Source organism: Erythrolamprus reginae, chromosome 8 (genome assembly GCF_031021105.1).
Source record: "Erythrolamprus reginae isolate rEryReg1 chromosome 8, rEryReg1.hap1, whole genome shotgun sequence".
In the NCBI taxonomy this organism is placed as follows: Eukaryota; Metazoa; Chordata; class Lepidosauria; order Squamata; family Dipsadidae; genus Erythrolamprus; species Erythrolamprus reginae.
In genome coordinates, this window is record NC_091957.1 from 56,999,393 (window position 1) to 57,070,008 (window position 70,616).

General features: G+C 42.8%; 5 protein-coding genes across 6 annotated transcripts in view; all 5 read right to left on the reverse strand.

Moving 5' to 3' along the window:
• CD40LG (CD40 ligand) overlaps positions 1-7,199 on the reverse strand; it is a 12,689-nt gene extending 5,490 nt beyond the window's left edge. The window contains exons 1-2 of the mRNA XM_070760021.1: positions 7,021-7,199; positions 54-224 (exon numbers count right to left, since the gene is read on the reverse strand). Coding sequence (XP_070616122.1) covers positions 54-224; positions 7,021-7,194 — 345 coding nt within the window. The 5' untranslated portion in view covers positions 7,195-7,199. The remainder of the gene's footprint in view (positions 1-53; positions 225-7,020) is intronic.
• Positions 7,200-11,940: 4,741 nt separating this feature from the next.
• On the reverse strand, positions 11,941-20,407 carry VGLL1 (vestigial like family member 1). Of its 2 annotated transcripts, none has more exons than XM_070758341.1 (4): positions 20,284-20,407; positions 16,626-16,846; positions 14,689-15,076; positions 11,941-13,162 (listed from the first exon to the last, which is right to left on the reverse strand). In XM_070758341.1, the coding sequence occupies exons 2-4, from the start codon at positions 16,831-16,833 to the stop codon at positions 13,150-13,152; spliced, it is 609 nt and encodes a 202-aa protein (XP_070614442.1). In that variant the 5' UTR covers positions 16,834-16,846; positions 20,284-20,407; the 3' UTR covers positions 11,941-13,149. The 2 variants fall into 2 exon arrangements, with proteins under 2 accessions (XP_070614442.1, XP_070614443.1); XM_070758342.1 differs by having other exon boundaries at positions 20,260-20,348.
• A 4,875-nt stretch (positions 20,408-25,282) lies between these two features.
• On the reverse strand, positions 25,283-41,353 carry HTATSF1 (HIV-1 Tat specific factor 1). The gene is made up of 9 exons (XM_070760022.1): positions 40,786-41,353; positions 38,626-38,803; positions 36,477-36,524; positions 34,778-34,932; positions 34,378-34,541; positions 32,976-33,075; positions 30,163-30,252; positions 28,091-28,228; positions 25,283-27,158 (listed from the first exon to the last, which is right to left on the reverse strand). Exons 1-9 carry the CDS (start codon positions 40,957-40,959, stop codon positions 26,886-26,888), a joined length of 1,320 nt encoding a protein of 439 aa, XP_070616123.1. The 5' UTR covers positions 40,960-41,353; the 3' UTR covers positions 25,283-26,885.
• Positions 41,354-46,352: 4,999 nt separating this feature from the next.
• BRS3 (bombesin receptor subtype 3) lies at positions 46,353-54,828 on the reverse strand. Its single transcript, XM_070758343.1, has 3 exons — positions 54,395-54,828; positions 50,764-51,112; positions 46,353-46,748 (listed from the first exon to the last, which is right to left on the reverse strand). Exons 1-3 carry the CDS (start codon positions 54,826-54,828, stop codon positions 46,353-46,355), a joined length of 1,179 nt encoding a protein of 392 aa, XP_070614444.1.
• Positions 54,829-62,414: 7,586 nt separating this feature from the next.
• Positions 62,415-70,616, reverse strand: part of ADGRG4 (adhesion G protein-coupled receptor G4) — an 11,871-nt gene continuing 3,669 nt past the window's right edge. Inside the window, exons 3-7 of the mRNA XM_070760153.1 lie at positions 69,805-70,073; positions 68,235-68,337; positions 66,777-67,072; positions 65,049-65,147; positions 62,415-62,545 (exon numbers count right to left, since the gene is read on the reverse strand). Of these exons, the coding sequence (XP_070616254.1) occupies positions 62,415-62,545; positions 65,049-65,147; positions 66,777-67,072; positions 68,235-68,337; positions 69,805-70,073 (898 nt within the window). The remainder of the gene's footprint in view (positions 62,546-65,048; positions 65,148-66,776; positions 67,073-68,234; positions 68,338-69,804; positions 70,074-70,616) is intronic.

The window sequence follows — 70,616 nt, forward strand, 5'->3', positions numbered from 1 at the left end:
ATCTAATAAATACAAATACAACACAAGGATGCTTTGAGGTCAAACTCCGTCACCTTTTGGGAAGCAGGCGTCATTGGAAAGGTGTCATCCATCAGTTGTTGGAAGCTTTCTGAAATCTTCGCACAATCTAGAAAAGAGGTATCCTCCTCCCCTTGAGGTTTCCGACAGCTCTGCACTCGTTTCAGGAACACATAATCTTCGTGTAACGTCAGCTCATTTCCCATCTATCAGGGGAAACGATCACAGGTTAGAATCGTGGATGCGACGTTGAATCAGCGAGTCAGGTGGAACATTTAGTTTTCAAAAAAACCCCTCGGTTAACCAAGTATTGTTGCAATCAACTCACAGAAAATGTACCATGGCCTTATCTATCCCCAGTCATCCCCAGAGCTAGGATTAATTAATTTTTATTTTACATTTTCTTTCAAGAAAATAAGAATTTTTTGAAGAGCCAAAGAACATCCTATCCCTGTCCGTTTTGTCTTCAGGCTCCTAGTTTATCCAATTTCTCGATGTTTTATTTTTTTTATTTTTTATTTTTATTTTTTTACAAATATACAAGACAAAAGAAACAACATACATAAAAACATATACATACAACATTTGGGAAATGAAAGTTTTCCCACTTTTTTTGGGATGTTTGATCAGAGAATTACACTTCTTTTACATAATATTAATTTTTGAATTCTTTTATTTGACGTGTTGCTTTGCGTAGATTTTTATTTATTTCTTTATTGTTCTTTTCTTTAGCCAATCATAAAATGTTGCCCATGTTTTATAGTAATCTGATTCTTCTTTTCATAGAAACATAGAAACATAGAAACATAGAAGACTGACGGCAGAAAAAGACCCCATGGTCCATCTAGTCTGCCCTTTTACTATTTCCTGTATTTTATCTTACAATGGATATATGTTTATCCCAGGCATGTTTAAATTCGGTTACTGTGGATTTACCAACCACGTCTGCTGGAAGTTTGTTCCAAGGATCTACTACTCTTTCAGTAAAATAATACTTTCTCATGTTGCCTTTGATCTTTCCCCCAACTAACTTCAGATTGTGTCCCCTTGTTCTTGTGTTCACTTTCCTATTAAAAACACTTCCCTCCTGAACCCTATTTAACCCTTTAACATATTTAAATGTTTCGATCATGTCCCCCCTTTTCCTTCTGTCTTCCAGACTATACAGATTGAGTTCATTAAGTCTTTCCTGATACGTTTTATGCTTAAGACCTTCCACCATTCTTGTAGCCCGTCTTTGGACCCGTTCAATTTTGTCAATATCTTTTTGTAGGTGAGGTCTCCAGAACTGAACACAGTACTCCAAATGTGGTCTCACCAGCGCTCTATATAATCTTTTGGATAGCCTGTCCATCTCCGCACAGTCTAGTATTTTTTTAATTATTATGTTTTCTTCTGGTATTTTGTCTGTTTTCCACTGTTGGGCATATACTATTCTGGCAGCTGTTAGTATATGTATAACTATAACTTTCTTTCTTTTTTACAATTTCTCGATGTTTTAACATTTTAATGTTTATAGGTGCTTGTTTTTATGCTGTTGTAAGGGCCCAGAGCTAACAGATTCTGGGATGTGTGTGTGTTTGTTTGTGTGTGTGTGTGTAAAGAATTTTACAAATGCAAGTTCCAGGTATGGTTCTAATTTATAAATAAAGAAGCAGTAGCCATCACAATCTCCAGAACGTATCAATTTTTAAAATTTAAAACTACCAAAAACTACTAAGCTTTTGTCAGTCCCTACTGACTTAGTCAGAGTGTATAATCCCCCTTGAAGTGATGCTTGCTTTTATGTGATGCCGTTCAATTTAGTCATTGTGCGTATCACAGGCCCACATCTTTTCTTCCCTCCTGTAATTAACTTTGTCATTCCCACCTTAGTCATGTTGACAAATGATAATAGTCTGACTCCCTCTTCTTTGGAACAACCCCCGAGATATTGAAAGGCTGCTATCATGTCTCCCCTGGTCCTTCTTTCCATTAAACTCGACCCAGTTCCTGCAAGAGTTCTTCATATGTTTTAGCCTCCAGTCCCTTGATAATAATAATAACAATAACAGAGTTGGAAGGGACCTTGGAGGTCTTCTAGTCCAACCCCCTGCTAAGGCAGGAAACCCTACACTACTTCATACAGATGGTTATCCAACATCTGCTTAAAAACTTCCAGTGTTGGGGCATCCACAACTCCTGGAAGCAAGGACTTCCACTGATCAACAGTTCTGACTGTCAGGAAATTTCTCCTTAGTTCTAAGTTGCTTCTCTCCTTGTTTAGTTTCCACCCATTGCTTCTTGTCCTACCCTCAGGTGCTTTGGAGAATAGGTTGACTCCTCCTTCTTTGTGGCAGCCCCTGAGATATTGGAAGACTGCTATCATGTCTCCCCTGGTCCTTCTTTTCATTAAACTAGCCATGCCCAACTGTTCTTCATATGTTTTAGCCTCCAGTCCCCTAATCCTCTTTGTCGCTCTTCTCTGCACTTTTTTTAGAGTCTCAATATCCTTTTTGCATCGTGGCGACCAGAACTGGAGGCAGTATTCCAAGGCCTTATTAAAGTGGCATTAATACTTCACGTGATCTTGATTCTATTTCTCTGCTAATTCAGCCTAGAACTGTGTTGGGTTTTTCGGCAGCTGCTGCACACGGCTGGCTCCTATTTAAAGGGTTGCCCACTCGGACTCCAAGATTTTGCTCACGGTTACAAATTTGATTGTGACTGTGACTTGTTCAGCGGAAGCCTGCCATTTCTGTGTCATCTTCCTGATTTGGACCCTAATGATGCAATTCAGCCTTAGTTTTGACATCATGTGGGAATCAAATATAACAGGATTTCATCATCTTTCTATTGTGGTAGATCTGGCCGTGATAGACAGCCCCTAGGTTGTTGAAGAAACCTGGCAGATTAAACTTGATTTATTTTTTAAAAGCCTAAAACAGGCAAAAAAATAATATTTTTATTTATTTATTTATTTATTTATTTATTAATTTATGTATTTATTTTGTCCAATACATAATACACATTGAAGAGAATAGATATTTAGTAATATAACTAAAGAAACGAATAGAAGAAAAGATATAAAAGTATAGGTGAACATATTTGAAAGGAAGAAAAGATAAATGAGATAAGGAGAGACAATTGGACAGGGGACGGAAGGCACACTGGTGCACTTATGCACGCCCCTGGTTCCAGAAAGTATCAGGATATTTCTTAGCCTGTGATTTAACATCTTTTTAGGTTCTGAACTTTCTTTACTTTTTAAAAAAAATTAAAACATGGCAATGATAGGGGGATAAACTGCTCAGATTAAAAACTCAGGAAAGACTTCAAAAACTCAGTCTGTCTAGTGTGGAGGACAGAAGGAAAAGGGGGGACATGATCGAAACATTTAAATATGTGAAAGGGTTAAAAAAAGGTTCAGGAGGGAAGTGTTTTTAATAGGAAAGTAAACACAAGAACAAGGGGGCACCATCTAAGGTCAGTTGGGGCACAATCTGAGGTCAGTTGGGGAAAAAATCAGAAGCAACGTGAGAAAATATTATTTCACTGAAAGAGTAGTAGATGCTTGGAACAAACTTCCAGCAGATGTGGCTGGTAAATTCACAGTAACTGAATTTAAGCATGCCTGGGATAAACATATAAAATACAAGAAATAGTATAAGGGCAGACTAGATGGACCGGGAGGTCTTTTCCTTTGTTTCTAATACACTAGGGAGAAAGAGGCCACACAAATCCCATTCTCCCAGGTACCTGAGAGTAGAACAAGAAGCAACGGGTGGAAACTAATCAAAGAGAGAAGCAACTTAGAACTAAGGAGAAATTTCCTGACAGTTAGAACAATTAATCTGTGGAAGAGCTTGCCTCCAGAAACATAGAAACATAGAAAACTGACGGCAGAAAAAGACCTCCTGGTCCATCTAGTCTGCCCTTATACTATTTCCTGTATTTTATCTTAGGATGGATCTGTGTTTATCCCAGGCATGTTTCAATTCAGTTACTGTGGATTTACCAACCACGTCTGCTGGAAGTTTGTTCCAAGGATCTACTACTCTTTCAGTGAAATAATATTTTCTCATGTTGCTTTTGATCTTTTCCTTAACTAACTTCAGATTGTGTCCCCTTGTTCTTGTGTTCACTTTCCTATTAAAAAGACTTCCCTCCTGAAGTTGTGAATGCACCAACACTGGAAGGTTTTAAGAAGATGTTGGATAACCATCTATTCGAAGTTGTGTATGGTTTCCTGCCTAAGCAGAGGGTTGGTTGAGAAGACCCCCAACTCTATTATTCTATATTCTATTCTAAATTATCTTCTCCTGGTTCTCCTAGCTGAACATGAGGGTTGAATCCAGATTCAATCAAGATCAATGCCCGGCGTGGCCAACTCCATCCTTCTCTTCTAAAGAATGCTCAAACTTGATCTTGACTAACAGGATGATGCCTGAGTAGGCAACTAACGTGCAAAGCTATGGAGGAAATAGTTGCTCCGTGTTGCAAGAGGGACAATTCTCAGAAACGGGGAGGGGGGTGTTGCGATTACTGAAGTCAACACTCATCCTACTTCAGTTCCAACCTCAAATAATTAGGGCAACATCAGAATCCAGCCCCTCTATCAAGGTTTGCTATGTAGGTTGCTGGAAGGACAGTGACTCAACTGAGAAGCATCAATGTTGCCCTAAAACAGTTGTGGCCAGGATGACAGATACCACCTCAGAATATTAGAAACATAGAAGATTGACGGCAGAAAAAGACCTCCTGGTCCATCTAGTCTGCCCTTATACTATTTCCTGTATTTGATCTTACAATGGATCTATGTTTATCCCAGGCATGTTTAAGTTCAGTTCCTGTGGATTTACCAACCACGTTTGCTGGAAGTTTGTTCCAAGCATCTACTACTCTTTCAGTCAAATCATATTTTCTGACGTTGCTTCTGATCTTTCCCCCAACTCACCTCAGATTGTGCCCCCTTGTTCTTGGGTTCACTTTCCTATTAAAAACACTTCCCTCCTGAACCTTATTTAACCCTTTAACATATTTAAATGTTTCGATCATGTCCCCCCTTTTCCTTCTGTCCTCCAGACTATACGGATTGAGTTCTTGAAGTCTTTCCTGATACGTTTTATGCTTAAGACCTTCCACCATTTTTGTAGCCCGTCTTTGGACCTGTTCAATTTGATCCATATCTTTTGTAGGTGAGGTCTCCAGAACTGGACACAGTACTATTCCAAAGGGGGTCTCACCAGCACTCTGTACAGCGGGATCACAATCTCCCTCTTCCTGCTTGTTATACCTCTAGCTATGCAGCCAAGCATCAGAAATCACTACCCCTCAATCCTTCTCTTCTGAAGTTTTTGCTAACACAGAACTGCCAATACAATACTCAGATTGATTTCCCCAATGGCATTATTTTACATTTGCAAACATTAAACCACAGTTTCCATTGTTTTGACCACTTATCTAGTAAAGCTATTATTGATTTGACAATTGACAATATTGATTGTTTTTCCTTGTTTCAATCCAATTTGTCATCTGGTCAACTTTTACCTCTTTGTTTTATTTCGATCCCGGTTTGATTTTCTTGTTTCTAATGTTTTAAACAATTAGTAAGTTGCCAGAGGTCTCTGGGTGTTATTTACATTTAATTGTTGGTTGCATCATCAGACTGATATCTAGATTGGAGCTGGTATTTTTATCCACCCCGCAAATCTTTCCCTGGTATAGACAGATGTTGCTTGATAGTGTTCAAAATCTTGTTGCGGGATGTAAGCTATTCTGAGTCAAGTTGCCTTTTTGCAATTGACGAATGGAGATTTTTGTCCATGCTAATTAAAGCTGCCATTTTGCGATTGACCGATAGTGATTTTGTCAAGGCTGTTGATGTTCAAGAGAGAAGGAGAGAGAAGGTAGAAGGAAAAGAGGGAGACAGAGGGGAGTGTTATGAAATAACAGACTGGCAGTAGAGGTATAATTGGTGCAAAATTTGGATATGATTTATGGTATATGGATGGATGTATATATAGATTGTGAAAAAAATAAAAAAATAAACTTCTTTAAAAGCACGTTCTCTTCCTTCCTTTCAGTGGCATAGAAATATAGAAACATAGAAGACGGACGGCAGAAAAAGACCTCATGGTCCATCTAGTCTGCCCTTATACTATTTTCTGTATTTTATCTTAGGATGGATCTATGTTTATCCCAGGCATGTTTAAATTCAGTTACTGTGGATTTACCAACCACGTCTGCTGGAAGTTTGTTCCAAGGATCTACTACTCTTTCAGTGAAATAATATTTTCTCATGTTGGTTTTGATCTTTCCCCCAACTAACTTCAGATTGTGTCCCCTTGTCCTTGTGTTCACTTTCCTATTAAAAACACTTCCCTCCTGGACCTTATTTAACCCTTTGACATATTTAAATGTTTCGATCATGTCCACCCTTTTCCTTCTGTCCTCCAGACTATACAGATTGAGTTCATGAAGTCTTTCCTGATACGTTTTATGCTTAAGACCTTCCACCATTCTTGTAGCCCGTCTTTGGACCCCTTCAATTTTGTCAATATCTTTTTGTAGGTGAGGTCTCTGGAACTGAACACAGTCTTCCAAATGGCGTCTCACCAGCGCTCTAATCATGAGACCAATCCATCCATTCATCCACCCACCTACCCACCCACCCACCCAGCCAACTCTCCATCCATCCATCCATCCATCCATGTATTAAATTTACACCTATCTTTCCTCCAGGAGCTACGACAATAGACATAGGACTCTTTCTTCCAGTGTGTTTACACAAGTCTCAAGAGATTGAGGTGGAACTGGTCTAAAATCATTAAATGTCCTTTCATTGCTAGGTGGGAACTAATCTTTGGTACCCCCACCCCAATTGACATGCTAACCACCGCATCAGAAATCAGAATAAGTGCTTCAAAGCATAGGAATTCAACCTGTGGTCCACTGTAGTGGTCTCCCCACCCTTAGAAACCCAACATCTTGACGTCTTCTCTATTAAGAAGCTGGACTTACCTTGTCTAACTTGAGGTGAAGGTGCAAAATATAGAGGACGGTGCCCACAAGTTGAGCAACCACGAAGATGGTGATCACACTCAAGAAGGTCTTCATGGTGACCCTCGACACTGGCTCAGCCGGCGGCATGTTGGACGGCGCATGGGGCTGCCTTGATTCCTCCATCCGCTGCATCTCCACCTCCCAAAGTTCTCGTGCGACTACCATGAAATTGCTCTGCACTGTGTGTGCCAGCCCACAACTTCCTGAGGAACAAACTGCATCGCACGCTCGGAGTGGGAGTGTTTGTGGGTGTGTGTATTACCCCTCTTCTTCCATAACAATCATAAAACAAAGTCATCACTTGAACCTCATTTCCAGAGGCTCTGGAAGAAAACCACTGCTGGGGGTGCCCTGCGATTGAATTCTTTGCTCTCTTTTTCACGGGGTCTTCTTTCCTCCTACTCCTCCTTCCTTCTCCAAAGAGAAGACAAATAGAATAGAATAGGATGGAGTTGAATAGAAGAGAGTAGAATTAGAATTATTAGAATTAGAATTAGAATTAGAATTAGAATTAGAATTAAATTAGAATTAGAATTAGAATTAGAATTAGAATTAGAATTAGAATTAGAATTAGAATTAGAATGGAGTTGAGTAGAAGAGAGTAGAGTAGGGTAGAGTAGAGTTGAGTAGAGTTGAGTAGAAGAGAGTAGAGTAGAGTAGAATAGAATAGAATGGAGTTGAATAGAAGAGAGTAGAGTAGAGTAGAATAGAATAGAATAGAATAGAATAGAATAGAATTCTTTATTGGCCAAGTGTGATTGGACACACAAGGAATTTGGTGCAGATGCTCTCAGTGTATATAAAAGAAAAAATACATTTGCCAAGAATCATGAGGTACAATACTTAATGATTATAAGGGTCAAATAAGCAATGAAGAAACAATCAATATTAATAAAAATCTTAAAGATACAAGCAACATTACAGTCATACAGTCATAAGTGGGAGGAAATGGGTGATAGGAATGATGAGAGAAAACTAGTAGTAATAGTAGTGCAGACTTAGTAAATAGTTTGACAGTGTTGAGGGAATTGTTTGCTGATTGATTGATTGATTGATTGATTCACTCATTGATTGATTCACTCATACATTCATTCCCCCCACCCCCATTTTCTCTCTTTTCTCTGCAATTTTTATTTTTTATAGTTTCTTTGTCCAGAATTCTATTAGAGGACTGTCCTGGGAGCATTTGAGAACAGGTTTCTTTTGCCCTCGTTTCAAAGTTGTTGTTTTTTTTCAAAGAGCAACTGAGCTAATTTTTTGCTTGAAGGAGAAGAAAAAGTTTCTTTTCTCAAGAAAAACACTTTTGTAAGAAAATGCAAGAAAAAAAAAACCCAGTTGCCTTTTGGAAAAAAAAAAAAAAGCACCTTTGAGATCACTGGATGAACTTGGATGATGGAGAATCTCTCTAAATATTTTTGGCCCTGTGTTTTGGAAAACTCCCATTGCTACCCATCCAGCCTTCCATCATGAGGATGTCGTTTCATTACTCTACCAAACAAAAAAACAAACAAACCATAACCCATAATGCCAAGTCAACTTTTCCATTCCAGATAAGCTTTTCAAGCAAGACCCAAGACTGCCGCAGCTTCTATTTTCACGGCATACTATATATTTTTTTCGTCCGTTTATCAAAGCTATCGAAGAGATTAACCTCTGGCCTTATTCAGAGAAACACACACAAATTTCTGTCATCTCGACCTTCCATTGCAACAATTCCATTGCAACAAATTCAAAAGGTGCTGGAAGTGCTAATGATATAATTTTGTTGTTTCCGATGGCGGCGGTGGAGAGGGAAATATTTCCATTGAGGTTATATCGTTTATCAAAAAGAGGTCTTCCTTATTTCATATTCAGTTTTTCTCTTCTGTACTCCAGCACAGCATACTGTCACTGAGATAATGCTCAGATTTTTGTAGAGGAGAATAATGCTAATCCAGAGACCTCATAATTTAGTTCTGTATTGCTTTTCTGAGCTGGGAGACATGGTTTTATTAATAACAGAATAATAGAATAACAGAGTCAGAGTCATGGAGAATGTAGCACAAGGGCCGCCCAGAAAGTAATGCACCACATTTTTTTTCTTCAACAATTATTTATTGAATACAATGAAATTTACACAAAAGAAAGAAATAAATTTCTTCTACACTCCCTATTTTTCCACGTAATCTCTGTCCCATTCTATGGCCTTCCTCCAGCGAGACACAAGGGCGTGGATGCCCTGTTGGTACCACTCCTTGTTCGAAGCCATTTCTGCGCTGTGCGAATCACCTCTTCGTCATCCTCAAAATGTCTTCTGCGACTAACCGTACTTCTGTCGACTGCAGATTCTCCATCAACTGTACACAAAAGTTTGTGAATGTTCCCAACAGTTTCTTTCTCCGCAGTGAGAAATTCAATGACAACATGCTGCTTGTAACCTACATCACTTACAGACTCCATTTCGAAACACCGCAGCAGCTACGCTATCTGTCTGAAGAAATGCAAAATTTACACACGCACTCCTGACCGTTCTAATAATGTATATCTCAAGTTTCACATTTGTACGAGAGGAGGGTGGTTCTGGGATCCTTGGTGCTCTGCGAGTTTGGTAGTTTTCTTACAGATTTTTCACTGAGATAATTCACTGAGGTTACCTAGTTTGGCAATGAAATATCTTCAACCTCATCCAAGGACCCCACCACACTTTCTAATCTCATGGAACTCAATTTGAGCAGGGCCTCCTCGTTTCAGCCTCTTACTTACACCAGGACAACTGAAACAGCTTCCACTGGCTCGAGGGCTTGGTGCTTTTTAACCTACTTAATGAACTTTCTATCAGCACGGTATCCACAGAGTCCGGCCCAAAATCACGATAATTCTGGAGACAGAATTCTTCTTTTCTTTATAGGTGGACACTTTGAAATACAGCGTTTAAGGGGTGACTTGATCGAAGTGTATAAAATCATGCATGGGATAGAAAAGGTGGATAGAGAAAAATTCTTTTCTCTTTCACACAATACTAGGACTTTCTTAGCTCCTAGCTAAGAAAGTAAGGACAAATAAAAGGAAATATTTCTTCACCCAGAGGGCCATTGGTTGATAGAATTCCAGAAGAGAGCTTCAAGGCAGGATTAAGCAGATTCATGGATGCCGAGTGTATTGGTGGTTATTGAAATGGATGTCCATGTGCTGCCTCTATGTTGGTTGAGGCAGGCAGGCAGGGTTCCCTTGAGTACTATTTGTTGAGGGTCAAGGGAAAGGGAGGGTTTTGCCTTCTTATTCTGCTCAAGATCCCCATGGACAATTGGGGGGCCACTGTGGGACACAGAATGCTGGACTCAATGAGCCAGCATGGCTCTTCTTATATTCTTAGACTGAAAAAACCCAATCCAAATAAGGCTAGGTTTTGCACCAGACAATGCACCCAATCATCAACAGGTCACCTGGTGAGTAACAGGAAATCTTCTCTCGAGAGGCCCTGGACTGGTGTAGATAAGATGGATCTCAATGGATGCATCATAGACTTCCTCCTCTACGGCTAACTACTCTGTGGTGGGATGGGGGTGTCCTTGATATGAGTGACACCTCGCTTGGAATTTTTGGGTTGCCAAGAACAGAATGCACACAATGTGTGTGTGTCAAAAACAATGATTGAACGGGTCCAAAGACGGGCTACAAGAATGGTGGAAGATCTTAAGCATCAAACTGACCAGGAAAGACTTCATGAACTCAATCTGTCTAGTCTGGAGGACAGAAGGGAAAGGGGGGGACATGATCGAAACATTTAAATACGTTAAAGGGTTAAATAAGGTTTAGGAGGGAAGTGCTTTTAATAGGAAAGTGAACACAAGGACAAGAGGGCACCATCTGAGGTGAGTTGGGGGAAAGATCACAAGCAACATGAGAAAATATGATTTGACTGAAAGAGCAGGAGATGCTTGGAACAAACTTCCAGCAGACATGGTTGGTAAATCCACAGTAACTGAATTGAAACATGCCTGGGATAAACATAGATCCATCCTAAGATAAAATACAGGAAATAGAATAAAGGCAAACTAGATGGACCAGGAGGTCTTCTTCTGCTGTCTATTTTCTTAAGATCTTCCACCGTTTTTGTAGCCCGTCTTTTGACCCGTTCAATTTGATCCATATCTTTTTGTAGGTGAGGTCTCCAGAACTGAACACAGTATATTCCAAATGGGGTCCAGTTCTAAAGAAGGCCCTTCTTTCACCAACTGGAGCATGGATCTTTCCACCACGAGGATCTGGTGGAGGGTGTGATCCTCAGCCGAGGAGGGGGCCCCATTCTGAGATCTGCTGCCATCGTGTGGCAACTTGCCAGACCACATAGAAACATAGAAGTCTGACAGCAGAAAAAGACCTCCTGGTCCATCTAGTCTGCCCTTATACTATTTTCTGTATTTTATCTTAGGATGGATATATGTTTATTCCAGGCATGTTTAAATTCAGTGACACTTTCAGTAAAATAATACTTTCTCAGGTTGCTTTTGATCTTTCCCCCAACTAACTTCAGATTGTGTCCCCTTGTTCTTGTGTTCACTTTCCTATTAAAAACACTTCCCTCCTGGACCTTATTTAACCCTTTAACATATTTAAATGTTTCGGTCATGTCCCCCCTTTTCCTTCTGTCTTCCAGACTATACAGATTGAGTTCATGAAGTCTTTCCTGATACGTTTTATGCTGAAGACCTTCCACCATTCTTGTAGCCCGTCTTGGGACCCCGTTAAATTTTGTCAATATCTTTTTGTAGGTGAGGTCTCCAGAACTGAACACAGTCTTCCAAATGGGTCTCACCAGCACTCTATATAGCGGGATCATAATCTCCCTCTTCCTGCTTGTTATACCTCTAGCTATGCAGCCAAGCATCCACAAAACTATCTTTTTATTTATTTATTGAATTGGATTTATATGCCGCCCCTCTCCGAGGACTCGGGTCGACTTACAACATATAAAAAGAAACAATGGCATACAATAGGCTCAATCCAAATAATTAAAACATTAATTAAGTCATCTTTCTGGGATGGTTTAATGAATCCTGCATTGAGGAGGGGGTTGGACCTGATGGACCCTGGAGGTCCCTTCCAACTCTATCATTCTATGAAAACTAAGTAAACTAATCAGAAATCCCCAATTATATTGAAAAATCAATCATATCCGTTCAGACAACAACCGTACATAACATTCATCAGCCAGGGGGCTGAGATCTAATCGTCCCCAGCCTGGTGAAATAAATGAGTCTTAAAACTCTTGTGAAAAGCAAGGAGGGTGGGGGCAGTGCGAATCTCTGGGGGGAGCTGATTCCAGAGGGGCGGGCCCCCCATAGAGAAGGCTCTGCCAAACGACATTGTCTAGTGGACAGGACCTAGGGAAGACCGACTCTGTGGGACTAAACGGTCACTGAGACTCGTACAGCAGAAGGCGGTCCCACAAATAATCTTGTCCCATGCCATGTAGGGCTTTATAGGTCATTACTAACACTTTACTAACACCAATTGGTAGCCAACGCACTCCACAGAGTGTTGGAGAAACACAGGCATGCCCAGGAAGGCCCATGACTGCTCGCGTGGCTGCAATTTATATATTTTTTATTTATTTATTTTATTCATTAGATTTGTATGCCTCCCCTCTCCGCAGACTCGGGGCGGCTCACAACAATAATTGTTGCTCAATTGAGATTCAATTTGGAAACAAGCAACCGAGCGACCTTGGATGGAACATTTGTAGGCTTAAGGTCCTGGATGAAGGGTCTTGGGAGACCACCCAGATGAGGAGACACCCCCCCTCCCCAGGAAGTCAGACAGGACCATTTTCAGCTGGAGTGAAAGCCAAGAGGTGGAAAGTTTTCTGTGAGGCTGGGTTTTCTGCATGCCATTGGGCAAAAGTGAAGACGGATATCAGAGCATCTCTTTTGACCCGTTCCAAAAATGAAAAGTACATGGGGGGGAAAAGCTTGTTGGAGAAAACAGTGGTTCACTACCATTTGGCTGCTTTTCTCAATCAAGGATGGTGGTTCTCAAAAAGTCCTCAGAACCAGTCTTAAAATAATAAGGAAATGGGTCCCTTTGTTTGGAAGTGCAAATCGGCCATTAGCAGGGATACCTGGAAAACACAAGAGGTTTATTTATTTATTTATTTATTTACTGGATTTATGTGCCGCCCCTCTCCGAAGACTCGGGGCGGCTAACAGCAATCATAAAACAGTGTACAATAATAATCCAATACCAAAAACGAATTAAAAACCTCTTAATATAAAAAACCAAACATACATACACACATACCATGCATAAAATTTTAAAGGCCTAGGGGGGGAAAGAATCTTAATTCCCCCATGCCTGGCAGCAGAGGTGGGTTTTAAGTAGCTTACAAAAGGCAAGGAGGGTGGGGGCAATTCTAATCTCTGGGGGGAGTTGGTTCCAGAGGGCCGGGGCCGCCACAGAGAAGGCTCTTCCCCTGGGTCCCGCCAAGTGGCATTGTTTAGTTGACGGGACCCGGAGAAGACCCACTCTGTGAGACCTAATTGGTCGCTGGGATTTGCGTCGCAGAAGGCGGTCCTTGAGATAATCTGGTCCGGTGCCATGAAGGGCTTTATAGGTCATAACCAACACTTTGAATTGTGACCGGAAATTGATCGGCAACCAGTGCAGACTGCGGAGTGTTGGTGTGACATGGGCATATTTAGGGAAGCCCATGATTGCTCTCGCAGGTGCATTCTGCACGATCTGAAATTTCCGAACACTTTTCAAAGGTCGCCCCATGTAGAGAGGGTTACAGTAGTCGAACCTCGAGGTGATGAGGGCATGGGTGACTGTGAGCATTGACTCCCGGTCCAAATAAGGCCGCAACTGGTGCACCAGGCGAACCTGGGCAAATGCCCCCCCTTGCCACAGCTGAAAGATGTTTCTCTAATGTGAGTTGTGGATCAAGGAGGACACCCAAGTTGCAGACCCTCTCTGAGGGGGTCAGTAATTCCTCCCCCCAGGGTTATGGACGGACAGATGGAATTGTCCTGAACACATGCATGAGTTTTTGGTGATTTTTTTTGCTTCAGCACATGTGCAGAAGGAAAAAACATGTTGGGGATGTGCACCCATAGTGCGCGAGACAACTGAACTCAACTGAACCAGTAGCAGCGGCAGTAGCAATCCACCCCCTGCTTCAGATCTTATAAATATACTGCTCAAAAAAAATAAAGGGAACACTTAAACAACACAATATAACTCCAAGTGAATCAAACTTCTGTGAAATCAAACTGTCCACTTAGAAAACAACACTGATGGACAACCCATTTCATCTTGTTGTCAGCACATTCAACTTTGTACAGAACAGAGTATTCAAGGAGAATATTTCAATCATTGAGATCTAGGGTGTGTTATTTGAGTGTTCCCCTTATTTCTTTTGAGCAGTGTATATTATAACTTCAGTTTGGTTCTGTTAAAACCGAACAAAACAAAACAAAATCAACCCCAGATTTTTTTTAAAAAATCAAGCAGACATGATGACCTTTGGAAGAAACAAATCATATTTATCATTTCTCTCTTGAAAAACCACCGCCTGCCTTCTTCTCTCCGCTTCCCTCCAATCTTGAAAGGACTAAAGGATCGTAACATCAACCTGGACGGACTTACCTCTGGTTCATATTTTGCAACCCAGCAGAACCGGTAAGACAAGCCGATCGGGAATCAAGCAGCTCTTGGACGGGTCGAGAACACCTTTCGTGCTCCAGGAGGCCCAACAGAGAACTGTATTTCTCATCCGACATGCCGTCTTGTGCCATATGCAGATCGGAAGTTGGGTACCTCGAAACGGGGGTCAACCGCGGATCGGTCCCGGAAGACGAAGGCCAGAGCTCAGCGGTGGCTGGAGAAGCACCCTGGAGAATGGGAGGCTGGTAGACCTCCATCGGGGGAACAATTGGACTTTCGTCTGAAGCACACAGGTTCAAAGGGGAGGATGCACCATAAGGCTTCGTCCAATGGGGTGGAAGACCCCACCCATGAGTAGGTTGGTGGTTTTCTATTGGGGGGAAAAATGCAGAGCTCAACGTTGTTGTTAATGGCGAGTATTCTGAGCAGAGCCTGGTTGCAAGCGATGTGCCACAAGGGTCTGTTCTGGGTGCTATTCTTTTTAATATGTTTGTGAGTGAAGTAGGGGAAGGTTTGGTAGGGAAGGTTTGCCCGTTTGCCGATGACTCTAAATGTGCAATAGGGTTGATATTCCTGGAGGCGTCTGTAATATGGCAAATGATTTAGCTTTACTAGATAAGTGGTCAAAGCAATGGAAACTGCAGTTCGGGTTAGATTCTCCAGACCAGCCAAAATATCAGAATTTTACCCTTGGAGAACAATACACTTGTCCTGAACTCTACTTTATAATACTCCTACACAATTCCAACTCTTCGCAAGCTGCATTGGCTTCCAATTGGTCTATGGATGCAATTCAAGGTGTTGGTTATTACCTTTAAAGTCCTATATGACTTAGGACCAGACTACAGGAACTGTAGTCTAATTAGTTTGCAGGCACATCATGTATGTGTGTATGTGTGTATATGCATGTGTATACATATATGTGTGTATGTGTGTATATGTGTATGTATGTATGTATGTATGTATGTATGTATGTATGTATGTATGTATGTATACCATTTATGGCCAGCTTTTAAGTGCCTAATACACCCTAGCTAATTTATACAACAAATGTGGCAAATCATGGATTTTATCTGTTATTTATCAATTTATCCTACAACTTTTGATTGTGTATTCACACTAAGTGTTTTTTTGGTCTATGACTGTAGTAATAAATTTGATTTGATATTAACCCTGCTGTTCTGTTCAAGAAAACTCCCTGATGTTATGTTCCCGGGTCTATTTGACCCGGACCGCAAATGGATCATTTTAGGTACTTATATTTGATCTTTTTGAAAGCTTTTTTCACTTGGAAACAAGTTTGAACATTTCTGCACACATTGAAATGAAAATTGAAATGAAAAAGTAATGCTTATTGGTTTATTTTGCTGATAGAATGCGTGCCCCCCCCCCGTTTTTGTGAAATATTTTTCAATTCATGGATAGTTTTGCTTGCAAAATGCATTCTATTTTACTAAACTTGGTGTGGGATTGGTAGCTTGAACATTTCTGAACATGATGATATGAAAATTGAACTGGAAAAACTGATGCATATTTGTTTATTTTGCACATAAAAGCCTCCCCCCCCACTGTTTTAATTTTTTCAGCATCAATTTTTTCAGTTCAGTTTTGATATCATTATGTTCAGAAATGTTCAAACTTGTTTCCCAGTGAGAAAAGTTTTCAAAAAGACCAAATTCAAGTACCTAAAAGATTTTTTTTTGTTTTGGGTTAAAGACTCTGAGATCCAGAAGAATTTTAAAAACCCCTTAGTCGCAGCCCAGATTAAACCTCTGTCCTTCCACTGGCCAAGCGGTTTTGTTAAACATCAATGCAAGGACTCCTGAGGAAATCTATTGTCAATAAGGAGTCACAGGCTCTTTGTCAAATGAGTTGCTATCTATGAAATAAGTAGAACAAGCCATGGATGACAAGCTCACCATTGTCAATATTCAATGAGGTCTTATTGTCTCTACTCAGGTCCTGCGGGTTTTTGGTGACACTCAAAGCTCTGGAGAAATGTTCGTCCACCATGCTGTTAGTGTCTCCTTGGAAGTAGGTCAATACCATGTAATGGGCTCCCCATTCTGTTTTCACGGGTTGTTTCATTCTACTCAGCTTTGCAGAATTATTCTTTCCCTCTTCCATGCTTGGAAATAACCTGAAAATAGACGTGACATGGAGAACATGGAGTTGGTGGTGATGTGGAGTCCATACAATCTCCTTTGAACGGGTTCAAAGACGGGCTACAAAAATGGCAGAAGGTCTTAAGCGTAAAACTGATCAGGAAAGACTTCATGGACTCCATCTGTCTAGTCTGGAGGACAGAAGGGAAAGGGGGGACACGATCGAAACATTTAAATATGTGAAAGGGTTCAATAAGGTTCAGGAGAGAAGTGTTTTTAATAGGAAAGTGAACACAAGAACAAGGGGACACAATCTGAGGTTAGTTGGGGGAAAGATCAGAAGTAATGTGAGAAAATATTATTTTACTGAGAGAGTAGTAGATGCTTGGAACAAACTTCCAGCAAGTGTGGTTGGTAAATCCACAGACACTGAATTGAAACATGCCTGGGATAAACATATATCCATCCTAAGATAAAATACAAGAAATAGTATAAGGGCAGACTAGATGGACCAAGAGGTCTTTTTCTGCCGTCAATCTTCTATGTTTCTATGTTTCCTCCCTTCCCGAAATCACTGCTAACTCAGAGTTTAGGCTTGGGGTGTTCTACCTGGAGAAAATAAGGAAGCGAGAAGACAGGTAGCTAAAAGATTCCAGAGAGAAGATGGAGCTATTTTTCCATTTGCAACAAGAACAAGGACCAGAAAGTAGCTGGTATATTTGTGGCTACCACAATTTCATTTACATAGAAGGAAATTTTTCCTTACGGTAAAATATGTGTAACAAGGAAATGCCGAGATGAATAATTGAAGCTACGGTTTGTCCATCTCTTAAGGCTTCAAAAAGCAGTTGGTTGGCCAACTTCCATTCAACCACTTGTCCTATACAATGCTTTAGAACAGCGATCACCAACCAGTGGTCTATGGCCCACTGGTGGTCCATGAGAAAATTTTGGTGGTCTGCAGAAAAATTACAGTATCTGCACTTTTTATATTGCACTAAATACTATTTAATCTTTGTTTTATAAAAAAAATGCATATTAGTGGGCCACGGGATTTGAAATTATGAATTTAGTCGTCTCTGAGGTCAAAAAGGTTGGTGACCCCTGCTTTAGAAGATCCTTGTAGTGCCTTCCAATTTCAGTTCTACGATTCTGATTTATTTGACCTGGCTTTTCCGACAAGCAGGAAGAGGGAGATTGTGATCCCCTTATATAGAGCGCTGGTGAGACCACATTTGGAATACTGTGTTCAGTTCTGGAGACCTCACCTACAAAAAGATATTGACAAAATTGAACGGGTCCAAAGACGGGCTACAAGAATGGTGGAAGGTCTTAAGCATAAAACGTATCAGGAAAGACTTCATGAACTCCATCTGTATAGTCTGGAGGACAGAAGGGAAAGGGGGGACATGATCGAAACATTTAAATATGTTAAAGGGTTAAATAAGGTCCAGGAGGGAAGTGTTTTTAATAGGAAAGTGAACCCAAGAACAAGGGGACACAATCTGAAGTTAGTTGGGGGAAAGATCAAAAGCAACGTGAGAAAATATTATTTCACTGAAAGAGTAGTAGATCCTTGGAACAAACTTCCAGCAGACGTGGTTGGTAAATCCACAGGAAGTGAATGTAAACATGCCTGGGATAAACATAGATCCATTGTAAGATAAAATACAGGAAATAGTATAAGGGCAGACTAGATGGACAAGGAGGTCTTTTTCTGCCGTCAGTCTTCTATGTTTCTATTTTTAGTGGTTTTAGTACTATTACACTGGGGAACAGCAATTTCGTTGTCTTAAATCTGTGGCTTGTTTTCAACTAACTTTTGGCTCTGGATCCAAAAAACAACCAGAGTTTTTGTCTGTCACCTCAACTTTTTAGGTTACAGGAGACCCTCAAAAATCATACAAATTGTGCATATAAAGGAAAGGAAAGGAAAAACTTACCTAATATACTGTTTACAAAGAATAATTTTATTCATACAAAGGCTATAATAGTTACTGCAAGTTAAATTCTGTTCATACAAATTTTTAATTGAACGGTAATTATGCGTATTAAGGTAATTTTTTTCCCTTATAGATTTTCTGGAGTGTTTAATCTGTGGGCTTGAAGCTCCAACAATAGTCAGCCATCATATGTATATCCCATCTACCTTGATACCTCCATGACCTTCAAATCTTGGGGGAATCGCTCCCCCTGTTCATCACTGACTGCACCAAGATTTTCCAGGAAGTGAGCAAGAGGGCTATGTAAAAAATGCAGTTTTGATGCTCATGTTACCTAATTAACTATACTGTATTATATATATAAGGTGTAGAGAAAAAACTTGACATGGTAGAAGAAAACCAATTACAGTTTTGAAACCAGCGGACCTAATTAACTATGAAAAAGCTCAAGAATCAAACTCAACAGAAATTGTGTAACAAATTCTTCCCCAGTGTTATTGGTGTTTTATATTTTTGCTGTGAGACGGCTAGAGTCCTTAGGGAGTTGGGGGGGGTGTTGGAAATTAAACAAACAAACAAACAAACAGTGGTTTACTGATGGTTTGGTCAAAGTGTAAAGCGTGGTTTATGGTTTAGCAAGTTTGTGTAAACACAGCCAATGGCTGTGGCAGGAAGCTTACAAACTTTATAAGTGGCACCTCTCACAGACTTAGTAAGACACCCTTCACCAGAAATATTTAATGTGTCATCTTGTTTGCCGGTGTGAACGTAAGAGAACCCACAGTTGTGCAATAAATTCTTCAGAAAGGACAAAACTGTCCAAATCCAATAACTAGAATCCCACACCTAGTAGGAATTGTAGCCTGATTCTGGAGATACATGACTTTGGGAAGACAGTTTCCTCCGAGTACGGTAATTATCTGTTTGATTTCCAAACCGCTTTTTGAGAATGAAAATAGTTCTTCCACCAAAAGTGGCAGCAGAATTTAATTTTCTTGTTTTTAAGTACTAGAAAGTACAAGTACCAGAAGCTTTAAGTATAAAGCCAGTTCCTTCAAGATTGAAGATAAGAGCCCAGTATCTGTTGTCCACAATGACCAAGTAGATATCTTATTCCAGATGTCCACCTCCCTCTATGGTGTTAGTATTCTTTCCAGATAGGGAACAAAGATAGGTAGACTTCAACCCGATTGAAAATACTTGATTATGAACCAAGATTCACATGATCAGATTAGAGTAGGACACCAAAGAGATACACAAGTAGTTCAGAACTAGTCAGAAATACACCCGTTTTTTAAATGTCAACAATTCCATCTCACCCATTTTTTTAAAATGTCAACAATACCATCTCGGTGAACCAATTCCAGAAATTGTACCTCTCCACTAAACACGTTGGTATCTCCTCTAACTTTGCTTAGACGTCTCCGTGAGATATATCTGTTCCCTTCGCTTGGGCTAAACTTTACCCCAAAGAGCCTCTGAGTAACTCAAGATGATTTTCATACCTTTGGTCTTGGTAGAGAACCCACCTGCGTTCACTTCATGCTGCGATGCCTCTCCGTGTCTCTGCTCCGGGGTGTGAGCTCTGTGTAGCAACTCAACCAGAAGGAGAACAGCCCCAGACCTTACCAGCAGTTTTCTCTTCCTTTAGCGGGAGAGGGAACTAGGCGTATCCTTTAGGCTCCAGTACAGGAATGTATGAAATGCACTCTGACAAGTCAACCAGGTTTAGAGGTTTCAGGAAAGGAGACAATAAAAAGGACGGCGTAGGGTGCTTGTAAAAGAGAGCTGGCACTCAAAGTTTGTGGCCCAAGCTAAGAATTAGGTCTCCAGAGTGAAGATTTGTTCCCAGTACTACAAGACGGACAGGATTCAAAGAAGCCAGCTTCCCTCTAATAGGGGGATTGGTGTAGTTATTGCAGTAACTCTACGCTTCGCTTTTTAACATTATTCTGTTGAACTTTCTTGTTGTTCCTCATTTAGACTGGAAAGTTAGTTAGTTAATTAGCTAGTTGTGTCTTTGCTTGCTTACTTACTTAACTATTTATTTATTTATTTATTTATTTATTTATTTATTTATTAGATTTGTATGCCGCCCGTTTCCGTAGACTCGGGGCGGCTAACATCAATAATAAAAACAACATATAACAAATCTAATATTTACAATAACTAAAAAACCCTTATTAAAACCAAACAAGCGCACACACAAACATACCATGTATAAATTGTATAGGCCTAGGGGGGAAAGATATCTCAGTTCCCCCATGCCTGATGACAGAGGTGGGTTTTAAGGAGCTTACGAAAGGCGAGGAGGGTGGGGGCAATTCTGATCTCTGGGGGGAGCTGGTTCCAGAGGGCCGAGGCCGCCACAGAGAAGGCTTTTCCCCTGGGTCCCGCCAATCGACATTGTTTTGTCTTTATTTATTTATTTGTCCAATACACAATACATATTGAAGAGAATAGACATGTAGTAATATATATAAAGAAAAGATATAAAAATAGAGGAGAAGATATATGAAAGGAAGAAAAGATATATGAGATAAAGGAGAGACAATTGGACAGGGGACGAAAGGCACACTGGTGCACTTATGTATGCCCCTTACTGACCTCTTAGGAACCTGGAGAGGTCAATCATGGATAGTCTAAGGGAAAAATGTTGGGGGTTAGGTGTTGACACTACTGAGTCCGGTGAGTTCCACGCTTCGACAACTCGATTGCTGAAGGTTTTTTTCTACTTAATTACTTGCTTATATTTATAAACCGCCCTTCTCCAATGGACTCAGAATGGCATACAAGATTAAAAACCATTACAAAATTTTAAATCCTGAACATTAAAAGACTGTTCGACCACAATTCATTTGTAAGCATGGAACTCATTACCAGACTCCATAGTGTCATCCCCAAACCCCCAATACTTTACCCTTAAATTATCTACGGTTGACCTATCCAGATTCCTAAGAGGTCAGTAAGGGGTGAGTACAAGTGCACTAGAGTGCCTTCCGTCCCCTGTCCTATTGCTCTCCTATATCTCCTATACCTTTCTTCTATTCCTATATCTATTCTTCTATTCTTTCATTGATATGTTCTATTACTATATCTTCTTTTCTATTATTTCTTAGATATATTTTACGATGAGCATCTCCTCTATAACCTTCATCATGCATTCTACTATGTGTATATAGATATATGCCCACTAAAACCCTCATTGTGTATTGGACAAAATAAATAAATAAATAAAAATAAATAATTGTGTCGTTGTGTCATTTTTAATTACTTCTCCCGCAAATCAAGTGGTAGATAGTACAGTGACATTATAGTTCCGCAAGCAAGGTCATCCTTTTTCCCACGAGGGCAAAACGTAGGCGACTGAGTGGTTTTGCACTTTTTATTTAGGACTGAAAAACAGAAAAATTAATTGAGGCCTGAAGTTGGATTCCCAAGACTTCATCTGAAACAAGTGTTTAGTTTCCACCCATTGCTTCTTGTTCTACCCTCAAATGCTTTGGAGAATAGGTTGACTCCTTCTTCTTTGTGGCAACCCCTGAGATATTGGAAGGCTGCTATCATGTCTCCCCTGGTCCTTCTTTTCATGAAAGTAGACATAAACCCAGTTCCTGCAACCGTTCTTCAAATGTTTTAGCCTCCAGTGCCCTGATCAACTTTGTCGCTCTTCTCTACACTTTTTCTAGAGTCTCAACATCCTTTTTGCATCGTGGCAACCGAAACTGAATGCAGGATTCCAAGTGTTTGCAGTATTCCAAATTTCAGCTCAGACTACCAAGAGATTTTTAACTTTTAGTGTGCTTGGTGGCAACATGAGTGGTTGAGGAATTCTGGGAATCAACGTCCATACTTCAATTTGCCAAGGTTGAGAAATTCTTGATTTTTTAAAATGAGGCAGAACGCTACGTCCAAAAAACCTTACCTGCGGGTGTTGTAACAAGTACCGAGTTTGTGATGAACGAAGTCTTAAGACAGTTACCGGACTATAGCACCAGATTGGGAAAGACGTTGATAACGATTGCAAAAATATAAACATTGATGATAGATGCATGGTGAGTTCATATAATTGTATACCAGCCTAGGAAGAAGGTCTTGCTTAACAGGCTGTCTGATAGGATGAAGAATTTTGTGTGCAATTTGTAGAACAAATCAGTTCAAACTGGATTTCATGTAGACTTGGCACTAGGTAACAGAAGTACAGTGGTACCTCGAGATACGAGTTTAATTCGTTCCGGACCTGGGCTCTTAAGTCGAGCAGCTCTTATCTCGAACGACTTTTCCCCATAGGAATTAATGTAAATAATTTTAATTGGTTCCAGCCCTCAAAAAACTCACAAAGTTAGTCTAAATTATGCAGAAAGACATGTTTTTAATGAAGAAATGTACATGTACATATAAATGAATAATGAAGTTTCTTTCACTTAACTTGTAAACTTTCTTAAACTTTTAAATTTACATATGTTCAACTTCTCTGCCACCCAATCCTGTAGGACAGAGGTCCCCAACCCTTTTTGCACCAGGGACCGGCTTTAAGCGATCAAGAGAGGAATGGGTGAATGAATGGACGGAGGGTGGGAAGGAAGGAAAGAGGGAAGGGACAGGAACAGAGGAAGGAAGCAAGGAAACTTATGAAAGGGGAGAGTAAGAGAGGAATGAGTGAAGGGAGGGAGGGAGGGAAGAAGGTGGGAAGGAGAAAGAAAAGAAGAAATAGAGGAAGGGAAGGTAAAAGAGAGAAAGAAAAAGAGCAAGAAAGAAAGCTGCAAGCCCCCCCCCCGAGCCCCCCAGGCCAGCTGCAACCTTTTAAAACACGCGCGCCGCTTTGCAGCTGTCTCCTGAAGCCGAACGCGGAAGTTAGCGTTTGGCTTCAGGAGACAGCTCCTTGGCGCTTGTATCTCGAATTTGGGCTTGTAAGTAGAACAAAAATATCTCTCCCCTCCCAGCTCTTATCTCGAGTTGCTCTTAAGTAGAGCAGCTCTTATGTCGGGGTTCCACTGTAGTCATTTAAATAAGCAGTGTTGTTCATCTCCATTTTTAACTGTAAGGAATTCAAATTAATTCACTTATGCCTGAGTAAATCTTTTATGTTGTAAGGGAACTGTAATTTGCAACAGCAGAACTGACCAATGCCAATGAAGTCTTTGAGTCCAGCAATGAACCAATTTTCCCAAGTGGCTGTATCTGTAACACAATCATGTGACAACACATTAAAATATCAGTCTGGTTTTGTGTAAAAATCGCCAACTAATATTTTGGGGAAATGATATATATCTGTAAATAAATGAGGGTAGAAATGAACCTTTACAATGATTGTGTTATTCTGTCTCCGAAATATTAAGCCTAACAAATATTTTATGACTTATTATGAATTGTACTATGTTCAAAATCTGGAATTGAGTGATTGGATGATTACAGATTTGCAAACAAGAACCACGGTGGAATACCAGAGGAATTCAGGTCAAAATGGATAGGAGACATAGATGAGGAGCTGGAAGGAAGCAATTAGATCATCTTCTCCAGACCAATAACCAGCTTTTTTCCCAGGAAAGGAATATAAAGTTTGGAAACGACACCCATTTATTTTAAGTTTTGATCCTTGTGTCCTCAAGGCCTGTGAATACTACTTAAATCTGGTCTGAGATTATTTTCCTCCACAAATAAGGCCACGGAGGTTTTGCAATGGAACAATCATTTAAATTCCAGAAACATTTTAATTTGGAACTATCGCGTTGGTTCCTATGTGAAGTCTTGCATAAGTTTCACTGACCTCATTCGTTGTCACCATACTTCACAACATACAACAGGAAGAGAAAATCCAGGACAGGGTTGTCCATTAAAACATTGCCACATATTTTGTTTGGGCAGATTTTATTTATTTATTTATTTATTTATTTATTAGATTTGTATTTATTTATTTATTAATTATTTAGATTTGTATGCCGCCCCTCTCCGCGAACTCGGGGCGGCTCACAATAACAAGAACAATGTAAGAACAAATCTAATAATTTAAAAAACGCTAAAATACCCATTATTAAAAGCAAACATACCATGTATAAACTGTATAGGCCCAGGGGAGATGTCTCAGTTCCCCCATGCCTGACAGCAGAGATGGGTCTTAAGAATTTTACGAAAGGCAAGGAGGGTGGGGGCAGTTCTAATCTCCGGGGGGAGATGGTTCCAGAGGGTCGGGGCCGCCACAGAGAAGACTCTTCTCCTGGGTCCCGCCAAACGATATTGTTTAGTGGACGGGACCCGGAGAAGGCCTACTCTGTGGGACCTAACCGGTCGCTGGGATTTGTGCGGCAGAAGGCGGTCCCAGAGGTACTCTGGTCCGATGCCATGAAGGGCTTTATAGGTCATAACCAAAACCATTTAAGAGGTTTATTTCTAACCACTCATTTTCAGTGTACTTAAAATCTCGTGTGTTTTATGTCAGGTGTTAGCAGTGAGCACCTTCAGGAAAAAAACAGTTCAGAGGCAACGCAAGTATTTTCGAGGTATGATCACAAATTCAAGGTACAAAACTGGTCCATTAAGCACTTAGCTTTATTCTACAAAAGATTATTCAGCAAAGGAGCTTTTGTTTTTAAAATCTGTGCAGATTCTTTAAAGGGTCCGAGAAAATGCTCAACAGTCAAACGATGTCCTTGGGAAATTTCAAGTTGAATTTAGGCTCCGACCTCCTTCTTTCTCCCAGCGAAAACAGATTTTAAAAAACTTGAAATTACATTTTTAGGTTTGCTACTATTGGAGCCAACAAAAAATCATTTTCACGATCATCCATTTCAAACAACAACTGGGCTGATGTCCTGATTCAAGGTTTTCTAACGTTTGGCTAAAAAAGCAAACTAATTTCCTACTCTCACATGCAAATGGAGAGCATGGATGCTATGAAGCACCGCCATTAAAGTAGACCTGAAATGGCTAAAACAATCACTTCCTTCTTTGAACATGTTAGAAGTAAATCTGGGCAAAGTCTTGGCAGCGATTAAAAAAACACACAAACAAAAAATACTATTTTTCAGCCATTTTGTATCTACCCAAAAATAGTCTTTTAAAAAAAAATCTGAGAAACGATTTCGGGAATGGATCTCAAAACGATTTTATTCGTAGTTATTCTCCTATCATCAATCCAGTATAAAAAAATACAGGCTCCGTACATTCGGTCTCAACAAATGTTCGAAACACAATTATTGTGGAACAGTTAAACACCGGGAACGAGGCAGGGATCTTGCCTTTAAAGGCGCATGCCTTCCTCGCGTGTTTCCAATGAGTTGATAATCCAAATGAAAATTTATAGAATGATCAGCAGAATTCAGCTCATTTACAGATTTTTTTCCCCCCCTCTCTCCGTTTATTACCTAGCTTCCCCTCGAACTTCCATAACAAACAAAGGACGTGAATCACAAGGGACTTTTTTTATGCACACCAGAAAAGCATCTTCGGAGCGTGATCTCCTAACCTCCCCTGGCACTGGGGAGTGCAAATACATCGCCAATGATCTGCTACTTTAAAAAAAATAAAGTAAAATAAAACCAATCAAGGAAAACCAGCTATTTCAAGCCCATGCTGGTGAGTCCACGGCAGGCAAGAATTCGTTATCGTACAGGGAGAGTGTGAGTCGGCTGGGAGGAGCCAAAACACCAGGAAAGCGGTTCAATCCTGGGGTGCTTGTAAAGATTTATGGTGCCACTCAGGGGAGCTTGCACACCTACTTCGCACGTGGATGAGCTCTGTGCACTGACAAGCAAAGGTGAAAATTTTAAGACAGCTGGTCAGTTCAGCAGGATTCATAGCAACTTATGACACATACTCAGCTTCAGTCACAGCCAGACATGAATATATATGAATATGAATATGAATAAGTATATATATATATATATAATGCGCACGCGCACAAACACACACGCACACACACACACAAACTAAATACTGCTTTTAAATGCAATACCTCGAAAGCACGTCGGTGATATCCTAACAAGGAAATGTGCGCGCATATACTTATATATATATATTTATTTATTTTATATTCATTGATTGGAGTGGAGCTTGCAACTTCGTATCGGGGGAAGGAGGAGGGAGGTCTGGACGGGAGCCCGCAATCATGCTCTCGGACCAGTGGCGACTGGCGTTAAGTCTCTGCTTCTTCATCGCTGCCCGCCACGCTGCTGTCTGTGGACGCCGCGACATCTTCGCCGGCTCCTTTGTGGCGATCCCCGCTTTCCTCGGGGGCTTCGGCGGCCCCGTTATCTTGGGCCGGGGAGGGGTCTCTCTTGGCCGCTTGGGAGCCGCCTTGGGAAGAATTGGCATCCGGTGGCTTTTTAGGCAGTTCTTGGTTGGGGTCGCCTAAAAATTCTTGCCACCCTTTCAGTCGCTCTTCTCGTTCCCGGGAAGTTTCTTCAATCTGGGGAGAGACACAATTGTCAATATTGGAGGAGGAGGAGGAGGAGGAGAAAGATTTAAGATTTATTAGATTTGTATGCCGCCCCTCTCCGAAGACTCGGAGGGGAAGGGAAGGCAAAGACATTTTGAAGTATTTTCAGAGGAATCATTGAGTCTGTCATTTGCACCTCTGTCACTGTCTGCTTTGGTTCTGCAACCCGACAAGACCGACATAGACTTCGGAGGAGAATCAGAACTGCAGGAAAAACAATGGCTGCCAACCACTGTTTAGAGATTAGGATTGCCCCCACCCTCCTTGCCTTTCGTAAACTCCTTAAAACCCACCTCTGCCGTCAAGCGTGGGGGAACTGAGACATCTCCCCCTGCCTATGTAGTTATTTGTGTATGATATGGCTGTATGTATGCTTTTATATATTGATTGGGGTTTCTTGTTTTAGACTTTTTAAAATGTATTATTGTTATTTTAGATTCTAACTATTAGATTTGTTATTATATATTGTTTTTATCATTGCTGTGAGCCGCCCCGAGTCTATGGAGAGGGGCGGCATACAAATCTAATAGATAGATAGATAGATAGATAGATAGATAGATAGATAGATAGATAGATAGATAGATAGATAGATAGATAGATAGATAGATAGATAGATAGATAGATAGATAGATAGATTAGATAGATAGATAGATAGATAGATAGATAGATAGATAGATAGATAGATAGATAGATAGATAGATAGATAGATAGATAGCCTGCCTTCCATTGAGGACCCGTATACTGCATGAGTCAAAAAGAGGGCAGTGGTAATATTGACTCAAAACGATGCTATAGAGCACCGGACACCAAGACAACTAGACCCAAGGACAGTTTTCCCCCGAATGCCATCACTATAATTTCAAACTGAACGTGTTCCACCCTGTACTGGTAACCAAATATACCTGATAATCGGTTACACCATCCCACGTTTCCACGGAGAGCTGCCGCCCACCAAACCATCGTCCGTTCAGCGCCTGGATGCAAACGTCGGCCTCGTCGGATTCCTTGAAGGACACCGAGGCCACCCCGTCAGGATGCCTCTACAGGAACAGGGGAAGAGGGGGAAGCCATCAGATTAGACCCGGGCCAAGGTTCCAAGAAATGCAGCCCCAACCAAGAGAACTGACTCCAAGGCAGGCACATCTCTCAAGTAACGTTTCATGGGGACAGGTCACTTGGGGCGAAACCGGCTCTCGTTTCCCGCTGGTTTTTCACCCAATTACACATCGAGGCTCGACTACTGTAACGCTCTCTACATGGGGCGACCTTTGAAAAGTGTTCGAAAACTTCAGATCGTGCAGAATGCAGCTGCAAGAGCAAATCATGGGCTTCCCCAAACGTGCCCATGTCACACCAACACTCTGCAGTCTGCATTGGTTGCCGATCAGTTTCCGATCACAATTCAAAGTGTTGGTTATGACCTATAAAGCCCTTCATGGCACCGGACCAGATTATCTCAGGGACCGCCTTCTGCTACACGAATCCCAGCGACCGGTTAGGTCCCACAGAGTGGGTCTTCTCCGGGTTCCGTCAACTAAACAATGTCGTTTGGCGGGACCCAGGGGAAGAGCCTTCTCTGTGGCGGCCCCGACCCTTTGGAACCAACTCCCCCCAGATATCAGAGTTGCCCCCACCCTCCTTGCCTTTCGTAAGCTCCTTAAAACCCACCTCTGTCGTCAGGCATGGGGGAATTGAGACTTTCCCTCCCCCTAGGCTTACAAAATTTATGCATGGTATGTTAGTATGTATGATTGGTTTTTAAATTGGGGTTTTAAATTAACTTAAATATTAGATTTGTTTACATTGTATTTTATTGCTGTGAGCCGCCCCAAGTCTGCGGAGAGGGGTAGCATACAAATCTGATAAATAAATAAATAATAATTAAAAATAAGAAACTTTCCCTCTCCTAGAGTCACCAGTCACATCATCCGATCAGCACAAAGTCTAGCCTCACATATCCCAGAGACCGGTTAGATTGCACAGAGTCGGTCTTCTCCGGGCCCCGACAGCCAAACAAATAGGAAGGGCCTTCTCTGTGGTGGCCCCAGTCCTCTGGAACCAAATCCCCCTGGAGGTTTGTACCGCCCCCACTCTCCTTGCCTTTTTTGAAAGGGGCTGCGAGCAATAGTTCCTGCTCTGCCCAGTAGTATTAATGATGGACGATTTGTTTTATATCGGGTTTTTTAAAATCTTTCTAACTTTTCTAATTACTCCTAATTAACTACTTTTAGTGTTATATTGTAAAATAAAACACAATAAAAAAGTTAATTACGAGTAAATAGAAAAATGATTTTTTTAATTGTTATATTGAATTTTATTCTTGTAAGCCACTCCAAGTCCACGAGGAGAAAGGCGGCCTATAAATTAAAACCCACCTCTGTCGTCAGGCATGGGGGAATTGATACTTTCCCTCCCCCTAGGCTTATAAAATTTATGCATGGTATGGTAGTATGTATGATTGGTTTTTGAATTGGGGTTCTAAATTAACTTAAACTTAAATATTAGATTTGTTTACATTGTACTATTAAAATAAAATAAAATAAAATCAATCAATCAATAATCATTGGTTGTTCACCAACGTCCTTGGTTACCAGGGGAAAGAATTCTATTTGGCTACAGCACCCACTCCAAGCCCCAAGCACAAGTCTGAAGCCATGTGAATAATTTTTTTTTAAAAAAAAATATTAAAAAAGAAAATAAAATCCCTATGGAAAACTACAGCCAAGAAGATGTAAGAGCAAGGAGCAACGGATGGAAGCTGTCCAAGGAGAGATTCAACCTGGAAATAAGGAGGAACTTTCGGACGGTGAGAGTGACCAACCAGTGGAACGGCCTGCCTGCAGAGGTGGTGAACGCTCCAACACTAGTGACCTTCAAGAAACGACTGGACTGCTATTGGACTAGTGTGAAGTAGTTTATATTTATATTTTATAGCATATAAATCCAATTAATAAAATAAATTTCTGATACGTACATCAAATATAATGACTTTCTTTACTTGGCCGAACTTTTCACATTCTGTCCGTAGGTCTTCCCGGATCTCATTGAGTACCAGAGGGTCCTCCTGGAAAGACATTTTATAAAGCATATTTTTTTTAAAAATGCATCCCACGCTTTCAGAAAGTAAAATCTTTTCACACGACAATTCTGGCGATTTTTGACAAGTCAAATGAGACACCAGACAATCTGGCCTGGATTATTTCGCTCTTCGAAAGCTTGTTGGGTTTATTTTTCACCAATGCTCAAAAGCAGAGATTGGAAAGGGAACGTCACCCGCCGAATCAGAAACCTTGCAAACCTCAGGCACAGTGGGACTACATGCCACATAACTCCCAACCCTCGGGTAAATATAAAAGAGAAAGGAGGCCTGGTGGGGCGGTGGTTAAACTGCAGCACTGCAGGCAAAGTCTGCCCACAGCTTTCATAGAAACATAGAAGACTGACGGCAGAAAAAGACCTCATGTCCATCTAGTCTGCCCTTATACTATTTCCTGTATTTTATCTTACAGTGGATCTATGTTTATCCCAGGCCTGTTTAAATTCAGTTCCTGTGGATTGACCAACCACGTCTGCTGGAAGTTTGTTCCAAGGATCTACTACTCTTTCGGTGAAATACTATTTTCTCATGTTGCTTCTGATCTTTCCCCCAACTAACTTCAGATTGTGTCCCCTTCTTCTTGTGTTTACTTTCCTATTAAAAACACTTCCCTCCTGGACCTTATTTAACCCTTTAACATATTTAAATCTTTCGATCATGTCCCCCCTTTTCCTTCTGTCCTCCAGATTATACAGATTGAGTTCATGAAGTCTTTCCTGATACGTTTTATGCTTAAGACCTTCCACCATTCTTGTAGCCCGTCTTTGGACCCGTTCCATTTGATCCATCTCTTTTTGTAGGTGAGGTCCCCAGAACTGGACACAGTATTATTCCAAATGTGGTCTCACCAGCGCTCTATAGAAGAGGGAGATTGTGATCCCCTTATATAGAGCGCTGGTGAGACCACATTTGGAATAATACTGTGTTCACTTCTGGAGGCCTCACCTACAAAAAGATATTGACAAAATTGAACGGGTCCAAAGACGGGCTACAAAAATAGTGGAAGGTCTTAAGCATAAAACGTATCAGGAAAGACTTCATGAACTCAATCTTTATAGTCTGGAGGACAGAAGGAAAAGGGGGGACACGATCGAAACATTTAAATATGTTCAAGGGTTAAATAAGGTTCAGGAGGGAAGTGTTTTTAATAGGAAAGTGAACACAAGAACAAGGGGGCACAATCTGAAGTTAGTTGGGGAAAAGATCGAAAGCAACGTGAGAAAATATTATTTTACTGAAAGAGTAGTAGATCCTTGGAACAAACTTCCAGCAGACGTGGTTGGTAAATCCACAGGAACTGAATTTAAACATGCCTGGGATAAACATATATCCATTGTAAGATAAAATACAGGAAATAGTATAAGGGCAGACTAGATGGACCATGAGGTCTTTTTCTGCCGTCAGTCTTCTATGTTTCTATGTTTCTAAATGCTATTGAGAAATACATGTGGAGTTATGTCCCACTGGAGTGTAACGTTATGCCTTCAAATACAGGAGGAGCAAATGAAATTGAGGGGATATGAGAGTCCCAACAGCCTCAGACAGTAACAGCCTAAAAATGGAGCGGTCCTTTCTAACTTTAGCTGGCTCTATTATGCCACAAACACTTCTTGGCTTGTGACGAGGCCAACTTCCGTTGTCATCTTTGGGAGGCGAACCAATCCCAGGCCTTAGGCAGAAGGGATGGCTATTTATGAACCCCGGGGGTTAAATGCTCCCGTTTCGGGCGTGGCTGCCGGTGGCCGGAGAGCTGGGAGCAATGGTAGCGTGATCGAAACCCCCGACTCAAAAATCCTTTATTTCTTGAATGAATCAAACCCTTTATTGATATAAACACACATAACGAAAAGCAGATTTTCAATGGCCAAGAAGGAGGGAGTATTTTCTCTCTAGAGCTAAATGTCCACAATGTCCAACTCAGCCAATTCAGCATTCCTAGATCACACATTTAAGCCTATGGATTTTGCTGACCGGAGTCCTGGACAACAAGCCTCCAGCAGAGAATGAGTTTTATTGAGGCAGAAATCGTGGTTTTAAATAAAGCCTTGTTCAAGCACACACCCCAGTCTCACATCTCTTCCATTGAACAACGCTGAATCCCCACACCCAATTTCCCACGATCCTTTGCCTTTATACTGCTTGGAAATGACACCACACCACAAAAAGGCTCATTCCATACACTAATACCTTTTACTGTGCAACTCCTCTCGCTTTCTGAGCAATCTCCTACAGCGAGGGTCAATGCACTGACTTTCCACTCTAGTGTCTTCCTCACTCTCTGACTGGGACCACTCTCCCATTGTCACACCAGCGCCCTCTAGTGGTTCCTCAGGCTCGCTCAGATCTCTTTCTCCCGTCATTCTGGCTCTCTGCTTCATCTGGCAACCCCCCCTGGCCCAGGGTACCCAGAGGGGGCCTGGATCCTCCTCCTTAGAATCTGACATCACCAGAGGTGGATAAGGAGCGCTCGCAACACTGTCCAGACACTATTTGGGTTCTTTTCTTTCACCCTCTGTACACGCGCAAAGCGTTCTGCGTATGCGCAGAGCTTAAAAGAATCCAAATAGTGTCCGAGCGGGTGGGTGACGCCTCGCACTACTGGCGCTACCAGCTCTCCGACCACTGGCAGGGACGCCCAAATTGGGAGCATTTCACCTCTGTAGGAACCCTTACTGGATTTTTCTACCTACCTCAAAATCTTTGGGGTGGAACATGTTTCTGATGATGAGAACCCTCTCGTGTCTCAATCTCACTGTCCCCTCTTTCCTCTCCGGCCGCCAGTCCAGCTGTCTAATGAAATGAAGCAACATTTAAGAGGTTGGAGGGTGCATCTCTTCAGTTCCCTAAAGCATTGGTTGAAAAAAAGAAATTAACTGGGTGCTTCTAAAATCAGAAGCTGACGGGATTTTTGTTCCCCCAGTAAAGAGGGGAACAAAAGTCCCTGGAGAGGGGCGGCACATAAATCTAGTTAATAAATAATAAATTAATAGAAGAAAGGCTGTTTCCCCAGCAGCCTTGAAATTGATGCATCATCTCTCAGCCACCTACGTGACAGATAAATCCACATTTTATTAGGAGCTGCCCTCCTGGGTGATTTGAGCTGCTTTAAAGATTATGGTTTCCTGCATTTTGTTTTATAAATACAACCCTTTAAAGCCCCAGGTTTTGTCAAAAGGCAAGCCCAACCACCTTTTCAACGTGCAAATATACAGTGGTACCTCGGTTCTCGACCACAATCCATTCCAGAAGTGTGGTCGAGAACCGATTTGGTCGAGAACCGAATTAATTTATCCCATAGGAAATAATGGAAATGGATTTAATTGGTTCCCAGCCCATTGACTTGCTGGGAACCAATTAAATCTACAGTATTTCCTCCATTTCCTATGGGATAAAGATCTGAGGGGACGGGGTGAGAGGGAATGGGGGTCGGAATCCCGACACGCCCCTCCTGGCCGCCCTCTTAACAGCTGGCCAGTCTCTATCTTGTAACTGCTCCAAGCTGCAGGAAGGGTAGGGCTGGCTGCAATACCGGCAGCTTCGGGGGGCTCCTTTCCTCAGTGGTTCAGTTGGTTACCTCCAGGCAGCTGCACCAACTTTTTCTTTCCCGGCTCTGGCAGCGGCTCTGGCGGCTTCCTTTCGAGGAGCAGCAGCGTCAGGAACGTCACGTGATGAAGGGAAGCCGCCGGAGCCGCCGCCGGGAAAGAAAAAGTTGGTGCAGCTGCCTGGAGGTAACCAACTGAACCACTGAGGAAAGGAGCCCCCCGAAGCTGCCGGTATTGCAGCCAGCCCTACCCTTCCTGCAGCTTGGAGCAGTTACAAGGTAGAGACTGGCCGGCTTTTAAGAGGGCGGCCAGGAGGGGCGTGTCGGGATTCCGACTCCCATTCCCTCTCACCCCGTCCCCTCAGATCTTACATTTCGGATAGTAGACAAAATTTTCTGTTCAGTATCCGAATTTTTGTTCGGATACTGAAGCAAATTTTTGCAGAAAATTTTGTTCAGTATCCGAAATGTACGAAAACCAAAGCGTTCGAGAACCGAGGTACCACTGTACTTGTAAAAGTTTCGGGGTATCTTGAAAAAAAGCTACACACTTTTGTTGCTGCGAGAGCTTCTTTTTGTAATCTTTGCCTTTCTTCTTCTTCTTGCTGGCATCGTAGGCCCCCTTGAGCTGGAACTGGGCGACTTCCACGTGCAGTTTGTAGCCCCGGATCTCTTTCTCATCCAGCAACTTCAGCGCAAGTTCAACAGATTCTCTCTGGGGAAAGAGAAGAGGGGGGAAAAAATATCTTGGTTTACAACTTCTTTTTTCCACCCAAGAAAAAAATATTTGCACAGAGATTAAAAGGCACGTTCCTCATAAATCCCACCGATGCCTGTAAAGGGGGTGCCCAGAAGTTAAACTAAAATAGAGACTCAAAGAGACTGGAGATCTTTGTTTGCAATAACAACCGCAACCACAAGGTCACCACTGTGACAGAATAAACAACTAACCTTTAAGTAACAACAGAGCCCGTCGCCTTTAAGGTTTCCTTCCTTGTCTTTGTAAAGTTTGATTTTTGGTTCCTCCGTTTGAATGTCACGCATGATGATACCGCATTTTGACATAACGTCCACAAACTCATCTTTTGTGATGTCTGGTGGTAAACCTGGAAAGACAGAAATTGAAGGTACAAATGCCAGAACAAAACCCAAGTAAATTTTTTATGTTACCATACAGGGGTTGTTGTGGGGATTTTTGGGGCCAGTCTACATCGCCCCCCCCCCCTTTGTGTCTTTGTCTATTTTCTTTTAAACTTTTAATCAGGTGAAAACCCTGGGAACTTTCAGAGTCGGGTTTCACCAGCTTGTGCCAATATGGTATCTCCAATAAAATTGTTCTTTGGAGGAATCTGCCTGCCTCGCAGTTCTGATTTTTATGGTGTCGTTACTTGGAATACTTGGAAGCTGCCACGAGTGCTTCGGGAATGGGCGGCATACAAATTTAATTAATAATAAATAAATAAGTACAGTAATACCTCGTCTTACAAAATCCTAATTGGTTCTGGAAGTAGGTTCGTAAGGCGAAACGTTTGTAAGACGAAACATTCCCTATTGGGATTCCCCACCTCCTTTCTAGCCTCCAGATCGGCCAAAAACGACGACGCCGATCGCAAAAACGGCGCTCCGACGAGCGGCAGCGGCCGGCTGTAACCTTTTGAAACAGCCGGGCGCTTCTCGGCGGCCTCCGGAACCCGAATCTGAACTTCCGGGTTCGGCGTTCGGGAGAACGCCAAGAAGCCCCCCGGCTGTTTCAGAAGGTGACAGCCGGGTGGCGGTGCCCAGCGGAGCGCCATTTTGTGATCTGCGGTGGGTTCGTAAGCCAAAAAAAGTTCGTAAGAAGAGGCAAAAAATTTCCGAACCCCGGGTTCGTATCACGAGGGGTTCGTATCACGAGGGGTTCGTATCACGAGGTACCACTGTACTTGATACACAGGATCAAGTCTCAAAATATGGTGTACAGCCAGGCAGAGAACTCTTCTTTTGATGTGCCTTGGGTATTAAAGACAGAAGTCTTTGCCAGGCCAGTCAGGGCACACCACGATGGTGGAGGCTTCAGAAAAGTTGTGCATTTTACAAGCATTGTAGAGCTATGAAACGGGAGCCCATATCAAGCACGCCAAAGGCCCCAAATGCTGCAACAGGCCCTTTCAAATGGAGCAGAGAGGCGTTTTCCAACTCTACTGCATTGAGCCATTTATCTAACACTGGATTGCCACAAGGTGATTGTCTAATTAGGAAGTAGTTAAAAGGAGCGTGACTGGAATTAATTTAGAGGCGCTGGCCTCACATTTAAAGTACAGCAAATGGAAACAAATTTCAGTTTATCAAAACCGGTGTGTGTGTGTGTGTGTGTGTGCTGACTACAAAGCCTCTGTGTCATTGTGCAGGAACTTTTGAGTTTTCACAAATAATTCAAATACACAGGAGTGGATTTAAAAAAAAAAAAAATACATGTGTTACTTATTACTCTAGCTACCCTCTTAAATTTTAGCCCAAAGCCATCCAGGTTAGTTTTAAAGTCCGGAGGGAAAGATTTTGTGCACCGTGAAATATTTGAAATGATATTCAGGGGCTTGAACCTATTTCAAAGGAGAAACCGCAGCATAAAACCCAGCTTTTCCCAACCAGCGAAGACTCAAAGCCCACTCACCTGTTACATAAACATTTGTATTTCGCTGTTCTTCAACATGAAACCACCCTAGAGGGGAGATGAGGATAAGTTAGGATTGCACTGCTAAAGGAAAGAGAGCAGCTCTTCATTTTAAAGTTCACATCACAGGGCAGAGGGGGAGAGAGGGAAGAATAGACGACATCTGAGTATTTGTATAGGCAGTTCTGTGTTAGCAAAATCTTCAGAAGAGAAGGATTTAAGGGTAGTGATTTCTGACAGTCTCAAAATGGGTGAACACTGCAGTCAGGCAGTAAGGAAAGCGAGTAGAATGCTTGGCTGCATAGCTAGAGGTATAACAAGCAGGAAGAGGGAGATTGTGATCCCCTTATATAGAGCGCTGGTGAGACCCCATTTGGAATAATACTGTGCTCAGTTCTGGAGACCTCACCTATAAAAAGATATTGACAAAATTGTACGGGTCCAATGACGGGCTACAAAAAGGGTGGAAGGTCTTAAGCATAAAACCTAACAGGAAAGACTTAATGGACTCAATCTGTATAGTCTGGAGGACAGAAGGGAAAGGGGGGAACATGATCGAAACATCATTTAAATATGTGAAAGGGTTAAATAAGGTTCAGGAGGGAAGTGTTTTTAATAGGAAAATGAACCCAAGAACAAGGGGGCACAATCTGAGGTGAGTTGGGGGAAAGATCACAAGCCACGTGAGAAAATATGATTTGACTGAAAGAGTAGTAGATGCTTGGAACAAACTTCCAGCAGACGTGGTTGGTAAATCCACAGAAACTTGAATTTAAACACGCCTGGGATAAAAATAGATCCTAAGATAAAATACAGGAAATAGTATGAGGGCAGACTAGATGGACCAGGAGGTTTTTTTCTGCTGTCAATTTCTATGTTTCTATGATATTCCTGGATTCATAGAAACATAGAAGTCTGACGGCAGAAAAAGACCTCATGATCCATCTAGTCTGCCCTTATACTATTTTCTGTATTTTATCTTAGGATGGATATATGTTTATCCCAGGCATGTTTAAATTCAGCTACTGTGGATTTACCAACCACGTCTGCTGGAAGTTTGTTGCAAGGATCTACTACTCTTTCAGTCAAATCATATTTCCTCACGTTGCTTCTGAACTTTCCCCCAACTAACTTCAGATTGTGTCCCCTTGTTCTTGTGTTCAGTTTCCTATTAAAAAGACTTCCCTCCGGGACCTTATTTAACCCTTTAACATATTTAAATGTTTCCATCATGTCCCCCCTTTTCCTTCTGTCCTCCAGACTAGACAGGTTGAGTTCGGCTGCATAGAAGTCAAATAAGTTAAATAGCCTGACTTGGGATAAAGGCACCTTCCTATCTTCACACCTATCCAAGCTTTAACAACATTCACAACTTCCTACAAGGTGGCTGGAATTTGATCCTTTTAACATTAAACTTTCTGAGTTCTGGGCGGCTTAAAGATGCTTTTGCACATTTTGCAGATCAAAAAATCTCGTGAACTCTTTATATTGTATAAAAAAGAAACTTATTATTTAATAATACATATATTGGTTGCGGCTCGAATAGTATTCGCACAGAAATGGAAAGAAAAAACAATACCAAAAGATACTGAAGTATTTAAAAAAATTATAGAATGTGCAGAACTAGATATGATGACTAAACGTTTAAATAATCAAATTGAAACAGAATATTATAAAATATGGGATAAAGTATATGATTGGTGGAATTTTAAAAATGGTATCAACAATTAATTATAATATAGAATGAAATAGTAAGTAGTATCACTAATAACTTTTTTCCTTTTTTTTGTATAAGCATAGAATGTTTTAAAATATAAATGAATTTAATTAATAAGTTTAATATTAAAAATATAGAGTTAAATTTAACAAGAATGTAATTTACATGTGTGGCATTTCTGCTTTGATCTGATTACAGTTAGGACTTTTTATATTTTTGTATTAGTTAGACTTCTACGACAAGCGGAGCAATGGTAGCTCCTTAAATGTTTAGTGTTGTATGTCCTTGTTTGTCCTTTTGAAATTCAATAAAAATATTTTTTTTTTAAAAAGATGCTTTTGCAATGACCGCCCACACAAGCACAACTCCTGTAGGAAGACAGACATCTCTTCTCGAACATCAAAATAAGTCAAGCATAATGGAGCCACTTGCCTGCTTCGGCCTTCCTTTTTTCTCCTTTCTGTTTAAGGTCTGACAGCAGGGACTGAGAGGGCATGGCTTCATCTAGCAGGTGAGCCTTGGCATCCGCTGCGGCTCTCTTCTTTGCATCGGAGCCTTCGGTGGGAAAGCCGTAGTTCGCGTGGTACGTTGCCAGGAAATCTTCGGTGATCTAAAAAAATAAATAAAAGGAAATTGTTCAGGAAACCAATTAAAATTTAAGTGTGAGCTACTGCAAGAATCAAGCACTGGAGGTGGCCTCCTGGAAGAAAATAATGCAGGTCATCTTCTATTTTTAACTGTTCATAATGGCACTACAACTGATAGGCAGCTTAGAGGGACGACTGGCAGGCCTGTAGAGAGAGTAAAAGGATGCTACTTTAGGTTTACTACAGGAAGCTCCTCAAGAGTACCAGCATATTTTTGAGATCAATTCATCAAGGAATTGCAGAATATTTACTCTCCCTTTACACACCGCCTGCATAACTGTCTCTCTTTGGACATCTAAAAATTCTGAAAACTGTCCCTCATTCTTATAAATATTCTTCAGAACTTAGTGAAGAAAGTCAGGGAATTTTCAAGAGCAACTGCTCTTCAATCCCAATTCAGCAGGAGAATTGCACAACGTAGATACAAGTCCACATTAAATACAGCTCACAGGTTAATAATCCTGGCTCCAGATGCCAATTTAGAGGACAAGGTAAATAATTTCTGGAAGAATGAGAAGTTGGAATCCACAATCTGAAATGTTGCCAAGGTTGAGAAAAGGACAACAACAATAACCCACCGAATTGTTGCACTCCCATTTGAGACTTAAAAACCTTAAAGTTAAAAGTATTTCATGTATTCATCGCCTTTGCTTATTTATTTCTAATAAGCCAGGTTGAAAACCTAGCAAAGGGATCCTGTTGGAGAGATAAGGAGGGTCAAAAGGATAGCAAGCCAAAGGGTCAAGGAAGAAAATAGAGGCTGGCCAACAGCTGGACAGGGTCAATGCTCATCTCAAAAAAATGGCATTTTGCCCCCAGGAAATTTGGATTATTATTATTATTAGCAGAGTCCATTGCTTGTGCAGCCTGAAGTTTGAACTCCTGAAAACTTTTATTTCATGAGTGTGTTTTATTTATCCATTTTTCTTTTACATAAGCACTTAGTAAAAAGAGTGTATTACCTGGGTCAATTTGCTTATACATCATGTTTTCAGAGTTTCTAATTCCTACCTCGATTATCCAACCATTGATAGAACAAATCCATGTTAAAAAATATTCTGTACCTTGTCTTTAATGTCAACCCATCCATTTCTGCACTTATTGGGTTTGTGTGTGTGTAGGATGCATGTGTAGAGATAGATGAGATTGATAGAGGAGGTGATAGATCAGACAGAAAGAAAGAGAGAAAGGAGAGGGAGAGACAGAGAGAAATGATAGTGAGCTGGAGGGAAAGAGAGAGGGATAAGAGAGGAAAATACATGAAAGAGGAATAGGGAAAGAGAGAGGAAGGAAGAGGGAGAGGCAGAGAGAAATGATAGTGGAAGGAAGGAGGGAGGGAGGAAGAAGGAAGGAAGGAAAAGAAGGAAGGAAGAAAGGAAGGAAAAGAAGGAAGGAAAAGGAAGGAAGGAAAAGGAAGGAAGGAGGAAGAAGGAAGGAAAGAAAAGGAAGAAAGGAAGGAAGAAAGGAAGGAAAAGGAAGGAGGGAAGGAGGAAGGAAAAGAAGGAAGGAAGGAGGAAGGAAGGAAAAGAACTATTTTAGAATACAAATGTATGCCACCCCTCTCTAGCTCTCCAGAGCAAGTGCAGTAGATCTGTAAACAAGACGATGCAGGGAAGATAAATGCAAAGAAAGAAAATCCTCTCCGCCTTTAATGAAATTATTTCTTTTTTACAAGGCTAAAAGACTGGGGGGAGGGGGGGGAAGGAGACCCTCCTTTGCAAAGGAAAGGCCCACTAAAATTAATGGACCGATTTCTGCAGCCCTCCCTCCCTCGCCAACGCCCCCTCTCCAGACCAACTTTAGGACTACAACGCCCATCACTCTCCGGCGACGTGTGTGTCTCTGCCCCCACTCAGGCGCGCAGAGGGGGGCGCTTTGGATCTCCCCGCTCTCGCGCAAGCCCCGCCCCGCGCGCTGTGGAGGATGGGCCTTGTAGTCGGCCCACCTTGGGGAACCAGGCTTTCTTGTCGCGGTCCCACTCGTACTGGGTGCCGTCGGCGTGGTCGGTGTAGGTGAAGGGCTCGTCGCCGGCATCGCCCCCCTCCTTGCGCTCGTAGAGCTCCTGCAGCCGTAGCTGCTGGTGGAAATCCTCGTTGCGGTCCGAGCCGCCGACGCTCATGGTGCCCGCCCGACTCAAACGCAGCCTCAGCCGCTTCTCACCACCAGGGCGCCGCCCGGGCCCGGGCCGGCCTGGAAACGCCTCGCAGCAGGCCCGGCGCTAGGGCGCATGCGCGAGGGCTCTCCTACGCGTGCGTGAGCACGGTCCCTCGTCGCGCCGGGGCTTGGGTCCGGCCTTGCCGTCCCGAGCGGGTTAAACGGAGGGCCGCCGCCGCCGCTCGGAAACAACGCAGCCCCGTCGGCTCTTCTAACCGCCGGCGCTGCGGTAAAAGCCGGGGTTTCTCGCCTCAGCGGTGACAAGGCGAGTGCGCAGACGCAGATAGGGAGCTTGGCCGGCCGTCTCGTCGGAGGGGTTTACTGCGCAAGCGCAGAAATCTGCCTCGAAAGTCTCCCATCTCTGCTCCCCTCCTGTAATTAGCGTATAGCTGAAGAGGGGCGGGGAAAGGGCCCTGTGCCGCTCACTCCGCAAGAGCGGAAGTCGCTTTTTGAAAAGAAGGTGGGCCTAAACCGAAAACCTTAATAAAGAACAACAAAGGCAGCCAATAAGCTTCGGAGTTGAACTGTCCGTCAGAGGGCTACCGAGAAGGGAAAGGCAGAAGGGGATGGGGTGAGGGAGCTGCGCGTGCTCAGAAGAGTCTGTTCTAATCCTCGGGGGGAATTATTTTTCTCCTTTCTAAACAAATAAAGGAAATATTCTTCCCAGCCCTCAGATTTTATCCATTTCCAATCCACGCCAACAGTAGAATCATGGTGCCCATACAGTTCATATAAAAGAGAGAGGCTGGATTACAGCTTCCATCATCCACAGCCTGCATGGCCCCGTTTGGATGAAATTGTACTATAAAATTCTATAAATTCTACTCTTAGCTCATCTCAGCCTGTTGGGATCTGGAGCTGCTGAACGATGAAGCCCATCATCCACAGCTTGCAACCTGTACAGCCAGAGGCCTACAGCAAAGACTGGGTGGGAACAATAAAGCCCATCATCCACAGCTTACAACCTCCTCTACAGGCAGTGGTCTACCGCAGAGACTGGGTGGGAACAATGAAGCCCATCATCCACAGCTTGCAACCTCCCCTAAAGCCAGTGGCCTACAGCAGACTGGGTGGGGACAATGAAGCCCATCATCCACAGTTTGCAACATCCTGTACGGCCAGTGGCCTCAGCAGAGACTGGGTGGGTGGGTGAGTGAGTGGGGGAAGTAGCTCATCCAATGGAGAAAATAAAGCAAGATACTCTATGATTCTTTTTTACTATAAAGCATTTCCCCCCCAAAACTTGGCAACTTCAGCAACCGAGTTGTCGAAACGTGGAACTCATTACCTGACTCAGTAGTGTCAACCCCTAACCCCCAACATTTTTCCCTTAGACTATCCACGAATGACCTCTCCAGGTTCCTTAGAGGTCAGTAATGGGCGTGCATAAGTGCACCAGTGTGCCTTCCGTCCCCTGTCCAATTGTCTCTCCTATATCTCATCTATCTTTTCTTCCTTTCAAATATGTTCACCTATACTTTTATATCTTTTCTTCTATTCTTTTCTTTATTTATATTACTACATATCTATTCTCTTCAATGTGTATTATGTATTGGACAAAATAAATAAATAAATAAAAATAAATAAAAACTTTAAAACAGTGGATTTCAACTCCCGGAATTCCCCAGCCAGCCATGAAAAACACCACTATTAAGGAAAATCCTCAGACCTCAACATTGAGATGTACCATTTATTTACTTTCTTCTTAATAAAGCCTCAGCGGATTCGCACCCATAAATTAAACTCCTCGCCTTTGTGGCTGTAAAGCATCAAACCTTTGAAATCGATCCTCCAGACCAAAAAATATCTCCGCTCTCATACCCAGCGGAACAATCATTCAAGTGTAAGGGGGAACCCCTTGTCCAGAAGGGCCATTAAATCATTTCCCAACGAGCTGTCAGAAGGACTTGCTGGAGATGTAATTTTAGATATGTCAATAACCTTTTGCCTTCATCTCTACTTTGGTGCCGGCCGACTTGTTAGAGATACCTTCACACTTCCAAAATAGAAGTTTGAAAAGCAGCGTCACAATTTTGGCTCAGAGATGCATTGGATCCCATCTGAGTTATTATGGTTTTGAGATGACGGTGATTTTTATCATCTTAAATTGAATGCATCTGTTGCATATTTGGAAAAAAAAAATGAACAGCATCAAAAGTGTATAGAGTTTAATGAATTGGAATGGTTTCAAAATGTATTAAGAAAAGGTGTTTAAATAATCCATTAGCCCAGGAACTCAGAACATATTTTGAATCTGTAATAATAAGGCGGTAGAATGCCTGCCTTCTTTTGGGCAGTAGCTGGAGATACCAGTCCAGTCCAGTTGGTTATTTTTTTACTTGGATAAAACTGTTAAATGCATTCATTTAATATTGAACTCGCTGAATTCAATGAAACATCTGGAAAAACAGTGATTTAGACTACACCAAAACCAGCGGCATTCCAGACCTGTTGGATGTTTTTTCTTTTTACTGAAAAATCAATAGAAATGCAATATAATTTCAAATGAATGCGCAAATGATGACAGCTGATGAGTGCAATGGTTGGAGGTTAGGTGTGCTTTATATTAGAGGGTTTAAAAAAGTTTAGTATGTACAGTATTATAGTATGTATTTAGTATGTATTATACATTCAGTGCCATAGTTAATGGATTCTGGGCGGCTAATTTTGAGTCGTTCGGAGAACTGGTAGTGGAAATTTTGAATCTTCGGAGAACGGTAGCAGAAATTTTGAGTCGTTTGGAGAACCGGTGGTGGAAATTTTGAGTCGTTCGGAGAAACCGGTGGTGGAAATTTTGAGTAGTTTGGAAAACTGGCAAACACCACCTCTGGGTCCCTTCCAACTCTTATTCAATAACAACTCATAATACAGAATCAGTTGCCATTTCCTGTACCGAAAGCAAGCTTTATTAGGGCTTAATCATTTAAATTTCACAACAAGGTTGCAGTACGATAGAGGCGGGAAAAAATCCTGCTTTCTGATGTTAAACGCAAGGCTCTTACTTCATTCAAGAAAAGAGTAAGGACATTATAGGCAGTCCTCTACTTAATGGCCGCCAGAATTTTATTTATCGTGAAGCGATGTGTTTGTGAAACGCGTTGTGCCCAGTTGTAATGACTTTCTAAGCCGTGGCGCTTAAGCAAATCATGCAGTCCTTAAGCGAATATGACTTCCACCCTTTTCCCCGTCCCATTGACTTCATGTGTTAGAAGCCTGAGAACATCACTGATGATGAAAATGACATGATTCCAGGATGCGGCAACCATTGTCGCAAATAGGCTGGCTTAGAGTATGACCTCCCTTATTTCAAAGTCCTCATATATCTCCATAATGGCCTTGAATGCAGAAGCCAATGTCACCAGTAGCAGAATGTGAAAGGAAGACCTTATTGGCCATTATTTGCAAGCAGTATACATTTGCTGGGCGGATTCAGATGGTGTATGAGTAATTGACACTAATTGTTGTTGGTTTTTCCCCTGAAACCTCAGGATCTCTCATGCAAAAAACAGTGGATGGAAACTAATCAAGGGGAGAAGCAACCTAGAAAATTCCTGACAGTGCAGGGTATCCAGCAAACCTGGAAATCGGTGAATTATCCGGGAAATTGGCAGTTCGGGAAATATCAGGGAATTCGTGAAAAAAATGGAATAAATCAGGAGGAAAAACCAAACTATTAAAATGTTTTAAAGTCAGGGGAAAATAATATAAAATTTAAAAAATGGATCGTGCTGCCTGGCAGAGTCAAGCAAAAATGAGCCTAACTGTGGCAAGAACTTGCTTCTTCAACTACCGATATTTCTCCATGGCTTAGCCGTTTGGTATGATGTCCTCTACGACTGCGCCTTAACTAGATGGCAAGTTACAGGGAAATATCAGGGAATTTCAAAATGCTTTTCCCCCTGGACACCCTGCAGTGAGAACAATGAACAGTCGGAAAGGCTTGCCTCCAGAGATTGTAGGTGCTCTTTCTCTGGAGGTTTTTAAGAAGAGATTAGACAAGGATTGGTCTGAAATTTTATAAGGCAGTGTTTCCCAACCTTGGCAACTTGAAGATATCTGGACTTCAACTCCCAGGATTCCCCAGCCAGCATTCACTGGCTGGGGAATTCTGGGAGTTGAAGTCCAAATATCTTCAAGTTGCCAAGGTTGGGAAACACTGGTATAAGGTCTCCTGCTTGAGCAGGGGGCTACACCGCCAAGGTCCCTTCCAACTCTGCAATCCTATGAATGCTATTTGAGCTGCACTTTTCTCCTCTGCCTTCTGCATTCACCAGATAACAGCTCTTCCTTTCCTTCCTGCGCAGCTTCCAGTGTTCTGCACCCTGATTTAAACCAAGTCAGGTTCTTGCTTCTCCTTGCAAGGGCCAAGGGAATATGCGGGGTTTGATTCAGTCGAACGTGCCTGGGAGGGCAGCTTGGAAGGTGTTGTGGTTAGCTCTGGCCCAGCTCCTGCCCCAAGGACTGTGGATGTGGGGGAGACATCCACATGCTGCAGGCCTGTTTTGCCCCTGGTGGAATCTGATGATGAAGGCTTCTCTGACCAAGAAGACATGAGTGACAGGGAGGAGAAGAGTGGGGCAGACACCTCAGAAGGAGATCAATTATCTAGCTCCTCCTTGGATTCAGAACAAGAGTTAATGATACAGCCACGCATGCAGAGAGTGATGCATAGGCAGCAACAACTGAGAGATTATTATCAAAGAAAATGAGGCCACCTGTGGTTGAGTGGGGCTGTGGTCATTAGTGAGGCTGCTATAAATAGCAGCCTGTGGGTTTGGCCATTGTGGAGGATTATCTGATCGTTGTGTTTCGTGACTGCTTTACTGACTTTGACCTTTTGTGTGCTGATTTTTCCCCGCTTTGAAACTAAACCAGAGCAAAGTGTGTTTCACTTTGTGAAAGAAGAAGGACTGTGAATTGCCTCACAGCTGCAAGCTAAGTATCTCAGAACTGATAAGGGACTTGTACCAATTACCAGTGTGTTTGGAGACCAGTGCTCTTTGCTATCCCAAAAGAGGGCTTAGTTTAAGTGACTTTTCATTATAAAGAACATTGTTTTGAATTTTCGAACATGTGTGTGTCTGAAATTGTATCTGTGCATTTTGGGGAGGATTCGACCAGAGAGCTCGACAGAACAGAAGGGAAACCTCACAACGATGTGCATGCATGAAACACAACACAACTTCCACTCGCCATTAGATGGCTGTGATTTGCGGCAAAGTTCTGTGGCGCCAAGGTGTGAGATCTTGGGATGCATGGGGAAGATTTCTGCCAAAGGACAAGATGCTCTCGTTTACCTTCAGCAATTTTCTGGATCTTGCCGGTAGATCTAAGCGGGACGATACTCCCGAAGCAGAATTAAACGCTCTCCTCTTCTTTGGTGATGCTATAATCCGTGAGCAAAGTGACACTGATTTCCGAGCCCGTGACTGACATGGCTCTGCTCGGGGGCTGGGTCTGAGTCAGGCTGGCCCTTCTGGCGGGCACTTTGGCTTTGCAACACGAAATCTCCTTCTTGAAATGTTGGCGGAAGCTCTTACTCAGCCAGTAGAGAGCGAAGGGGTTGACGCAGGAATTGCTGAAGGCCAGCGCCCGGGAGAAGATGGTGGCCACCAGATGGAAAGCGGACGTATCTATGGAAGTGTGGTAGGTGAACGAACGGTAGAGGTAGAGGATGTGGTTGGGTAGCCAGCAGAAGGCAAACAAGCCAACTAAGACCAGGACGGTTTTGGCCACTCGCTTGCGGGATTCAATCTAAGGGGGGGAAATTTCTCTTTTAGTAAAAGTTTCTCTTTTGCTAGTATCATGTACAGTATATAAATATTATTATTGTATCTTTGTATACCACTAATGCGTACATGACAAAACAAACAGATAGATGGATGGACGGATAGACAGACAGACAGACAGATAGATACATGGATAGATAGGGAAAGAGAGAGATAGGATAGATAGATGGAGGGATGGATAGAGATAGATAAACAATAGATAGATAGATAGATAGATAGATAGATAGATAGATAGATAGATACATGGATAGATAGGGAAAGAGAGATAGGATAGATAGATAGATAGATAGATAGATAGATAGATAGATAGATAGATAGATAGATAGATAGATAGATGGAGGGATGGATAGAGATAGATAATAGATAGATAGATAGATAGATAGATAGATAGATAGATAGATAGATAGATAGATAGATACATGGATAGATAGGGAAAGAGAGAGATAGGATAGATAGATAGATGGAGGGATGGATAGAGATAGATAGATAGATAGATAGATAGATAGATAGATAGATAGATGGATAGATAGGGAAAGAGAGAGATAGGATAGATAGATAGATAGATGGAGGGATGGATGGATAGAGATGGATGGATGGATGGATGGATGGATGGATGGATGGATGGATGGATAGATAGATAGATACATAGATACATAGAGGGAAAGAGAGAGAGGATAGATAGATAGATGGAGGGATGGATACAGATAGATAAACGATAGATAGATAGATAGATAGATAGATAGATAGATAGATAGATAGAGGGAGACAGACAGACAAACAGACAGACAGATAGACAGACAGAGAATGAGAGAGAGAGAAAGGAAGATAGGAAAAAGGTATGTGCAAATTTATTGTTCCTAGTTTCTACACAGGCTTACTTTACATGAGCCAATATCAACATGGCATCAAGAGATATACACTGCTAAACTTTCTTTGGCTAATTGATGACCCAAATAAAGGATCTTCCCTCCCCCTTCCCTTCCTTCCTTCCTTCCTTCCTTCCTTCCTTCCTTCCTTCCTTCCTTCCTTCCTCTCTTTCATTCTTCACTTTAAACCAATAATGTAACGACAACATATAACACTTCATCCAAGCTATCTCGTTCTTGAGCACTACTCTGAATATTGGACCATAAAAACATGACCCATCAAGAGTCCTTTTATGTTCTAAAAGCCAGATAAATATTACCAATGCTGCATCCAACATGTGCAGGTCCTTGGTGGAATTTACGAAAAGGGGTATTTAATTTTAGTAAAACCAGTTTGTTGTAGAGATTAAGGCAAAGGAACTTGAGTTCCACTCCAGCCTTAGTGATGGAAGTCAACTGGAATTCAACTGGGCAGGGATGTCCAACCTTGGCAACCTTAACACTTGTGGATTTCAAATCCCAGAATTCCCCTGAGGAGTCAAGGAGTGACTTTGAGGAACCCAAGTTCGGGCTGCTTATTTTTTTTTAATAAAAACTAAGCTGAACTGCTTCTGCTGCTGCAGAAATATCTCCCCAGTTTTTTTCTGCCACTTATCATCAGAAAACCAGAGCTGGGCGTAGCTCATCCTTGATAAAAAAAAACCCTGCAAAGAAAACATGGTCTTGTGTAACAGGAGAAGTAGAAGGAAAAACTGGTGCTACGGTTGTTAGGGGGAAGAGGCCAAATTTGCTTTTTCTGGAGTTAAATTCCAAAAAGCATTAAGGATTCAAAGCTGAAGCCCACCTCAGTAGCCGGGTTAATGGACCGTGCTGATTTATTATATATAAAATATATATATTTTTAATTTTATGGACTTCATACAGCTGCCGACCTCATAAATATGATTGGCGGGTGCACAATGAAACAGTGATAACGCTTTCTCCCCACTGAACCTGCTTGTGGGCCGCATCTACTTCAAAGAGAAGTATTACACTAGAGAAACATCTTTCGGCTGTGGCGAGGGGGGCGTTTGCCCAGGTTCGCCTGGTGCACCAGTTGCGGCCCTATTTGGACCGGGACTCACTGCTCACAGACACTCATGCCCTCATCACCTCGAGGCTCGACTACTGTAACGCTCTCTACATGGGGCTACCTTTGAAAAGTGTTCGGAAACTTCAGATCGTGCAGAATGCAGCCGCGAGAGCCATCGTGGGCTTTCCCAAATATGCCCATGTTACACCAACACTCCGCAGTCTGCATTGGTTGCCGATTAGTTTCCGGTCACAATTCAAAGTGTTGGTTATGACCTATAAAGCCCTTCATGGCACCGGGCCAGGTTATCTCAGGGACCGCCTTCTACTGCACGAATCCCAGCGACCAGTTAGGTCCCACAGAGTGGGTCTTCTCCAGGTCCCGTCAACTAGACCAGTGATTTTCAACCTTTTTTGAGCCGCGGCACATTTTTTACATTTACGAAATCCTGGGGCACATTGAGCGGGGGGGGGGGGGGGGGGGGGCTAAAAAAGTTTGGACAAAAAAATTATCTCTCTCTCTTCCTCCCCTTCACTCTATTTCTTTCTCCCTCCCTCTTTCTCTCCCTTCCTTCCTCTTTCTCTCTCTCTCTCTCCATCCCTCTTTCTTTCTCTTCCTTCCTTCCTCTCTTTTTTGCTCTCTTTCTCTCTCCTTCCCTCCCTCCCTCTTTCTCTCTCTTTCTTTCTCTTATTTTCTCTCTCTCTTGCTTTCTTTCTCTCTCTCTCTTGCTTTCTTTCTCTCTGAGCTTCACGGCACACCTGACCATGTCTCGCGGCACACTAGTGTGCCACGGCACACTGGTTGAAAAACACTGAACTAGACAATGTTGTTTGGCAGGACCCAAGGGAAGAGCCTTCTCGGTGGCGGCCCCGGCCCTCTGGAACCAACTCCCCCCAGAGATTAGAATTGCCCCCACCCTCCTTGCCTTTCGTAAGCGTCTTAAAACCCACCTCTGCCACCAGGCATGGGGGAATTGAGATACTCTTTCCCCCTAGGCCTTTACAATTTATGCATGGTATATCTGTATGTATGTTTTTATGACACCCACTAGCTCACATGTCATGCAAACAAATTTTGGGTGAAGACGCAAGCGAGACTTAGGCAATTTTTGCCGAAATTCTGCTTTGCGCATGTGCGGAAGCAAAAATAGCAGTGAAAATTACCGATACCTCGCTCGTGTGCCCATTCACGCACACGATTTCACCAAACCTGCAGACGCTGCCATGATTGGACCATGGGACTGATTGTTTGGAATTGAGGGGAAAACTTCTACTTTTAATCAGGGGAAAACCAAGGGGCCGGTCAGAGTTGGTTTTCACCAGATATGTGCCAATTTGGTGTTTCCAATAAAGCTATTCTTTGAGGAATTCACCTGCCACACAATTTTTGCTTGTAATGGATGTACAGTGGTACCTCTACTTACAAACTTAATTCGTTCCGTGTTCAGGTTCTTAAGTAGAAAAGTTTGTAAGAAGAAGCAATTTTTCCCATAGGAATCAATGTAAAAGCCAATAATGCGTGCGATTGAGGAAACCACAGGGAGGGTGGAGGCCCTGTTTCCTCCCAGGTGATTCCTAGAGAGACCCCACAGAGGCTTCTCCCTGCCTTTTCTGGTCCTGTTTCCTCCCAGTAGATTCCTAGAGAGACCCTATAGAGGCTTCTCCCTGCCTTTTCTGGCCTTGTTTCCGCCCAAGAGATTCCTAGAGAGGCCCCACGGAGGCTTCTCTCCACCTCTTCCGGCCCTGTTTCCTCCCAGGAGATTCCTAGAGAGGCCCCACAGAGGCTTCTCTCCACCTCTTCCGGCCCTGTTTCCTTCCAGGAGATTCCTAGAGAGGCCCCACGGAGGCTTCTCCCTACCTTTTCCAGTTACAGTTTCGGAGGCTCGGGTTTGTGAGTGGAAAATGGTTCTTGAGAAGAGGCAAAAAAAAATTTGAACACCCGGTTCTTACCTAGAAAGGTTCATAAGTAGAGGCGTTTGTAGGTGGAGGTACCACTGTATTCCTTGGAACCATGGCAACCCATGGCTGGAAAGCTTTGCCTACCTGCTTCCGAGCGTGACCTTGCTCCTCTGCGGGCATACTGGAGGTGCTTTTGTAGAGGGTCTTGGCAATCAGGAAGTAGTAGATGGAGATGATCGTCAGGGGTAAGATGTAGAAGATCAAGAAGCAAACCAGCGAGTGGGCTTCCTGCAGGATGCGTTCGGAGACAGGATACGGGGCACAGGTTTCCAGGGTGGTGTTCTTCTCAGGCAGGTGGAAAGTGTAGAGGTCCGAAGATACGGCTTCCGGAGTGGCCAATAGCATGGAGGCGACCCAAATGCAAGCCACTTTGCAGCAGGTCTTGAGAACGGCATCCGAGTGCAATTCCAACGGCTTCACAATCGCCTTATACCTACCAAAGAGAGTTTGTGTCAACTCTTGGAGGGCTTGTGAAATGACCCCAAAACAAAGAGAACGTGATGATCTGGGACACAAGTTTATGTGTCCAGGTTTATGTGTTTATGAAACCAGGTTGCAACGCCTCTGTCTCTTCGGCCTTGAAAGACGGCGTTGAAGAGGTGACCTGATCGAAGCATATAAAACCATGCAGGGGATTGAAAAGGTGGAGAGAGAAAAATTATTTTCTTTATCACACAATACTAGGACGAGGGGCCCCTCCCTAAAGCTCATAGGTAAGAAAGCGAGGACAAATCAAGGGAAATATTTCTTCACCCAGAGGGTCATTGTTTATGGAATTCCCTTCCAGAAGAGGTTGTGACAGCTGTCAGCCTGGATAGCTTCAAGGCAGGATTAGACAGATTCATGGATGCCAAGTGTATCGGTGGTTATTGAAAGGGTACCCAAGTGCTGCCTCTATGTTGGTTGAGGCAGGCAGGGTTCCCTTGGGTACCATTCATTCGGTCAAGGGAAAGGGAGGGTTCTGCCTACTCTTTCTGCTCATGATCCTCATGGACAATTGGTGGGCCACTGTATGACAGAATGCTGGACTTGATGGGCTTTGGCCCGATTCAGCAGGGCTCTTCTTAAGTTCTCAGGTTCTAACCTTCTGCTGTGACCATTTCTGAAGAGAGAAGGTCGGTGAGCAGAAGAATGAAGGGGCTGGGACTTCCTTTATTTTGGGCGGGCTGCGGATCCCCCCTTTCCCCCCCCCCAAACTGCAAGGGTCAGCTTGAAAGGAATGCACCACATTTTACACACCCCCTCAGCCTACGAATGCAAAACTTTAGATATGCATTGTTTGAATTGTCAGGAGTGCGTGTGTAAATTTTGTATTTCTTCAGACATAGCGTAGCTACGGAGAGAGAAACTGTTGGGAACAGTCATAAACAAATGTTTATGTACAGTTGATGGAGACTGCAGTCGACAGAAGTACGGTTAGTCGCCAGGCACAAAAGGTGAGGCCATTACAGTGCAGAAATGGCTTCGTGACCAGAACAAGGAGTGGTACTGACAGGGCATACACGCCCTTGTGTCTCGCTGGAGGAAAGCTGTAGAATGGGACGGAGATTATGTGGAAAAATAGGGAGTGTAGAAGAAACATCCTTCTTTCTTGTGTGCAAGTTTCATTGCGTTCAATACATAATTGTTGAAGAAAGAAAATGTGGTGCATTACTTTCTGGGCAACCCTCGTAGCATTGAGTCTCAGGATTATACCACAATCTCTATGTGTGTTTGACCCTGAAAAATGCATGGGGAAAAAAATGCAGCATAGGCTTTAAGTGGCTTTACTCAAGAGAGCCCCTGAAGCCAACACAAAGGTCTTCTAATCACACTTCCGCCCTCCAAGCCCTGGGTATGTGTTGTTGTTGTTGTTATTATTGTTGTTGTTGCTGTTGTTGTTATTATTATTATTATTATTATTATTATTACTATTATTATTATTATTATTATGTCAGTACAACACAGCGAACGAGATCACGATGCCGGATTTCGTATTTCATCACCAGTCAGGCGCTACCCAAGCACCTAGGACTGCGTGATGTAGCGGCAAATTATGTTTGCCGATCCCAGGAAAGCGGCCTTTTGCAATTGACAGATGGAGATTTTGTCAATTCTGATGGTTTTCAAATGTCCGCTGAGATCCTTTGGCCCTGCGCCCAGCGTGCCAAGTACCACTGGGACCACTTTCACTGGCTTTTTATTTATTTGTTTGTTTGTTTGTTTTATTTTATTTTATTTTATTTTATTTTATTTTATTTTATTTTATTTTATTTTATTTTATTTTATTTTATTTTATTTTATTTTATTTTATTTTATTTTATTTTATTTTATTTTATTTTATTTTATTTTATTTATTCAATTTTTATGCCACCCTTCTCCTTAGACTCAGGGCGGCTTACAACATGTTAGCAATAGCACTTTTTAACAGAGCCAGCATTATTGCTCCCACAATCCGGGTCCTCATTTTCCCCACCTCGTAAGGATGGAAGGCTGAGTCAACCTTGAGCCGGTGATGAGATTTGAACCGTTGACTTACAGATCTACAGTCAGCTTCAATGGCCTGCAGTACAGCACTCTACCTGCTGCGCCACCCCGGCTCTATTTAGTTTACAAATATTTAGTTGTAAATAGTGTGTTTCCAGAGGATAGTATTTTTTAACTTAAATTATATAGAGTTAGAAGGATCCAATGAAGTGGCAAATATAATTATTAGATGATTAAATAAAAGAATTGCAGACTGCTGTAAATATTAGGGGCAGGGATTAAATTAGAATTATTTGGTATAAAACATGTAATAAATTCAAATTTTGGTTAAAAAAAACCCTAATTAATGCCCATGTTGGATTGGGTCCAATACGTATAGGCATTGATTGGCAAAGGGGTTTTAAAATTGTTAATAGCTTCCATGTGGATATTATTATTATTATTATTATTTATTAGATTTGTATGCCGCCCCTCTCCGTAGGCTCTGGGCGGTGTTACCTTCCTCTGGTCCAGATATTCAACAGCTGAACCTCTGGCGTTACTTATTCTTATTTGCAAATATACTTGTACTCTGAACTGCTCAAGGCCAGTTGATTTAGTCCAGAACATAAAATTTGTATGAATCTTAGGCAAAGGGGTGCAGAGATATTCTAATCAACCTGGCATTTCATTTCGGGGTGGGTTTTTTTTGTAAATTGCTTTCCCGTGCCACTAGGTAGCACCAAGATACAGCAGAGATTCTATCCTCTTCATTTTTTTAAAGGCATTTTGTTTTTCAAACATATCATTATTATTTTTCTGGCTGATTCAGTTGTTGGACGCGCCGTAAATGATATCATTTGTAGGTGTTAGCAGCGAATTTTAAAGAATTATCTGTGGAATTTCTCAATTCCCTTCCATTAAGGGGGGGGGGGGCGGGACACCAACCGCATTAGCTTTCCGTTACTTGAAAATGAAAATGAACATTTAAAACACTAAAGGATGAGAAGATACTCAACAGCAGTGATTTTGCTCCACTAGAAAAACAAATCCACGCTCACACAAATACACACTGTCACGCAACAGAATTTTCATCATTTCTGGTGAGAAGATGTCTCAGCTATCAACTGTGTGAGAATCAGGAGTAATCAGGTAGAAACCAAGAATGCAGGGCTTAAGCTGTGAAAATACCTGGATCTGTCCATTTGACAGTCAGGAAGTTTAATTTCTTACAACCACCTTCACGGACAGTCAAACGCTCCAAACTCACCTGTCAGCGCTGAGAACTGTGAGCGTGAATACGGAAACCCCCACGGAGGTTCGTTGAATAAAAGAGAGGAGTTTGCAGCCGAGTCGACCGAATAACCACGTATCCACGACGTAACAGGCAGCGTCCACGGGCACGCAGGTCAACAGGAGGAGCAGGTCACCAAAAGCCAGGCTGGTGATGAAAATATTGGGCACGGTCTGCATGGATTTGATCTTGAAGAAGACTTTGACCAGGATGACGTTCCCGAGAAGACCCATGGAAATGATGGTGGCGTAGGCTGCGTAGATGGTACAGAGGGTCGCCAAGCCAAGGGAGGCATCTTCAGACCCGCTATCTTGGCTTGTTGGGTTGCTCGTTATGGAGGCCGTCTCTTCAGTTGAGTTTACATCTTCACAGAGATCAGCGTTTCTCACCAGCAGAGATGACCTGGCCATTTTGGACGGCTCCGGGTGAAACTAAACTGATAGGAAGCCCTTAAAACTCATCCCATATTGTACCACGTCCATGAAAATGTGAAAAAGAGGTTGAGAGAGGTCCAAGCAATTCACCAGACAAATCGACTGCTTGGGAGATTCAACTCTTCTCCTCTTGCTGTGGAGTCACCAAGCATGATAAAGAGAAATATGCATAGATTTCGCTGCTGAACTGTGTGGGAGGTGGAGAAGATGGTTGAGGTTTTCGTTCCCCCGTTTCTCTCTCTCTCTCTTTCCTTTTTTTTTGAATATGCTTCGGAGCTACTGTGAGTGAAAGCTGAGACGGAGAGATAGAGAAGTAAATCCAGATTGCAAAATATGAAAAGATCCTGGATCGCTTGTTCTGCCAGCCGGTTTTCAAGTACATCCAGCTTTCTTCTTTTTATTTTATTTGCGAATGGAATTGGCAAGAGATGGAATTCTGCCTCTTGAAAAACTGGGATGTAACAGATTGAAAAGATGAAGAAGTCTTCCACAAGCTGACAGGCTTGAGAAGCAGAGCAGAAAAGAAAAGGGTGGCTTGCTTTTATGAGTTATCCAAAGTTTGCTTGTGCGTGGTCCAACTTGCCTATGAAATCATCTACTGTAGTGGAATATAGTCTGGATTCCCCATAGCAAAAGGTTGCATCATAGGGGACCAAAGGACAGTTTGGTTGGTGTTCTGTCTGGGTCACTCCGGAAGCTATGACCAACCCAAAAAGATAAGCCAGACACACCGTAAAATTCAAATACAGTTTTATAATGTTCAAGGAAAACGAAGCTAACAGAAACTGTCCTTACAAAGCAGGAAAACACTGGAACTCCAAATATATACACGAAGGTAATTGTCCATGCATCAATATAGGATTCTTGCTGCCAAGACGAGGCTGTAGATAACAGACATACACCTCCCACGGGTCTTCAAGACTGCTGGGCCACAAGCCAGGAACAGAGACGCCAAGAAACAATGCAGGTTACAGGAACTCCAAACTGATAACACTCCACATGGCTTCAATAGCTTGCCTGCCTTATAAACCCTTCCCTGCTAATGAGGACCACACCCAAGCCCTGGTGTTCCTTATTCAATGCTGATAATATTTCCTTAATTGATCCTTCCTTTGATCTAAACGTCTCTGTCGCATGTCAATGACAGCTTGTGCCTCGTCACCTAATGACTCCAAGCTACTGGCAGGGGAGGGCCCCTCCCCGTGGCTCCCATGCTGTTCTTCCTCGTCACATTCCTGACTGGACCCTCCCCCATCCGACTGCTCAGCCCCCTCCTCTTCGCTGTCAGCCTCCTCCGGGCATGGAGCCAGCAGAGACGCAGCTGGCCTTTGATCTGCCTCAGGCTGAACCAAAACAGTTGGGTGTAAGTAAGACAAGACAGTTTCTTCCTAAAAATTCTGAGAGTTATCTCTGTAATGAGGTACGTAGTTTGCATTAGTTTGGCAAGATTTTTGTCTCTGTGTGAGGAATAACAAAGGAACTTGCTCAAGGTTGTGTTTCTTGGTTTTGTGGGTCTTGACGTCAATCCCAAGCGGAACTGCCAACCTTCAAAAGTCACTGGAGGTTTTCAAGCAAAGGGTGGACATGGATTGGAACATTTCTGAAAATTGCTGCCCTGCCTCACACCATCTTTTGTCTAAGAGCATCTTTGTTGACCAAATGGCTTCTGCGTCTTCAGGGACCCTGGTGACATCCTTGGACGGTAACGACATTACAATTTTATGCATGGTATGTATGTATGTATGTATGTATGTATGTATGTATGTATGTATGTATGTATGTTTGTTTGTTTTTTATATTAATTGATTTTTAATCATCAATACCAAATTACTATTGTACACTGTTTTATTGTCGCTGTTAGCCGCCCCGAGTCTCTGGAGAGGGGCGGCATACAAATCCAATAAATAAATAAATTATAGCTGAGTGGCTTCTTTTGTAGTCCAGAGAAAAACAAGGATTGAATCCTAGAGGATTAACAAGGGACCACACAGAGCAAAACCACCTCCCACCCCGATCTCCTTTCTCACCGTGGAAGCCATTTTGTGAGGGCACCCATAACATATCCTAGATCAATGATGGCGACCCTTTTCTTCACTTGGGTGTGCGAGTGCCCACACCCATAATTCAATGCCTGGGGTGTGTGAAAACAGTTTCCCCCTCCCCATGGAGGCCCTCTGGAGGCTGGAAACGGCCTGTTTCCCAGCTTCTGGTGGGCCCAGTAAGCTTGTGTTTCACCTTCCCCAATCTCCAAAGGCTTCTCTGGAGCTGCGGGAGGGTAAAAACTCTTGGGACCGCCTTCTGCCGCATGAATCCCAGCGACCGGTTAGGTCCCACAGAGTTGGCCTTCTCTGGGTCTCGTTGATGAAAAAATGTCGTCTGGCGGGACCCAGGGGAAGAGCCTTCTCTGTGGTGGCCCCGACCCTCTGGAATCAACTCCCCCCAGAGATTAGGATTGCCCACACCTTCCTTGCCTTTCGCAAACTCTTAAAAACCCACCTCTGCCGTTTCCCGCTTTATGAAAGGTTTGTCTGAGATGTATGATTGTTTTTTTTATATGTAGGGTTTTAGATTACTTTTTTATTGTTGGATTTGTATCATGTGTTATGTTGTGAGCCGCTCCGAGTCTCCAGAGAGGGGCGGCATACAAATCGAATAAATCTAATCTAATCTCTCTGGAAGCCAAAAACGCCCTCCCAGAGCCTCTGCGTTGAACCAAAAATCAGCGGGCCGGCACACACATGTACATTGGAGCTGAGCTAGGGCAATAGCTTGCGTGCCAGCAGATATGGCTCTGCGTGCCACCTGTGGCACCCATGCCATAGGTTTGCCATCACTGTCCTAGATATTCAATCCCTGGATTATTGGTGCATCATGGGGGCTGACAAAATCATTTGTCCTGCTAGTCAAGGCAGAAGGCCTCCAAACTTGACTGTAAAAAATATGACTTTAGCAATCGAGTTCTCGAAGCGTGGAACTCATTATCGGACTCAGTAGTGTCAACCCCTAACCCCCAACATTTTTCCCTTAGACTCTCCACGATTGACCTCTCCAGGTTCTTTAGAGGTCAGAAAGGGGCGTGCATAAGTGCACCAGCGTGCCTTCCGTCCCCTGTCCAATTGTCTCTCCTTATCTCATCTATCTTTTCTTCCTTTCAAATATGTTCACCTATACTTTTATATATTTTCTTCTATCCTTTTCTTTACTTATATTATTACATATCTATTCTCTTCAATGTGTATTATGTATTGGACAAAATAAATAAATAAAGAAAGAATGAAAGAAAGAAAGAAAGAAAGAAAGAGCTCCTAAGAAAGAGAGTAGTTAAAAAACTTTTTTTTTGAGCTACAGGAAATGAATGATGACACCCCACCCCAGTACTCATCAGAATATTCCCCATTATATCTCTGCTCTCTTGAGATTAGAGACGCCTTTTAAGAGTGGGTGACTGCAGGCTGTGGGATTCTTCTACCCAAAAAATAAATGTGTCAGTTATTCAGATCTGTTTCCAACGAGGTGGGCTAACTACCTCCTGTACATATTAATATTCACAAGGCTTGAGTCACTCTGATTTTTTTAAAAAAGCAAACACAAATGGCATTTGCATTTTGAATAGGAGGATCAACCAATTCCTGATTATCTTCATTATCTCCCATTTCTGAAGCTGTCAGGGAAGTGTTTCCGAGCGGTAAGAAAAAGGATGGTATATGTTGACATTATTTGTGTAAAAGCACATATCCCCACTTCCCAGAATAAGCCTGAAGCATTATCAATAAAGTCATTATGCTGTTGACATCGTTTGGTGCAAAACATCCTTTTCAACATGCTGTGGTTAGCTCTGGCCCAGCTCCTGCCCCAAGGACTGTGGATGTGGGGGAGACATCCACATGCCGCAGGCCTGTTTTGCCGCCGGTGGAATCTGCTGATGAAGGCTCCTCTGACCAAGAAGACATGAGTGACAGGGAGGAGGAGAGTGTGACAGACAGCTCAGAAGGAGATCAATTCTCTAGCTCCTCCTTGGAACAAGAGTTAATGATACAGCCACGCATGCGGAGAGCGGTGCATAGGCAGCAACAACTGAGAGATTATTATCAAAGAAAATGAGGCCACCTGTGGTTGGGTGGGGCTGTGGTAATTAGTGAGGCTGCTATAAAGAGCAGCCTGTGGGTTTGGCCATTGTGGAGGATTATCTGATCCTTGTGTTTCGTGCCTGCCTTGCTGACTTTGACTTTTGTGTGCTGATTTTTCCCCGCTTTGAAACTAAACCAGAGCAAAGTGTGTTTCACTTTGTGAAAGAAGAAGGACTGTGAATTGCCTCACAGCTGCAAGCTAAGTATCACAGAACTGATAAGGGACTTGTACAAATTACCAGTTTGTTTGGAGACGAGTGCTCTTTGCTATATCAAAAGAGGGCTTAGGTTAAGTGACTTTTCATTATAAAGAACATTGTTTTGAATTTGCAAACGTGTGTGTGTGTGACATTTGTATCTGTGAATTTTTGGGAGGATTCTACCAGAGAGCTCGACAGAGCTCGACAGAACACAACAAAACTTGTTTTTTCTCCCAATGGTTATGCCACCCAATCTTCTTCCTCTCATTTTGTTCAAAGCGAGGTATATAAATAGACTGTGCATCCTTGTCGTAAGAATCAAAACAACTCCCATATCCGCCCAACATCCAGAATTAAAGAAAGAGCCCTTTCGGGCCTCGGATTTGACGATCCGTCTTTGAAGCTGCAAACTCCAAGCCACGATTCCATATCTCCCTCTACCTGCACCAGCAGCACCCCTGTAGCATCAGCTATCTTTCTGTGCGTGGCGTGATTTACGCCTTTGGAATAAAATTACAGGCCTTCAGTCCAAATGACAACCTGAACAATGCAGCGTTGGAAGGCGACACGGCACAATCTTGAAGTTGTGCGGCGGAAGAACAAAGGCGCTGTGTGGCAGATGAGCATAGAACTAATGGGAGAAAATTCTCCTTTCTCGAATAATTGGCGTGCTGCAATTGGCGTCAATAATCTTGCTTTTGTTATGCTGGCTTGTTTCTAACTAATTTTAAAGGCATCATTCCACGGGCATCTTTTCCAATCTGATGCTCCTGTGTTTTTTAAATAGCTGAAAAAAACTGAATATCTATGGCAGGAGACGTACCATTTTTGCACACGGTGAACATTTTGTTTTAATGTCACTTCAATTACCATATTTTTCAGAGTATGACGCACCTTTTTCCTCTCTAAAAGAGGCTGATAATTTGGGTGCGTTTTATACTCTGAATGTAGCTTTTTTTCAGCCCTAACTAGCTGCTAATTGTCTTCCCAGCTCTTACCTTGCAGGCTCTTTCATTGTTGTTCTCTGCAAAGAATGTTTTCCAAGCCCTAAGTCTTTGCAGGGTTTTTATCATTGCTCTAACTTGCTCCAAATAAGTTTCTTTCCAGGCCTTACCCGGTGCTAACAATGTTTCCAGGTCTTACCAGCTTGCAAGCTCTTTCATCGTTACTCACTGTGAAGAATGTTTTCCAAGCCCTAAGTCTTTGCAGGGTTTTTATCATTGCTCTAATTTGCTCTGAATGTTTCTTTCCAGGTGCTAAGGATGTTCTCAGCTCTTACCTTGCAAGCTCTTTCATTGTTACTCACTGTGAAGAATGTTTTCCAAGCCCTAAGTTTTTGCAGGGTTTTTATCATTGCTCTAATTTGCTCTGAATGTTTCTTTCCAGGTGCTAAGGATGTTATCAGCTCTTACTGGATTGCAAGCACTTTCATTGTTACTCTCTCCAAATAAAGGGTTTTTTTTAATCCTAACCAGGGAATAAAATAATGTCCTGAAGCTGACCAAACTAAGGACGCTGGCCAGAGTAATACCTGGTAAGCAGATTCTTTTCCCTATTTTCTTCCCCAAAAACTAAGGTGCATCTTATGCTCTGGTACATCTTATACTGCGAAAAATATGGTAGACCTTTGGCTACTTCTTATGGTTCTGATCTCGAACTCCACAGTATCTTGGTCACTCTGAATAGACCTGATGAGGTTCGTAGTTTAGAATCTCTGGTGATATTTCTTCACCTGAAGTCTCACGCTTGGTTTTTGTCGAATCTTGGGTTTTCGTTTTATTCCAGAGTCTGTGGCTTCCAGCGTTTCATTTCCTAGAGTGTTCTTACTCTCTGCATGCGACGTCAATGTTTGTTTAGCCATAAATAAACTACAGTGGGCTAGAATCTCAGAACATGCCATGCCACAAATAGCCAAATCACCTTATGGCTTATTGCATTTTATGAAAACCTGTTCTAAAGATAAGACAGTAACGTGCCCCTCCTCCCCAATTGTGTTGAAGTTGATCTTACACAAATACACCCACAATGTTTGCAGTCAGAAATCTGCCAACGGGTCTCCAGTCCTGATTATTCTCCAACTTAAATTGACTTCCTACTTCAGTTGCCCACAACCGACATATGGGAGAGGAGGACTAACGGTGTCTCCTCCGTTCTATTATCTCAAGACTGGTGGTTGAAATTTGAGTGACAGCCTTTTCTTGGTTCTTAAGAAGAGGCAAAAAAAATCTTGAACACCCGGTTCTTATCTAGAAAAGTTCTTAAGTAGAGGTACTACTGTACTTTACTAACGGCTCTATAGAACCAATAGGAACCCACCTCTTCCTTTAACATAGAAACATAGAAGATTGATGGCAGAAAAAGACCTCGTGGTCCATCTAGTCTGCCCTTATACTATTTCCTGTATTTTATCTTAGGATGGATCTATGTTTATCCCAGGCATGTTTACATTCAGCTACTGTGGATTCTTCCTTCCTTCTTTCTCTTCCTTCCTTCTTTTTCCTTTCTTCCTTTTTTCCTTCCTCCCTTCCTTCCTCATTCATAAAAATATAGAAGATTGATGGCAGAAAAAGACCTCGTGGTCCATCTAGTCTGCCCTTATACTATTTCCTGTATTTTATCTTAGGATGGATATATGTTTATCCCAGGCATGTTTAAATTCAGTTCCTGTGGACTGACCAACCACATCTGCTGGAAGTTTGTTCCAAGGATCTACTACTCTTTCAGTAAAATAATATTTTCTCACGTTGCTTCTGATCTTTCCCCCAACTGACCTCAGATTGTGCCCCCTTGTTCTTGTGTTCACTTTCCTATTAAAAACACTTCCCTCCTGAACCTTATTTAACCCTTTAACATATTTAAATGTTTCGATCATGTCCCCCCTTTCCCTTCTGTCCTCCAGACCATACAGATGGAGTTCATGAAGTCTTTCCTGATATGTTTTATGCTCAAGACCTTCCACCATTTTTGTAGCCCGTCTTTGGACCTGTTCAATTTTGTCAATATCTTTTTGTAGGTGAGGTCTCCAGAACTGGACACAGTATCCCAAATGGGGTCTCACCAGTGCTCTATACAGCGGGATCATAATCTCCCTCTTCCTGCTTGTTATACCTCTAGCTATGCAGCCTGTCAAGCCAACCTAAAGAGGTTTTTCGGGGCGAGGAGTCTTCTTCATGGTTTGGGAAAGCCTACGTCAGAACATCAACGTCAGAAAGCCAAGGAAGAGCAAGATTCTCCTTTAAGACAAATCTTTATTTTTCTCTGTGTGGTGTAAGTCAAGATCTTCCGGAAATATTTTCCTCATTCGGGGAAGTCGGATTGCCTGAGAAGCTGTGGACATATGGCTGTTACTGCGGCAAGCAACGTGATCTAAAATATAAATAGACGGGAATATATTTTTTTTACCCTTGTCTCTAAAACATAACAGATGATCAATTCTCTGTGGAATGCTACCACCCTACAATAGCTGTCTCGCCTTTGTGACCTTATTGAATGGCTGCCATCACTCAACATGCTTCGTCTGGTCACTAAAATAGTCTATTTATTTGTTTATTCATTTGATTTTTATGCCGCCCTTCTCCTTAGACTCAGGGTGGCCTACAGCATGTTAGGTTGCCGATCAATTTACGGTCACAATTCAAAGTGTTGGTTATGACCTATAAAGCCCTTCATGCCATCGGACCAGAATATCTCCGGGACCGCCTTCTGCCGCACGAATCCCAGCGACCGGTTAGGTCCCACAGAGTTGGCCTTCTCCGGGTCCCGTCGACTAAACAATGTCGTTTGGCGGGACTCGGGAGAAGAGCCTTCTCTGTGGCGGCCCCGACCCTCTGGAACCAGCTCCCCCCAGATATCAGAGTTGCCCCCACCCTCCTTGCCTTTCGCGAGCTCCTTAAAACCCACCTCTGTCGTCAGGCATGGGGGAATTGAAAAAATTTTCTCCCTTCCCCCTAGGCTTATAGAATTTATACATGTCATGCTTGTATGTATGATTGGTCTCTTAAATTGGGGTTTTTTAGATTATTTTTAATATTAGATTTGTTTACATTGTCTTTTTTATTGTTGTTAGCCGCCCTGAGTCTTTGGAGCGGGGCGGCATACAAATCTAATAAATACAAATACAAATGTTAGCAATAGCACTTTTTCACAGAGCCAGCCTATTGCCCCCACAATCCGGGTCCTCATTTGACCCACCTCGGAAGGATGGAAGGCTGAGTCAACCTTGAGCTGGTGATGAGATTTGAACTGCTGACCTACAGCTGAAGCTTCAGTGGCCTGCAATACAGAACTCTAACTGCTGCACCACCCCAGCTCTATAGGCTAGGGCAGTGATGGTGAACCTAGGGCACATGAGCCGTTGCTCTAGCTCAACTCCAATGTGCATGTGTGCGCCAGCCAACTGATTTTTGGCTCACATGGAGGCTCTGGGAAGGCGTTTTTGGCTTCCAGAGCATCTCCAGGAGATGGGGGAGGGCGTTTTTACCCTTCCCCGGCTCCAGGGAAGCCTTTGGAGCCTGGGGAGGGCAAAACACGAACCTACTGGGCCCACCAGAAGTTGGGAAACAGGCCATTTCCAGTCAACGAAGCAGTGGAAGTGATGTGCCGGTGCCTGGAGGCTGTTGAGGCCTGGATGGGTGTCAACAAACTCAAACTCAACCCAGACAAGACGGAGTGGCTGTGGGTCTTGCCTCCCAAGGACAATTCTATCTGTCCGTCCATTACCCTGGTAGGGGAACTACTGACCCCCTCAGAGAGGGTTCGCAACTTGGGCGTCCTCCTCAATCCACAGCTGACATTGGAACATCATCTTTCGGCTGTGGCAAGGAGGGCGTTTGCCTAGGTTCGCCTGGTGCACCAATTGCGGCCCTATTTGGACAGGGAGTCATTGCTCTCAGTCACTCATGCCCTCATCACCTCGAGGTTGGATTACTGCAACGCTCTCTACATGGGGCTACCTTTGAAAAGTGTTCGGAAACTTCAGATCGTGCAGAATGCAGCCGCGAGAGCCGTCTTGGGGCTTCCAAGATTCGCCTACGTTTCTTCAACACTCCGTGGCTTGCATTGGCTGCCAATCAGTTTCCGGTCACAATTCAAAGTGTTGGTCATGACCTTTAAAGCCCTACATGGCATTGGACCAGATTACCTCCGGAACCGCCTGCTACCGCACAAATCCCAGTGACCGATAAGGTCCCACAGAGTTGGCCTTCTCCGGGTCCCGTCGACTAAACAATGTTGTTTGGCGGGCCCCAGGGGAAGAGCCTTCTCTCTGGCGGCCCCAGCCCTCTGGAACCAACTCCCCCCGGAGATTAGAACTGCCCCCACCCTCCCTGTCTTTCGTAAACTACTCAAGACTCACTTATGCCACCAGGCATGGGGGAGTTGAGATATTCCTTCCCCCTAGGCCATTACAAGTTATGCATGGTATGTTTGTGTGTATGTTTGGTTTTATAATAAGGGCTTTTAGTTGTTTTATTATTGGGTTGTTACATGCTGTTTTTTATCATTGTTGTTAGCCGCCGCGAGTCTACAGAGCGGAGCAGCATACAAATCCAATGAATAAATGAATGAATGAATAAATAAATAAATTTCTGGCCTCCAGAGGGTTTATGGGGTGTGTGGGAAGCTGTTTACGCCCTCCCCAGGCATTGATTTATGGGTTTACATTACATTTGAATCTGTTGTGTGCTCGTGTGTTGTTGAGGTTGAAGCTGAAGTAGTCGTTGACAGGAAGGATGTTGTAGCATATGATTTTATGGGCTAAGGAAAGCAATCACACACACTTGCAAGTGTTTCGTTGTTAAGACCAACCCTTGCAAGTTTGTGAAAACCCATCAAGTCAAGGCAGGACAGAAAGAAACTCTGGGTTCCTTACGGGAATTGCCGAGCCGAAGTTTCCCACAACAGAAGTGTATCTGGCATTGCTTCCTGACGTTATCCTTCACCAGGCAGTAAAAGATGAAGATGAAGAACCCTGGAAAGGAAAGCAGATAAAATGTTCCTTGGATTGTTTATTTTATTTTTTATTTATTTTATTTTATTTTGTCATACAAATATAGTCTTGTATTGTAACATGTTTAACAGAATATAAGTAGAAAGTAGAGACAGAAAAGATTTAAAAAAGACATTTGGACAGGAACGGTATTATGCATCTTACTCATCTAAGGTTTTTATAAATGATAGAAAGGGTGTAGAAAGCACCCACAGAAATTAACGAAGCATCGACAAAACCAGAACTATTCTGGTTCCTCAACTGACATTATAAAATGTCCTACCACGCTGTGGGGAATTGAAGACTCCTAACAAGGCGTCTAATTCTACCCACCCACCCACCCACCCACCCACCTACAATTGATAAATTCTGAAGCAGTGTTTCTCAACCTTGGCCGTTTGAAGATGTTGTGGTTAGCTCTGGCCCAGCTCCTGCCCCAAGGACTGTGGATGTGGGGGAGACATCCACATGCTGCAGGCCTGTTTTGCCCCCGGTGGAATCTGCTGATGAAGGCTCCTCTGACCAAGAAGACATGAGTGACAGGGAGGAGGAGAGTGTGGCAGACAGCTCAGAAGGAGATCAATTATCTAGCTCCTCCTTGGATTCAGAACAAGAGTAAATGATACAGCCACGCACGCAGAGAGCGATGCATAGGCAACAACAACTGAGAGATTATTATCAAAGAAAATGAGGCCACCTGTGGTTGGGTGGGGCTGTGGTCATTAGTGAGGCTGCTATAAATAGCAGCCTGTGGGTTTGGCCATTGTGGAGGATTATCTGATCATTGTGTTTCGTGACTGCTTTACTGACTTTGACTTTTTGTGTGCTGATTTTTCCCCGCTTTGAAACTAAACCAGAGCAAAGTGTGTTTCACTTTGTGAAAGAAGAAGGACTGTGAATTGCCTCACAGCTGCAAGTTAAGTATCACAGAACTGATAAGGGACTTGTACAAATTACCAGTTTGTTTGGAGACGAGTGCTCTTTGCTAGACCAAAAGAGGGCTTGGTTTAAGTGAATATTCCTTATAAAGAACATTGTTTTGAATTTTCATACGTGTGTGTGTGTCTGAAATTTGTACCTGTGAATTTTTGGGAGGATTCTACCAGAGAGCCCGACAGAACAGAAGATGTGTGGGCTTCAACTCCCAGAATTCCCCAGCCAGCGTTGGGAGTTGAAGTCCACTCATCTTCAAACGGCCAAGGTTGAGAAACACTGTTCTAGAGAAAACAATGAGAAATCTGATCAAGTGGTGGGACAGAGAAATAAGAGAAGAAAAAGGAGAGCAGACACAAGTCATACCTTACTTGCAATTGGAAATATTTAATGGAAGCACCTGGAAATTCTATCTTCAGCAGGTGCTCCACCATCTCTGAGTTTTGTCTCCTTGGGCCTCCCTCAAACCTGGTACCTTGAAAATGTTTTGGAATTACTTTACCCTCATCCTACTGGGTTGTAGGGAGGTGGAACTTTGTCACTAATTGAGCTGAAGGAGCTCCAGGGCCTTGTAGATGGAACTACCAAGGAGCACATCTTGGCCATGTGCCCTTCTCGTGCTGTGGTCCTCCTCCCACCCCACGCCCCATGGCCAGCGCACCTTATCCTGAGACTAACCTTGCAAGGAGTTGCAAATGGCAAAGATGTACATGAAGACAGTCTTCATAAGAATGGGCCCCCATGAAAAGAAGGCAAAACCCCACGTCAAGCCCAGCAGGAATGTCAGGCTGATGACTCTCTTCAAGTCAAGGAGGAATTCTTGGCTCCGGTCCTTCCCGACCCTTGGATTGTTGGTTTTCATGGCACGGATTTGACAAAGGACGGTAACGAACATGCTAATGTTGATCAGGAATATCAGGATGAAATAGCCGACGAGAGAGATGTAAAAAACCCACTTGTCCTGAATCCAACAACTGGAGAAAGACAAAAGAAGATGGGTTGGTCAACTCCATCTTGACTGGTTGACGTTTTGGTCCAACCTTCTTAGAAGATGCCAGAGGCTGGAGAAGACAGGTTTATAAATGGTAAAGGAACACTTATAAAATGGTAAGGGAACATCTGTCTACCCTACATTAATTCAAATCACCAGGACCAGATGGATTACACCCCAAAGTTCTGAAGGAACTGGCAGACCAGATCTCAGAACCACTGAATTGTATATTTCGAAGATCCTGGAGCACCGGGGAACTGCCAGAGGACTGGGAAAGAGCGAATGTAATTCCCATCTTCAAGAAAGGGAAAAAAACAGATTCAGGAAACTACAGACCTATCAGCCTGACCTCAATACTAGGGAAGATTTTGGAAAAGATAATCAAACAACGAATCAGTGAAACAATGGAAGACAGAGACAATGGAAGGATGGATGGATGGATGGATTTGATTTGTTTCTATTTATATCCACCTTTTGTTCACAAACTCATGCATGGTGTGTAAAGCTTCATCGGCCTCCAATTTTTCCCCATAACAAAAATATTTTAATATAAGCTGGACTGTGGTGGAACAACTGATCCAAAGTCTCTCCATCGGCTTTCATGATTCAAGTTAGACTCAAATCTGAGCTTTTCTGCTCCTAGCACTATACATACATACATACATACATATATATGTTTTCGTAGATTTTCACGGGTACAGGTATGACGGTCTTGGCATATTCGGGTTTCTTCCCGTGTAGGATTTGGAAATTTCTGGCGACGTTTTGATGAGGTCCCACTCGTCATCTTCAGGCTGGTGTCTCTGTCCTTGTTCTAGGGCGAACACAGCGAGACCTGAGCTGCCTTCCTTCTATAAATACTGGTGGCTGGGTGTGGTTTGATGGCTAGAACAAGGACAGAAACACCAGCCTGAAGATGACGAGTGGGACCTCGTCGAAACGTCGCCAAAAATTTCCAAATCCTACACGGGAAGAAACCTGAATATACCAAGACCGTCATATATACATACAACATGCTGAAGTAGTTATGCCAACAATTTAGGGGCTAAAGATGGAACAGTAGGAATTATAGCAATGGGGTTCTTCTGGTCGAATGTCTCTCCTGCTGTTCTTTCAGGTAAAAATAATCAAAACAAGAGACTTACAACTGCATGGAGGGCCCGTCGGCACTTCTTCTCAAAGCAAAGTCAGTTCCGTAGAAGTCCCTGTCGATGCTGAGGACCACAATTACAATAAACGCCGGAATTCCTAAGAAAACAAAACCACATTAACCCCCAAAAAAGGAGAAACGCCTGCAGAGGCTTCATGAAAGTCTTAGCTGGAGCAAAGAAATGAAGCGGGGAAGCCCCAGTTAACAGGGAAGGTGAGCAAAGGAAGGATTTGGGATTAATATCTAACATCCACGTAAAAATAAGCAAATGGAAGCTCAATTCAGCCTTGTGAGGCTAAAGAATTAATTTCAATGATTTTAGTCTGAAATTTCTTCCTTTGTCACATTAAAATGGGACGTTTTAACAATAACGGCAGTAGGGCATCCTTCTGTGCTTTGGGACCACATCTACCCCAGTATTAAACTGAATGCATCATATTTAGAATCAGAGGTCTTCTAAGTGACAAGTCTTTCTTCTTCTTCTTCTTCTTCTTCTTCTTCTTCTTCTTCTTCTTCTTCTTCTTCTTTAAAACTTCTTCTCCTTCTTCTCCTTCTTCCCTCCTTTCTTCTTCTTCTTCTTCTTTTCTTCTTCTTGTTCTTCTTCTTCTTCTTCTTCCCCCCTCCTTTCTTCTTCTTCTTCTTCTTCTTTTCTTCTTCTTCCCTCCTTTCATCTTCTTCTTCCCCCCTCCTTTCTTCTTCTTCTTCTTCTTCTTCTTCTTCTTCTTCTTCTCCTTCTCCTTCTCCTTCTCCTTCTCCTTCTCCTTCTCCTTATTCCCTCCTTTCATCTTCTTCTTCTTCTTCCCCCTCCTTTCTTCTTCTTCTTCTTCTTCTCCTTCTCCTTATTCCCTCCTTTCATCTTCTTCTTCTTCTTTTTTTCTTCTTCTTTTCTTCTTCTTCTTCTTCTTCTTCTTCTTCTTTCTCTTCTTCTTCCTCCCCCAACCTCCTCCTCTTCTTCTTCTCCTTCTCCTCCTTCTTCCTTCCTCCTTCCTTTTTCCTCTTTCCTTCTTCCTTCTTCCTCTCCGCCTCCTCCTCCAAAACACTCAACATGGGCATACTTAGGGAAGCCCACGATTGCTCTCGCAGCTGCATTCTGCACGATCTGAAGTTTCCGAACATTCTTCAAAGGTAGCCCCATGTAGAGAGCGTTACAGTAGTCGAGCCTCGAGGTGATTGTATCTCTTTGAGGTGAGGAGTGGCCAGGCACCCTAACCCAAATCCTTGATGTGAGTGACCTCGAGTTGGCCACCTTTAAGCCAGTCATGTGACCATTAAGCCGCCCTGTCACATCATTGTCAAGCCACTCCTCACCTGGTCACATGGCCGGCAAGCCATGCCCACAAAATAAGTCACGGCCACAAAAATAATATTTGCAGCCCTTCACTGCTACAGAGCAGTGGTTCCCAACCTTGGCCACTTGAAGATATTTGGACTTCAACTCCCAGAATTCCCCAGCCAGCGAATGCTGGCTGGGGAATTCTGGGAGTTGAAGTCCAGATACCTTCAAGTGGCCAAGGTTGGGAAACACTGCCATAGACAAAACAGAATGCCATATCTCCGATACTTACCCCAGCCAGCTATGGAAAACTTGAGCATGTAATGTGGAATGTAGACTTTGAAGACTTTCACGAGGGCAAAATACATGTTGACAGCTTCCAGGCCCATCCAGGTAAAGGCCGAGAGCAGGAAGTAATGCAAGGTCACAGCAGCCGTGATGCAAAGGCCGCGATTCTCAAACGTGGCCAGCCAAGAGTTCACCAAGAAGGCCAGGTTGAGCATCAACAACGCGAAGGAGAGGTTGACGAGGATTTTGGAAGGGTAGTCCTCACAGACTTTGCTGGAATGGAAAAGGGGGAGAGACATTCACTTCCTACCCCGTCACACAGATCTCATTTCCTCCAGGGACACCGTTATTTGATTTCCCCGATGGGTGCTACGAGGGTCGCCCAGAAAGTAATGCACCACATTTATTTCTTCAACAATTATTCATTGGAACACAATGAAACTTACACTCAAGAAAGAATTGTTGGGTTCAACCACTCAGCCCTCATCACCTCGAGGCTCGACTACTGTAACCCTCTCTACATGGGGCTACCTTTGAAAAGTGTTCGGAAACTTCAGATCATGCAGAATGCAGCTGCGAGAGCAATCATGGGCTTCCCTAGGTATGCCCATGTTACTCCAACACTACGCAGTCTGCATTGGTTGCCGATCAGTTTCCGGTCACAATTCAAAGTGTTGGTTATGACCTATAAAGCCCTTCATGGCACCGGGCCAGGTTATCTCCGGGACCGCCTTCTGCCGCACGAATCCCAGCGACCAATTAGGTCCCACAGAGTGGGCCTTCTCCGGGTCCCGTCGACTAAACAATGTCATTAGG

What these genes read in the sequence shown, in the direction of transcription:
- VGLL1 (XM_070758341.1), bottom strand. Translation starts at nt 16,833, where the DNA reads ATGGAAGAGGGAAAGAATAATTCTGCAAAGCTGAGTAGAATGAAACAA. An exon ending in CTCATTGAATATTGACAATG is followed by an intron (nt 15,077 to 16,625) that starts GTGAGCTTGTCA and finishes TCCCCCCAATAG; the next exon opens with AAAACCACCAACCTACTCAT.
- HTATSF1 (XM_070760022.1), bottom strand. Translation starts at nt 40,959, where the DNA reads ATGAGCGTCGGCGGCTCGGACCGCAACGAGGATTTCCACCAGCAGCTA. An exon ending in AGAAAGCCTGGTTCCCCAAG is followed by an intron (nt 38,804 to 40,785) that starts GTGGGCCGACTA and finishes TTATTTTTTTAG; the next exon opens with ATCACCGAAGATTTCCTGGC. An exon ending in AAAAAGGAAGGCCGAAGCAG is followed by an intron (nt 36,525 to 38,625) that starts GCAAGTGGCTCC and finishes TCTCCCCTCTAG; the next exon opens with GGTGGTTTCATGTTGAAGAA.
- BRS3 (XM_070758343.1), bottom strand. Translation starts at nt 54,828, where the DNA reads ATGGCCAGGTCATCTCTGCTGGTGAGAAACGCTGATCTCTGTGAAGAT. An exon ending in ACAGTTCTCAGCGCTGACAG is followed by an intron (nt 51,113 to 54,394) that starts GTGAGTTTGGAG and finishes TCTCTTTGGTAG; the next exon opens with GTATAAGGCGATTGTGAAGC. An exon ending in AAGGTCACGCTCGGAAGCAG is followed by an intron (nt 46,749 to 50,763) that starts GTAGGCAAAGCT and finishes TCCCCCCCTTAG; the next exon opens with ATTGAATCCCGCAAGCGAGT.